Source organism: Melitaea cinxia, chromosome 19, assembly GCF_905220565.1.
Source record: "Melitaea cinxia chromosome 19, ilMelCinx1.1, whole genome shotgun sequence".
Taxonomy (NCBI): domain Eukaryota; kingdom Metazoa; phylum Arthropoda; class Insecta; order Lepidoptera; family Nymphalidae; genus Melitaea; species Melitaea cinxia.
In genome coordinates, this window is record NC_059412.1 from 14,499,623 (window position 1) to 14,560,570 (window position 60,948).

The following is a 60,948-nucleotide window of genomic DNA, read 5'->3' on the forward strand; positions in this document are numbered from 1 at the left end:
AAGTAATTCGTATTTTGATTTAGTTAATCAGAAATGATTAAATAAATATTTTATAATTTTGAAGTTGGTGCCAAGTAAATACTACAACAACCTGGTTACAATAACAAATACAAACAACACACACACAACAAACAAGCACAAAAAATATTATTAGATATGTCAAGACAATAACAGAATAATAACAGTATTCAACCTAATAGTCAATGAAACAAATTATGAAAGAAAACTGAATATAACTTACGACTATATATTAGAGTAGTTATTGTTTTACTTGGCACCGACTTCAAAATTATCAAATATTTATTTAATCATTTCTGATTAACTAAATCAAAATACGAATTACTTTGTACTAAGTAAATTTATTTTTCACTTTTTAGTTTCCTTTTTGAAGTCGGTTTTTTTTTTTGTTAAAAATTATTATTATTTTTTTTTATGTATGTTCGGGGACAACTCCGTCGTTTATAAACCGATTTTGATAATTCTTTTTTTGTTGGAAAGGAAATATTCCCAGTTTGGTACCATGATAAGAAAACCAGGATCTGATGATGGGATCCCAGAGGAATCGAGGGAAACTCTCGAAAATCCGCATAACTTTTTACTGGGTGTACTGATTCTAATGATTTTTAATTTAATCGAAAGCCGATGTTTATCATGTGGTCACATTTAAATTTCATCGAGATCTGATTACAACTTTTGGAGTAATCTTTGATAATGCGTATTTACTTGACTATTTTTTCGTCTACCTACGACTTGTCGATATAATTGAAGTCGGTTTTTCTTCGTTTGCCTGCAAACACAATCATTTATTGAATATATCGAACGAGTCAATATTTTTGATGTCTGAGGGTATCTTGTTATAAAGGCGCGCACCGTCACGTGTTATTGCGATTTGACCGAACTTGGTACGAGTTTTAGGCAAAACAATGAGACTCGGGCGTCGAGGGCTGGAGCGCCCAAATTTTTTGCTGCTATTAAATTGTAGTTTGTGTATTATAATTAGTATTTATATACTAAAACGTGAAGCAAAAACTTTGTATCCCTTTTTACGAAAATTGCGCGGAGGAGTTTGAAATTTCGCACCCTTATAGTTTATATAGAGAAGTGCAGAAAACAAATATATATTATTTAATTACGCATATAAAATACATTAAATCAATTAAAAAAAACATTACACACACTGCCATGTGTCTGACACACGCACGCATATAATCTTTTGTTTATTATTATAGAAGTATAGTCTTTGATAACATAACATTAATAATGTTCAAACTTATAATTTTAATTGATAATGGTCGAATTTCGATGACTGGGTTGACCATTAGATATGATAATACTCTACGTTCGTTAATAGTTCGTAATTTGGCCGAAAGGACGAACAGAGAATGCCTACAGGCAAGAAGTTCTCTTTGTTCCAAGTGCTCACATTTTGGTATACAGTACTGAAATAAAAAAAAAAGAAAATAATGGCAATGTAACTTCCTTTTTATTATACCGTCTGGACCTTTAATTTATCCGTTAAGTAGCGAGGACGTGATGACGTCACAAAAAAGATATAAAACTACCCGCACGCGGCTTACTTAGGAAATTATAGCTGACTTAATCTACGTAATTGATAAGATGGCTTTGAAAGTGTACGATAGAAATAATTTTACGACGTACAGAAAGCAGTAGGCGTAAATATGTTTAAACAATAAATATGTTATGCTTTAGATCACACGACTGAAGTAAAACTTACGAAACGTAACTCTCTCTCTCTCTCTTTCTATCTTCACTAACTTACATCTCCCTCTCAACTTTTATTGGCATCGCCTGATCACACTTCTCGTAACGCTCTCGTCACGCACTCACCAGCTTTCTTCCCGAGTCAAGCGTGCGTAAAAAAGTTTTACTTCAAAAATAAAACCGTCATCTCCTACACGTAACGGTAAAACATCACTCTTTCTGTCCCTCTCTATCACTCTCTGCCTCAGCGTTACTGTTTTGCACGATTTTACTCTCCATATTTTTTTCATACACAGGCCCTATATCTTAGAAGAGTAGCTCCAAAAAAAAGTTTAATCCGCAGTGAACTTGTGATGCCCCTATTGTTGCAAACGTTCTTAGAAAGCTATAACCGCTACGCTACCGTTCACTTGTTTATTACTATATATAAAATTCTCGTGTCACAATGCTAGTTAACATACTCCTCCAAAACGGCCGGACCGATTTTTAATGAAATTTTGTGTGCATATCGGGTAGGTCTGAGAATCGGCCAACATCTATTTTTCATACCACTGAGTTATAGGGAGGGGGATTAAGGGGGCTAATAACATATATGGCAAAACAACGTTTGCGGATTCAGCTAGTATATATACAGATAAATAAAATTGGAATGTCTATTTGTAATATTAAAATAACAGCTTTTTACTATATATACGCTAAATGTTATATATTTTTTACAATTGTTGTTTGTACGGTCTAGGAATGCCTACCCGGGCATCCTGGATATCACCCGTAAATCGGTTGCCCTGCGACATCAAAAAAAAATTGCAAAACAACGTTTGCGGGGTCAGTTAATAGTTAATAAAAAGAAACTACTTCTATTCATCTATCATCTCACCATCATCTAAACCTTATTCTATATTTTAAGGCCATGATATATTGTTCAATTTTTGTTCATTTCCGATACTGTTAACAAAAATTATGCTATTATTCAAATATCAAAAAATGTTTTTGTTTAAAAATAAAATACAAAATACCATTAAAATATTAGAAAGTCAGCATCTTTCTTCAGTTAACCCAGAAAAAAACTATGTAAACTCATTCAAGAATTATCAAAATCAGTACACCCAGTAAAACGTTATGAGGTAACACATATATAAGAATAAATACAATCGAATTAAGAACCTCTATCTTTCTTTTCAAAGCCTAAAGATTATTTAAAAAAAATAAACAACTATCCTTAAAACGCATTTTTATCAAAAATTAAACACATGGTTTTAAGGTCTTTAAGTACACCGTTAAAGGTCCATAAAACGTAACACCTCATATGCAGTAAACCTGCGCTATAATGACCCATCTGTTCATATTTCACTAAGTTGATACCTCGTAAACTTACTTAAACGTTGATTTTTATCATAAAATTCTTGAATTTCCTAAATAAGACTTTTATTTTGTTTTTTAAGCGACTTCAAAAAAAGGAGGAGGCTACTCAAATCGACCGTGTATATATATGTATATTCGGGGATAACTCCGTCGTTTATGAACCAATTTTGATAATTCTCTTTTTGTTGGAAAAGAGATATCCCTAGTTTGGTACCATGATAAGTAAACCAGGATCTGATGATGGGATCCCAAAGAAATCGAGGGAAACTCACGAATATCCGCATAACTTTTTACTAGGTGTACCGATTTTGATGATTTTTAGTTTATTCGAAAGCCGATGTTTATCATGTGGTTACATTTAAATTTCATCCAGATCTGATTGTAACTTTTTGAGTAATCTTTGATAATGCGTATTTACTTGACTATTTTTTCGTCTACCTACGTTGTATTACTTGTCGATATAATTGAAGTCGGTTTTTCTTCATTTACCTGCAGACACAACAAACAATTATTGTATGTGTCTATTTCATCAAAAATCAATGAGTAACTTTATAAAGCATGAATTGTCTTATTTCCCTCAAGTAAATCATGACGTATATGACAACAACTGATGAACAAGTATTGATTACTTAGCGTGCTCTCTGAGAACGAGCAGATTCACGAGGACAAAAATACAGACAAGACAGAAATATCTCTACAAACATTCCCCACGTGGAAATCGATACCATCAGCCATATTACGAAAATTATCGCCACTCCACTTTCAAGTTAAATTAAACCCTGTACAGATTATTACAAACAGAAAATATTTTGTTTGAAGATAACATCTCAAAATAAATTGTACAGTTTGTAAAGTAAAAGAAACAATAGTTAAATTTCACGATTGAAAGTGTGGATAATACGCTCGATTGATCCTTGTAATTCTGCTCACCAATGTGTCCAAGTAGAAGGAAATTGACATTTTATACATATACAAAATTACGTCACAATGTTAGTTACCATACTCCTCCGAAATGGCTGAACCTGAAATGACTTTTTATGAAATTTTGTGTGCATATCGGGTAGGTCTCAGAATCAGCTAATTTCTATTTTTCATACCCCTTAAGTTATAAGGGTTAGGGGGTTAATTATATATATGGCAAAACAATGTTTGCGAGATCAGCTTGTTTATTTATAGATTTCTAAAACGAACACACCGCAACCATTTGTAAACTTTTAGTCCTTAAGTTGTGAAATATAAATATATACATATCAAATAAGTATAATTACCGTAAAATTTCGAAATAAATGTATACACAATGTTTCATAACGTATGTTGTAATTGGCGGAAAAGTATAAACAGGAGGTAAATTTATCTAAAATATCTCGATGATAAAAGTAACAATTAGAGTGGATAGTACGTCGTTTAAAGAATGTTGATGTAACAAAACAAAGGACAAATTTGTAACAAATTTGTGACAAATTTGTGACAAATTGGTGACAAATTAGTGACAATTTGTATATCTTTGAATGAAATCTTTATTGATTACTTTAAGTTTGGTAAATAAAATTTCATTCATGCCTTCTTCTTCCCTTTTTAAGTTCACACGTGCTTGAACACTTGTTTTCATCCATTGCAGAATTTTAGAAGTACAGATTCGGCTAAGCCTGCCAAATACCGACCAACCGAATCTTTCTATCTTCTCGAAATTGTTTCGATCTAATAGTTGTGATTATTGAGAAAACTTTGTTTTTCGACTTTTATTTCTGTGCCCCCTATAACAAGTGATAAAAATATATACGGTAAAAATTATGGTTCGTGAGTGGGCGGGTAAGTGGGCGACATTCAACTGGAGTATATTATTTTGTAGAGTAAGTCATTTTCTTTCAATACACATTTTAGATTTTATTGGTAAATATTTCATTTCGAAAGTAATTTATGAAAAAAAAAAAACTTTTCGAGTTGTACCTTTTTTCGCTTTTATAAAGTGCTAAAGTTTTGATAAATAATACTTATAGATATATATTGATTTAAACCTGTAAACTGTCTTTGTATAAAATCCCTAATCCCTAATCTCTAACCCCTAATCCCTAATAATATTATAAATGTGAATTAAGTTTGTTTATTGCGCTTTCACGCAAAAACTACTTAACCGATGATCATGAAACTGTAGGTACACATACTCTTGGAGATATTAAAAGTAATAAAAAACCAATTTAAGCGAAGCCGCGGGTAAAAGCTAGTATAGAATAAATTATCCTAGCGTAATGTATCAAGTAAAAGACAAAAATATAAACCCTTTACATTTATTATTTTTCACTATCACTCGTCTGTCTATTCACGTTATCGGAATTTTACCGCCTTACGAAAGTTTTCGTTCAAAGGGATATAACCCTAATTACATCACTATTTACGAAAAATGTATTAAAAAATAAATGTAAAATTAAATACAACTCGTTTATATTACAAATCACAAAAAAAAGGCGTTGAATACTTAGAATGATTGATTATTGTATATTTGTCTAGTTGTAGCAAGCGGCTACAACTTGACAAATATACACTTCCAATAATTGTATTTGCTCGCAAACGAAGAAAAAAACCGACTTGAATTACATCGACAAGTAATACAACTTATTAGACGAAAAAATAGTCAAGTAAATACGCGTTATCAAAGATTACTCAAAAAGTTGTAATCAGATCTCGGTGAACTTTAAATGCGACCACATGATAAACAACAGCTTTCGATTAAATTAAAAATCATCAAAATCGGTACACTCAGTAAAAAGTTATGCGGCATAATACAACGTAGGTCGACGAAAAAATAGTCAAGTAAAAAGACATTATTAGATATAGCTCGAAAAGTAGTTGTTAGATCTCAAATAAATTAAAATGGAACCAAAGGACACACACCACCTTTCGATTAAAATTTTTTTGTCGAAATCGGTCCACCCAGTCAAAAGTTCTGAACTAACGTACATAAAAAAATACAGTCGATTTGAGAACCTCCTCCTTTTTTGGAAGTCGGTTAAAAATGGGTTAACTCGACTTATATCGCTTATCACAGGAGCCACAGACTTTTTTTACTAAGCTTTAAGAATAAAATTAAAGAATTCTTTAAATTTTAATTTATTGACTTTGGGCTATTTACTCCTTTTACGTCAAGTTTACATAAAAAAGTTAATTAAGGCCATTATAATTGTCAGGGCATTGCGAAATTGTTCATTTAAAAATTTAATAAATTCTAAAATTAATTGCGCCTACGTAATCAAACAATTACTACTGTGTGGATACGGTACTAAAGAATATAGCCACCCCCTCTCTGCCCGTGGGTGTCGTAAGAGGCGACTAAGGGATAACACAGTTCCGCTACCACCTTGGAACTTAGAAAGCCGACCGGTGGCGGGATAACTATCCAACTGCTGGCTTTGAAATACACAGGCCGAAGACGGGCAGCAGCGTCTTCGGTGCGACAAAGCCAGTACTGCGGTCACCAACCCGCCTGCCCAGCGTGGTGACTATGGGCAAAACACATGAGTTTACGTTATTTTTGGCGTAAACTTGTAGAGGCCTATGTCCAGCAGTGGACTGTATAGGCTGTATGATGAATCAAACAATTATTACTAAATTGTTAGACCGGGCTGACTATCTTTGAACAATGCATTTAATAATAAATAAATAGTTTTGATAAGAAAAAAGCAAGTACTTTAAATACTTCAAAAAAGGGGAAGACTCGCATGATGACAGTATTTTGTTTTTGTGTTACCTCATTACTTTTTACTAGGTCTACTGATTTTGATGATTGTTGTGATGAAAAGTTTAAATTTGAGTGAGATCTGATGAGTAGATACTTTTTCAATTATCCCTGATAATAAGGTTTTTTTTAATGTTTTTTTCTTGAGTGAACCACAGTTATTATCATCGTTCACGTTTGAGAACCAAATTACGTCAAAGGCCTTAACACCTAATGAGATATATTATTTATATGTTTATGTTGAGATATCAATACAACATTATTTATACTTTTATAGTTCGTACGATTTATTTTTGTGTTACACACACATTAGGAAATTCTAAACAATTTTTTAAAATCGGCCGCTCCAGCGGGGATCGAACCTGCATCTCTGACTTACCGTGTCGGTGCTTTAGCCAATTAAGCTATGGAACGATGTCGCTAGATCGAAATTTTTGATGTGATGATTTTATATTCGGTCTAAGCGACCGTGGCGACTTTTATAGTTAACAGTGCTTATCCGATAAACCGGTTTTTTTATGTTAGAAATCCCATTCACCGAGAAAGGCTGTAGGCTAATTTTTTTAGCAGATTGAGGCGTTTAAAGCCGCGAGCAAAATTTGTATAATAATACATAATACAGTGTATACGACGTAGGTAATATAATATCTATTTCTATTTACGGAACCTTTGACGAGACTATTTATAAAAGATTTATCTAAAAATAAACTAGAACCAAGTAGTTTTATCTCATATTTAAAAGAACACACTTGCAGAAATTCTTTGCGTGTGCTCTTTCTATAGAAAACCAGACGATTGAATGTGACACGAGCTTAAAATTCCCTTTGAATGCAACGCCGTGAATGAAAGACGCTTTTCTGTGCGTCGTTGATGATATTTTAAAACGGCTATAAGACAGAAATTATTTAAAAAGTGAACGAAAATTATTTAAAAAAGAATATTAGTTGATATGAATTATAAATATTTTTGATAGTACGTTGGTGTAGAAGACAGTGCCTATGCTTTAATACTAGCGACCCGCCTCCGCTTCGCACGGTTGCAAAAACTATCAGTGTACCTCTACGCATGTAGTCGCCGCAACAAAACCCTGCGTTGACGTTTGCATCTGGCGTCTAGTCAAGTCACAAACGGCAGGACGCGCTTCGACTTCCGAAATGAAAACATCGACATCGAACGTATCCTTGTTAAGAGTCACGTGTTGCCTAATGTGCGTTTACATTAATACTCGTTCTTTGTTGTTAAACTTTACATTCTAAATACCTAATTGATTATCAAAGGCCTTTGCCTCTAATTAAATATAATCTCCAGCTTTAAATTAAATTTATCGATAATAGGGATTATAGTTGGAATTTATTTAGTTAAAAACAATATTGATTTTCATGGACATTTCGATAATTAAATTTCAATAATACCTCTGAAATACAAACCGGTTGATCTGGTCGTGCTTAAAATTTCAATTTGCAAAGTTTGTCAATTATCGCAGTCTTGCGGAGTCTTGCTCTCGGCCTATTGTCTCAGATTTCGCGATAACTAAGTTTTGGAGTTATAATCAAATGTGTGTACCTAGCTGTGAATTTAATTTCGACATCAAAGTCTTAAGTTTGTAAAGGTAAGACCAGACGCGGTCCAGCGGAGTGTGAGCTAAGTTAGGAGTCATGTCAGTACGTTACTTGTAACGAGCATAGTTAGACAGTTGCTTTTGTTGTTGTTTGATGCTGAGCTAGGCGTTAATTTGGGGTCTACCGCCGGGTCGAGGTGGCGAATGCTAGCGCGACCACATCTCGCCCCACCCAGGCGGACGACTGCTCACACGTGGTGGTTTTTAGTCAGTAGGAGTCTAAAATAGCCCTCTGGCGCCCATGCGCCGGAGTATTTTTATTAAATACTAGCAGTACCCTGCGCTCATTGCTACGCTATTTTTTTTGATCGTACCAACTCAGAAAACTTTGTGGGATCATGCACAACACTTTGCTGGAAATCATGACATGATCAAATGCATAGTTTACGATTCTATAAATGACGTACAGACAAACATTCATTATATATATATATTTTATTATAAAGGTTTTTAACGCTTGTAATAAAACTGATAAAAAATAAATATGTTATATTCGCTAAACAAAACTAAATTGACTTCGAATAGTTATATGTAACTTATTTCGAATTGACTTTTCGACGTATCTCCGGGGACACGTCCATCTTCTAGTATAAAAAGTTTATTGTATATTAGAATGGAATATAAAAGAACAAGCATATCAAATGTCAAATATAAATTTTCATCACTCCTTGTCAATTGTTACATTCACTACTTCTCAATTGTTACATTTATTACAGAAGTATCTACCCGGACAGACTTCGTTCTCTCAAAAGTGGATAGTAAAAAATTTTTTATAATTTTTTTGTTAGTATTAAAACCTTCCGTGGCCCTTAATGAACATACAAAAAAATAAATTAGCCAATTTAGTCGAGCCATTCTCGAGTTATGCGCTTAGCAACATTCATTTTTATTTATATAGATATACTAGCGGACCCGGCAGACGTTGTCCTGCCCGGAAAACAGCTACCAAATTTGATAGCTTACATACCGATAGCAGCGCCACCTACCGGGTCCATTTGAGATAACTACCCTATCTCCCAAGTTAGACCAAATTACAGATGCTTACAAAATTTGATAAAAATTGATTCAGTAGTTTCGGAGCTACATACAGATAGCAGCGCCACCTACCGGGTCCTATTGAGATAAAAACTACCATATCTTCCAAGTTAGACAAAATTGCAGATGCTTACAAAACTTGATAAAAATTGGTTTTGTAGTTTCGGAGTTACATACAGATAGCAGCGCCACCTACCGGGTCCAATTGAGATAAAAACTACCATATCTTCCAAGTCAGACAAAATTACAGATGCTTACAAAACTTGATAAAAATTTATTTTGTAGTTTCGGAGCTACATACAGATAGCAGCGCCACCTACCAGGTCCGATTGAGATAAAAACAACCCTATCTCCCAAGTTGGACCAAATTATAGATGCGTACAAAATTTGATAAAAAATGTTCAGTAGTTTCGGAGTTACATACCAATAGCAACGCCACCTATCGGGTCCAATTGAGATAAAAACTACCATATCTTCCAAGTTAGACAAAATTACAGATGCTTACAAAACTTGATAAAAATTGGTTTTGTAGTTTCGGAGTTACATACAGATAGCAGCGCCACCTACCGGGTCCAATTGAGATAAAAACTACCATATCTTCCAAGTCAGACAAAATTACAGATGCTTACAAAACTTGATAAAAATTGATTTTGTAGTTTCGGAGCTACATACAGATAGCAGCGCCACCTACCAGGTCCGATTGAGATAAAAACAACCCTATCTCCCAAGTTGGACCAAATTATAGATGTGTACAAAATTTGATAAAAAATGGTTCAGTAGTTTCGGAGTTACATACCAATAGCAGCACCACCTATCGGGTCCAATTGAGATAAAAACTACCCTATCTCCCAAGTTGGACCAAATTACAGATGTTTAAAAAAATTGATAAAAATTGGTTCAGTTGTTTCGGAGTTACATACATTTAAAATTTTTATTGTTAACGCTCACCCGCGCAATCCTTATTGGGGATGAGTTATCCTAAAATTCGCTCATTGATCATTTCTACATCACATAAAGGAAATTCGTACCAAATTTGGAGTCGATAGTTTAAAAACGGGAATTTTCCATTGTTAACGCCCCCGCAAGAACATTATAAGTAATGTGAAATAGCTAGTTAATATCATTTTTACTGTATGTAAAATTAAATTAAAATGCAGTCTACAATTAAGATCAATTTAATCATTAATAACTTACGTAAAATGCGCCCTAATATATTACTTAACATGAACTTTATTGAATAGCAATAAAGTTTAAATTGACTCTATATTTTAGTTAGAAAACGTTTTTGTGGGAAAAGAAAAGGCATGTTTTTAGGGTTTTCCTGGAAATTATTCGAATTTTTCTCGCCGTAAAAACCATTCTTGGACTTCAATGAACATTTAAAAGAAAGAATTGGTAAAATTAGTCTAGGCGTTGTTGAGTTATGCGCTTACCAACACATTTTGCGATTCATTTTTATATATAAGAGAAGATATATATAGTTATTATATATTTAGTTCAAATTGACTTTTAAGTATTATCACAAATCTTTTGTATGGGAGTATAGAAAAGTGTTGTTTTTAGACTTTTTCAGGAAATTTAATTTTTTTTTTTAGAATTTTTCTCTCCGTAAGAACCATCCTCGTACTTCAAGGAACATTTTAAAAAAAGAATTAGCGAAATCGGTCCAACCGTTCTCGAGTTTTGCGCTTAGCAACACATTTTGCGATTCATTTTTATATATAAGATTTGTATTCATTTCTATAAATATTACGATAAATAATTCAATTTTAAGGTTATTTTAATACTTACATGGCGAAGGGTTGTCGTAGCACTGGCTGTACCGCTGGTGATCGTGGATTCAATCTCATGACAAAAATTTGTTTAAGCAAATACAAGTGTTTACGGTCACCAACCCGCCTGCCCAGCGTGGTGACTATGGGCAAAACACATGAGTTCACGTTGTATGTCACGGCCTATGTCCAGCAGTGGACTGTATAGGCTGTAATGATGAAGTGTTGGGCGAGATTTGAACGTTTGGACTCCTGTAGAGTGTGTGTTATCGGACCCCAGAGTGAATCCTAGTAGATGAGGATACGATACGATTCAGTCTGTAACAGTCCACTGCTGGGAATAGGCCTCTTTTTCCATTTAGAAGATCAGTCCTAATCCAGGATGATAAGTGTCATGGGTGTATTTATTTAAATCTTTGCATATATTTTCATGTTTTGGGCGTTTGTTTTGTATGTCTTATAACCTAATATAAGATAAATACTCTGCTGCATATCAGGCTATACTCAAATCAAATCAAAAACAGCTTTATTCAAATAGGCTTTCGAATCGTTATTTTACAAATTAAAACTTTAAAAATAATTATTATTTTTGTAAAAGTAAAGCGTCCACCGAAAGAATTAAAAAAAAGCGTCCACAGATTCGGAATGTAGATTCTGCAGAGAAGATTCGGCAAGAAACTCCGCAGTTACTCTTTTGAAAAATAATATATAAACTGTGTTTTAATACAAGATTAGTAACATGTTTTGCTTCCTCTTTCTTAAAACACACCGCAAAAATTTGGAATGCCCTTCCGGCTTCTGTTTTTCTAAATAATTATAACTTGGGTATCTTCAAACAAGAGTGAATAGGCATCTTCTAGGCAAGCGCGCACTATCTTAGGCTGCATCTTCACTGCAAGGTGAGATCGCAGTCAAGCGCTAGTCTTTATATGTAAAAAAATGTTGCATAAAATACAGCGTCACTAAGTCCACACATCTTTATCAACTATGTAATACTGTATCGAATAATACGCTTTGCTTTACGTATTAATGTTACTGTGAATCATTTACAGAGGCGTAGATTATCATTTAATAAGCAATACTATTTAATATATTCTAGATAATATACCTCCCGCGGTTCCAACTCAACAGGGATATATTAATTAAAACATTTCTCAGGCCTAATAAGTCCTTGTATCATATATAATGCATGTGATAGACCTAAGCCCTTAATAAATCTGATTAGACGCCGCGGGGAACTGCTTTTACTATAAACGGCTATGACAAAACCCCAGAGACGACATAGTATTTTAATCATATCATCTTTATTAAGCGTGAGATATACATCGTACGCCTACGCATTTGGAAGCAAATATTTAATAATAATGCTTAAGACAGTTTCATATATACATATATATGTCGAACACAGCGTCATTCTAACTATCGTAATACATCATGTGGGTGAATGGTTTATAATCAAGTAAAGAACAGACTACTTCGTAAATGCCATACCCTGCTAAAAATTCCAAATAAAAAATGATGATTTGTATGGCAAGTTACAATTCCAGATAGATCTATCTGGGCTATCTGGTACCAGATAAAAATTGTATGAAAATTTAGGAATACCTGTTTCATACACACAATAGCTTACAATAACTTCCGACAGAATTTTCAGCGGGGTAATCTCCGTTTAATGATTTTCACAAATTTCATATTCAACGTGCGACTCATTCTTGACCAGATGGTGTAGAAATGTTGCCTACCTCAGGACGTCAAACTGCCTTTTTCGTTATGTATCAATGACTGTCTCCGATAAATATATAAAATGATTACAAGCTACAAAGCCTTAAATTAAACCACATAATTACGTACCATTTGTGAGATAAGTACATAAAATATGTTAAATAGAGACAAGGTTTTAGGCACGAGACATGTTTTTAGTTTGCATAGACAAAAGACGTAATGATCATCTAAATAATATCGACTGACTTTTTATATATACTTTCGATATATGGCATACAATATGTGCTTTTTTAAGTTAAAACCTCTCGCTTGTATTCACCATAATATACCACTCGCAATTAAAACGGAATTTGAAACATCTAACTCGTAATAAAAAAGTAAACTTAACTTTATTGTTTTTATAAATTCAAAAATTGAGAAAACGCAATAATTATTAATACGTCAAAGATTTCTAGATCGTCTTGAGTGAACTAAAGCCTTCATCATTACAACCTATACAGTCCACTGCTGGACATAGGCCTCCACAAGTTTACGCCAAAAATAACGTGAACTCATGTGTTTTGCCCATAGTCACCACTAAAGCCTTCGTTCGTGTGTTTTTGTAACTTTCTCCGAACTTAAAGGACTTTTATGAAAGTAACAAAGCTTTCCCGGAAGCTATGTAGCTTTTAATTATCAAGAAATTTCTAAGAACTTCAATGAATTAAAGGCGAAAAGTTAACTATTATTTACTGTTGAATTTAATAATAATTAAAACTAGCAAAGAATCCAAGCTTCTTCGAGCGTGTACGGTTTTGAGTAAAAATTATAAAACTTTGTATCATTTATACAGGAAATCCGTCTACATTTCACCTCGGTTTAGAGATACATAAATAAAATATTTATACATATTTTTCTGAGGTTAACTAATTATTTATTTAATAATAAATATTAATAGAATAAAAAAAGTTCAACAAAATGAAACTATATCTCACTTTTATACTTCTGAGTAACACCTACTTTCGGTTAAGTGTTAAATTAAATACTTTATGGAGAATTTTAATTAAGTTGCTGTACGTTCCGAGATTTCCGGGTGTATTTCCGTTTCACTGCCCCTTTGTCGACTGAGAAACAAATGTCTCCTTGTATTAAATGGACGACGGACTCTATCTTCTATATATATATATATATATATATATATATATATATATGTGTGTGTGTGTGTGTGTGTGTGTGTGTGTGTGTGTGTGTGTGTGCGTGTGTGTGTGTCTGTTTTGTTTTCTTTTTGTCGCATACATATACAATAATTATACATTATGAAAATGGACCAATCATTGAGGTGGGGTGCGGTAGGAAATATCTCTGTCAGGGTTATCTGGAAGATATGGCCTTAATAAGTCCGTCCATTGTATTTCACAGACTGTAACTATCTTTTTGCTTTGTTTGTGACGTATTTGTGGTGTACAATAAATTATAAAATAAAAAATAAATATCTTGCAAAATTCGGGGTATCTCAACTTTGGAAGAACCACAACCTTACAGAAGATCACAGCTAAATAGCAATGGTCTCAAGAAGTGTTGTCTTGTTGTGGTGAGTAAATTAGCTCGACCACTTGGAGGTCATTTTTTTTATACACCAGGTCGGCAAACAAGCGTACAGCTCACCTGATGGTAAGAGATTACCGTAGCCTATAGACGCCTGCAACACCAGAAGCATCGCAAGCGCATTGCCGACCAAATCCCCAATCCCCCCCAGGAGCTCTGGTCACTTTACTCACCAACAGGAACACAATACTGCTTGAAAACAGTATTATTTAGCTGTGATTTTCTGTAAGGTCGAGGTACTACCCCAGTCGGGCTGCTCCATATTTTGAGCAGGAAATTCCTGCTGTGCCCTACCTCAGCTAAATCGGGTCTGAGGAAGGGTCGACAATGCACTAGAAATTCTTCTGGTGTTGTTGGCGTCCGTAAACTATGGTGTTCGCTTACAATTAGACCGACAGAAAAGTAAAATAATAATTGAATTATTTATCCTCAGAATGCTGTACACTTCCGTCGTCATCCTCCTCGTCATTAGCACAGCTGCCTGCACGCCAGAAGTGACCCAAAATGACAACACGCATCAGGATCAAGAAACCACACTGCAGGAACACGTTGCTCCAATGGAAAAGAGATCGCCGCGCTATGACTTCGGCTTAGGAAAGCGAGCCTACAGCTACGTGTCTGAGTACAAGAGGCTGCCGGTGTATAACTTTGGATTAGGAAAACGGTAAATTTATATAATACTAACTGACCCCACAAACGTTGTTTTGCCATAATTTTTTATTAACCGTCTCAATCCTCCCCTAACCTTATAACTTATGTATGAAAAATAGATGTTGTTCGATTCTCAGACCTGCCCGATTTGCACACAAAATTTCATGTGAATTGGTCACGCCGTGTCGGAGAAGTTTAACTACAAACACCGCTTCACGAGAATTTTATATATTAGATTAACTACTCCTACTTCGACACTATTTCTAAAACGGGATGTTTTTCATGTTTGTATTTTTAACGAACTTAAAAAAAATAGGAGGACGTCGTCAAGTCGACTGTATGTTTTTGTTTGTCGTTACATTACAACTTTTGATCAGATGAACCAATTTTGATGATTCGATTTTCAATCGAAAGTTAAAGATTGAAAGACTATTCCTATTAATCGAAAGTTAAAGATTTGAGGAATAGTTTTGTTGTAAATTGGTGTAAATTAAAATCTTTTTTTAGAACAACACAATTATTACTAGGATTTATTTACATTTTTTTTGTTATTTAATGAAGAATACGATATAATCAGTAAAGTATAATTAACACAATTAGGGAATCGTTAATTATAGTTACTGCTTTGAGATTTTAAGAAAATACGCACAGACGGACTTTTTTTAACTAGTTTGCCATTCTTTATCTTAATTTATGTAAAAAGTGCGTCACGCAAAGCCACTGAGTCATGTCAAAGACCTACAAAAAATACGACAACCCTAAAGTTACGACTGTTTTATCATGTGTAAACTGATATCCTGAAAATGGGGAAACGTAAACAGAGATATGACTCAATGGATGGGAGCATATGAATCGATTTCAAATGGCTGCAGATTCAGATCCGGGCTGAGTTTTTGAAGGCTATAATTTGAAGACATCTTGATTCCATTATTATCAAAGCAGTTATGACAAAATGTGTATTACTTATTAATTTATCAATTGACTAGCTCGTTGGCCCAAGTGGCTAGTGGCCCTGCTTTCTGCTCCGCGGGTTGCGGGTTCGATTCCCGCCTGAGTCTGGGTGTATAATTTGTATTTATATATTTATGTATGTAATATTTCTATGTATATTTATAAAAAAAAAAGTATTTTGCTATATCAGCCGGCTGTTACCTATAACACAAGCATTAAGTTGCTTACCGTAGGAACAGACGACCGTGTATGTATTTTAAAGAAAAGAAAAAAATTATTAATTGTAGTTAGTTTGTAACAATTACTCAGATCAGAATGTAGATTCTGGTTCTAAGAATCGCAAATAAACTCGACATTTATTTTCTTAGAATTATCGGTTGCTCAACTATTAAGAAATGCATTCATATTATATCTTTCATGAAAGTCAGTAAAGCCAGTAAGTTGCAAAGGTGTAGTCTTGCAAGGTTACAACTACAATAAAATCAAGTTTTCTCTATAAAATATTCCTTTAACATACTGCATCTTTCGTAGGTCTCGACCGTACTCTTTCGGGCTGGGCAAGCGGTCGGTGAACGAGGAACAGGCGGGACAACATTTTCCTAATGATCTGGACCAGGAAACTTTTGCTGAAGTTATCGATCAGTATGATGACGCTCCAGGTGATTTTCTTTCTATATTTTTATTCTTAAGTCTTCATTTCCATTTCTTCGCCTTCTTTCGACAGGATGGTTCAATGCTACTCCAATGTATATAAAAGTTTTCCTTCTCTTTCGTTTAAAAGAAGATGGGGATGTTTGCCTAGAATTGACATTAAAAAAAAATTGTTTCAAGTAAAAATATGTGTTCTAACTTTGAGTAAAATAAATTATTACGTATTTTTGTATTACCACGTATTTTTGGTTAAAAATGTGGTTGATATTTATTGTAGACATACATATTAATGTATTATTGTTATTAATAATAATAATAATAATAACATTTATTTCAAGACTAGCCCATTATTATAATCGTTACTACAATTAGAGACTTAGTTGAGTCATGACATAAACGTAAAATTTATTCCTCAGGATACGAAACTAAGCGGGCTCGTCCCTACAGCTTCGGTCTCGGCAAGCGCTATTCCGAAGACGAGAATTCAGACGAAAAACGCGCCCGGATGTACGATTTCGGTCTCGGAAAACGACCCCACCTCTATAGCTTCGGTCTCGGAAAGCGAGCGAGGAGCTACGACTTCGGTCTTGGAAAGCGTTTGAGCAGCAAATTCAATTTCGGTCTTGGTAAAAGGGAAAGAGATATGCACAGATTTAGCTTCGGCCTCGGTAAACGCTCGGCGGAGATTCCATTCGACGACAATGACAACTATTACGACGTTTAGATTAATTGTCGATTTTATGAGAACTTGTGTGGAATTGGATCTGATGTAGTGTAAATTATTAATATTTATTTAACGTAATTTAAAAACTCCGTTGTATTATATATAACATTCTTTAATAACAAAAGGCGAATGTAAATTATTTTTTCCTGTGAATTAATATATCGTATAAAAAATGTTATTTTACCGTTGTTTAATAGAATTCCACGTGAGTTTTCATCTTAGCGATTAATTATTGTACTTTTTCTTCTGACTGTACTTTTTAGATAATTAATCCATTTGAATACTGTATTTTTTTTTTCTTTAAAATTTATAATTTAAGTTAATTCTATTTATTTTGTAAGATACTGTTATAGTATTGTAGTTAATATTCGTTAAAGATTGTAAGTTATTCTTAGTATGGCAACATGGATCTACGATACTTGAAATTTTATATTATTCCTATTTCTTTTTTTTACCAAAAACATCTTGTGCCAAATCGTGTAATATTTATTTGACAATCTTTTTTACAGACATTTCCGTCCTTAACCTATTTATTGGTAACCTTTTTTTTAATAAATAAATAACCTTATGTTTTATAGATACGTTATCTCCTGTTAAATTTTTTTGTGAATTAAAAAATAAAATTCCAAATCTACGTAGATCTATGATAGTATCTAACATTTAAGCTTAAGTAAGTTTCTTGAAGACTTATCGACGTGTTGTTTTGAATATAATCATTAAATATACAAATGATAAGAAATTATACAAGTCATAGAAGATTGCATCATTCTTTCGTTTTTGATTTATCCCCAAAACCTAATAACCTATTAATTTAAATGAAAATAATAAAAATACTAAATAAAATATTCTAGGCATAGCCATATAGCAATGTCTACAGTCTTTGAACCTACTATATACTATACCCTACACTGCATACTATCTGTATAACACTTGGCGTGCTACGGCGGCTGGGGGTCGACTTTGGACTAGTTGTGGACTACTTGAAGGGTTGAATAAATAAAACCACGACAGTATTCTGATCTACGTATCGACCACCGACACCGACGTCCGATAGCTCGATCGTTCGTTTATTTAAATTACTAATCTTACATACTATACCACGTAAATAAAGTTTTAGCGCGATCTATTTTGATCCGCACGCCATCTGTCGAGCGCTGGACTAATTTAACATACAACGATATTTAACTATACACAATATTGGTAAACGTTCTAAACACTATCCATATATAATATGCTAAGGTTAAGATGTTTGCTTCCCTTTTTAGAAAGAAACCTCACAACTACTCCACATATACTATATATCATTTTATAGATAATTGCTTGCTCTACCGGCTTCAACAACTAAAAAAATATTATTGCTTTTGTTTTTGTAAAAGAATCAATTATTAAAATTATATATATGACGGCTTTAATTTTGACACAACGTCAACATGATTGACGGTTGGTAATTTTTTTACTTATTTAGTGCGAATTTTTTCGCACGCGTATTGCTAGTAGTTTCTTAATACGATTGTTTCGACTTTTGCATATAAACACCAAACTCAACAGACCCCAGTAGGATTTCCTCCTGTTTCGGGGGTCCGGAATACACCATACACAAGCACAAACGCCCAGACCACGACAAACATCTGTATGGTCAATACAAATGTCCGTAACTCTTTTAATTGTTCTTTTTTACAAATGACTATTTTGTTAGAACAAGTTTCCTTTAATAATAGACTAACGATTAATACCTACACATTTACGTAATAGAAAGCTACAATTTGCAGATTTAAGTTGAATTTATGATTACCAAAAAGCCACAGAAAATAGAAAATGAAAAAATAAACACTGCCCCACTTAGGTAAATTCAGAAAGAAGAAGACGCACAATTCTTCAATAGAGAGGCGAAGTAGAGTTTTTTTTTTATAGTATAAGCTAACATAACATAATATAACAATACACTTTAATGTATACCAAAACAGAAATAATACATATCAAAAAAGGAGGAGGCTACTCAATTCGACCGTATATATATATATATATATATATATTTATGTATGTTCGGGGTACCGATTTTGATAATTATTTTTTTGTTAGAAAGGAGATATCCTAAGTGTAGTACCATGACAAGGGAACCAGGATCTGATGATAGGATCGCAGAGAAATCGATGGAAGCCCTCGAAAATCCTTAATAACTTTTTAATGGGTGTACCGATTTTGATGATTTTTAATTTAATCGAAAGCCGATGTTTATCATGTGGCTACATTTAAATTTAATCGAGATATGATTACAACTTTTGGAGTAATCTTTGATAATGCGTATTTAGTTGACTATTCCTACGTTGTATTACTTGTCGATAATTGAAGTCAGTTTTTTTTCGTTTGCCAGCGAACACAATTATAACAAAGTATAATCAGGTACAGGGCGGCTTTATTTCTGAAAAGCGATCTCTTCCAGGCAACCTAGGAGCAGAGGAAATGGAAGTTCTTAAATAATATTTGATTTATAGCTCGTTCCACTAATATGAAGATTATTCGAAACTGCTTTAATTTTTTTTTACATATAAAATAAGTTTCAACCGAACAATCAGGCTTCTCCTAATCTTGGTGATCATCATTATATGCTATAAATACATGCAGCTTTTGCGGAATTTAAGGCATTTAAGAATAAAATTTATATTTACTTGTTTTCTGTATTAACAAAAGGAAAACTAAACTCTCCCAAAATACCTACGGGAAGATTTTTTACTCAAAATAGCATTATGCATATTTTGTTTTGTAACTTATATACATATATATATATATATATATATATATATATATATATATATATATATATATATATATATATATATATTCATTACAGCCTATACAGTCCACTGCTGGACATAGGCCTCCACAAGTTTACGCCAAAAATAACGTAAACTCATGTGTTTTGCCCATAGTCACCACGCTGGGCAGGCGGGTTGGTGACCGCAGTACTGGCTTTGTCGCACCGAAGACGCTGCTGCCCGTCTACGGCCTGTGTATTTCAAAGCCAGCAGTTGGATGGTTATCCCGCCATCGGTCGGCTTCTTAAGTTCCAATGTGGTTGTGGAACCTTGTTATCCCTTAGTCGCCTCTTACGACACCCACGGGAAGAGAGGGGGTGGCTAAATTCTTTAGTGCCGTAGCCACACAGCACAATAATTTAAGTTACAATGACTTTGATATCGTAGACCTCCTACTATAATATTTGTAACAAAGATTTATAGAATTTTTGTCTGTTTGTCTGTGCGTTTGTGGACGCTAATCTCAGAAACGGCTTATCTTATTTAGATACGGTTTTCACTAATATAATTTCATAAGCTTTACTTAACATTTAGTCTTTGTTGCATGAGAATTGGTGTATAAATAAAAAAGTTATGCCAATTTAAAGAGTCACCCTAATATAACGAATCTAAGAATCATTTTAAGAATCCAAATTTAATCAAAAGATAGATCCAAAAAATGATGTCCAAAGTCACTATGCCATGCAAACGAAGTAGTAAGTGGAGCTAGTATGAAATAAAAACTTTCGACAAGAACTCTACGTTACTCTACAGTGCAGACAATTGAAAATTGTAAAATGTCTGCACGACAGAATCCGCAATTACGTTCACTGTTTATTTATAATCTTCACCTTTCACCGACGTCTCGTATTTGAGACGATGTTGTATTCATTTATTTATAAAAGAGAAACTTAAAAAAAAATTTAATTCTAACTTCTAGAAATATATTTTTTTTCCTACAAATTTTTTCATACAAATTTCTTAAACCTTTTTATATGTACATGTGTGTGTATTTATGTGTATGATTCATCATTACTGCCTATACAGTCCATTGCTGGACATAGGCCTCCACAAGTTTACGCCAAAAATAACGTGAAATCATGTGTTTTGCCCATAGTCACCACGCTGGGCAGGTGGGTTGGTGACCGCAGGGCTGGCTTTGTCGCACCGAAAACGCTGCTGCCCGTCTTCGGCCTGTGTATTTTAAAGCCAACAGTTGGATGGTTATCCCGCCACCGGTCGGCTTTTTGAGTCCTAAGGTGGTAGTGGAACTGTGTTATCCTTTAGTTGCCTACGACACCCATGGGAAGAGAGGGGGTGGCTATATTCTTTAGTACCGTAGCCTTACAGTACACCGTAGTATGATTATATTCTTATATATAAAATTTTGGTGTCTCAATGTTAGTAACAATACTCCTCTGGAACGGCTGGATCGATTTTTATGAAACTTTGTGTGCATATCGGGTAGGTCTGAGAATCGGCCAACGTCTATTTTTCATACCCTTAAGGTATTAGGGGGGGGGGGGATTAACGGAGTAAATAACATATATGGCAAAAACTACGTTTGTGGGGTCAGCTAGTGTCTATACATATATGTATGTACACCTCCATGCCGTCTTATTCTCTGTCATGTCCTTTTCATGCTAGAGGTTGTCTGGAAGAGATCGCTTTTTCAGCGATAAGACCGCCTTTTGTACGTGTTTATATTTCCTTTTTAAAGTCAAATTTTCTTCTGTAAAGTACAAAAAAGTATATTTGTATTGTTTTGTAAACGAAACAGAAATATAAGTCAAAGCAAGTGACTACTTAACTGCAGACTGATTAAGTATTCTTCGTAAATGGTGAAATAACGACTTATAGTATTAGCTCTTACCTTAGCTTAAAATATACTAACGACCCGCCTTGGCTTTGCACGGTCGAAAAACTATCAGTCTACTAGATTATGCATGTTTTATACATATAAACCTTCCTCTGGAATCACTCTATTAACTAAAGAAAACCGCATCAAAATCCGTTGCGTAGTTTTAAAGATCTAAGCATACAGACAGCGGGAAGAGATTTTGTTTTATACTATGTAATAATAAAGTAATTGTGTTTGCTCGCAAACAAAAAAAATCGACTTCAATTACATCAACAAGTAATACAACGTAGATCGACGAAAAATTAGTCAAGTAACTACGCGTTATCAAAGATTACTCAAAAAGTGGTTATCAGATCTCGATAAAATTTATATGTGACCACATGACAAACATTAGCTTTCGATTAAATTAAAAATTATCAAAATCGGTGTACCCAGTAAAAAGGTATTGCGGATTTTCGAGTTTCCCTCGATTTCTCCGGGATTTCATAATCAGATCCTGGTTTCCTTATCATGGTACCAAACTAAAAATATCCCCTTTCCAACAAAAAAAGAATTATCAAAATCGGTACATCCAGTAGAAAGTTATGCGTTATAATACAACGTAGTTCGATGAAAAAAGCGTCAAGTAAAAACGCATTATTAGATATAACTCGAAAAGTAGTTGTTAGATCTCAAATAAATTCAAGTGGGACCAAATGACACACACCACCTTTCGATTAAATTTTTTTTGTCAAAATCGGTCCACCCAGTCAAAAGATCTGAAGTAACATTTTTAAAAAAATACAGTCGAAGTGAGAACCTCCTCCTTTTTGGAAGTCGGTTAACAAACAACGTCATGAAAAAAACTGTAGAAAATAGTATCCACCTACAACTTAGTGCCCAGATGCCTGACGAACGCTCCTTTGTACTGATTCGATTCCTGCTCGGAAATGATATTTGCTAATTATCAAAAATAAAAATAAAATAGTTTTAAATATTATTTTATGTGGCATCAACTCTGCGTTTCCCTGAAGAGTGTCCTAAGCGACACAGTGTATGTCTGTGGAGAGGACCCTTCTTCTAAATCGTCTGCAACAGACGGACTAAGGCCAATGGTGATGATGATGTGGCATTAAGTATTCTTTAATTTTGTCTATATTTCATTAAGTCAGCTCTGGTACTTTTGACCTTTTGACTTATGATTTTATCCGACCCGTTTTCCTTGTAGTCCAGTGTATATGTTGACCAGTGTATGTGAATTTCCTTTATCTTATGTGAGTTCGCTTCAGAGACAATGTCCAGATATAAACACGAATATTTTTAATCATAAAGTAAAACTTTTGGTTTGTCGACCGTAGTATTTATTAATTTTTTTTCTTTACTATTGATATATTTTATTTTATAACTTAAGCCTCATGAGATTTTAGTTGTTTTTGCGTGCAAAAATTGTCGTATTTCGTAGAAAAATGTTTTATTATTACATATCTATCTGGGCGGTACTTGTGCTCGTGCAAACACGATTTTCCCGCGTAAATCTCAATTCAAATCCAAAGAGTTCAAGTTGATATAAAATTAATATTAGGATATATAACTATTTATACAATTATTGTTTTCTTGTTAATTCCCTAAAAAGAAATAATAATAAAAAAAAACGATTTTCCATTTCTTCATTATTAAAAATTTAATTCTTTCATTTACATGCAGATCGTGAACACATTTTTTCTAACAATAGACTTAACATTTAATTAACGAACAAAATGTGTAAAGGAGAAGGAATAAAGGATAATACCAAAGTAAGTTTCGTTCTGGAAAGGGTCCGAGTTGTTAATAAAGTGACATTAACGTACTTGGAACTGTTTAATAATGATAATATTATTGTACTAGTTTTACCCGTAACTGTGTTCATGTTTATACATACATAATTTATGTTTGATTGGGAATAAATTCTCTCAGCTAAGGGGTGATCTGGTCTAATATGTAGATGTATGTAAAGTAGAGATTTATGGCATTTAGTAGAAGTATCGTGGGTTATGTTCAAATAAAATACTAGATCGTTAAATAAGTCCCGAGACTAACCTGGAAATGGCGCATATATTAAAAACTCTTTTGATTTTTAAAATGTACTGGCTATCAATACAAGAATATGTGTCAAATTTTTTAAAATGGAACAATAAAATTATTGATTTTGAAACATTTAAGTGACGCTACGGTTGTAATTTTGATACAATGGAAAAAAACGAGTTTCACGTGTTGATAAAACATTGTTTTTTAATGGGAAAAAATACCTTTGAAGCACAGCAATGGCTTATAAAATGTTATGCAGGATCAGCTCCCTCTAAAGCAACCATTTGTCGGTGGTATGCCGACTTCGAACGCAGTCGCATGGACACCAATGATGGGGAACGCTCAGGTCGTCCAAATGAAGCAGTGACTCAACAAAATATTAACCAAGTCCTCAAAATCGTATTGGAAGATCGGGAGCTAAAAGTGCGAGAGATAACCGAGATAGTGAAGATTTCAGCTGGTAGTGTTTTCACTATTTTACATAAAAATTTGGCCATGAAAAAGCTTTTTTCTAAGTGGGTGCCGCGTTTGCTTACAACTAATCAAAAGGAACAACGTATCAATGATTCAGAGCGATGTTTGGCGCTGATGAATCATAATAAAAAGGATTTTTTACGTCGGTATGTAACAATGGATGAAACCTGGATATACCATTTCACTCCGGAATCCAATCGGCAGGCAGCGGAGTGGAGAGCGGCTGGTGAAAGCCGCCCGAAGCGTCCATGGACTCAGAAATCGGCCGGTAAGGTTATGGCGTCTATATTTTGGGATGCGCATGGAATACTTTTCATCGACTACCTTGAAAAGGGGCAAAATATAAATAGTGACTATTACGTGTGCTTATTGGAGCGATTGAAGTACGAAATTGCGGATAAACGGCCTCACATGAACAAAAAGAAAGTGATGTTTCACCAGGACAACGCGCCTTGTCACAAGTCCGTGAGAACGATGGCCAAAATTAACGAATTGGGCTTCGAATTGCTTCCTCATCCCCCTTATTCGCCAGACTTGGCCCCCAGCGATTACTGGCTGTTTGCAGACCTCAAAAAAATGCTTCAGGGTAAGAAATTTGACTCAAATAGTGAAGTTATCGCAGCAACGGAGGCTTATTTTGAAGCCAAAGACAAATCGTTCTACACACATGGGTTAGAAAAGTTAGAAAAGCGTTGGAGGGACTGTATCGCTCTTGGAGGAGACTATGTTGATGAATAAAAATTAATTTTATAAAAAAGACCTTTTTTTAGTACTTAGTCTCGGGACTTATTGAACCACGTGTTAAGTGTAAAATATTATTGATAATGTCGAGAAAAAATTTGAGTGTCAAGTTTTGTAAAGTAGGTTCTTAAATAGATTTTGAAATAGAATATCGTGAAATAATTTGTGCATGTTTTGTATGTAAGTAGATACCGATAGCGATTACCGTAGCTTATAGACATCCACACCACCAGAGGCATCGCAAGCGCGTTGCCGAACCTATACCCAATTCCACCCAGGAGTTCTGGTCACCTTATTCACCAACAGGAACACAATACTGCTTGAAAACAGTATTATTTTGCTGTGATCTTCTGTAAGGTCGAGGTACTACCCCAGTCGGGCTGCTCCATATTTTGAGTAGGAAATTTCTGCTGTGCCCTACCTGAGTTCAATTTTGCATATTTTGTTAAATGAAAAACTTTTTTATTTTTGTTTTTCCGACGCTTTTAACTTTACTAATAAATATGTTTAAAAATTAAAAAATATCAGTTATTTAAAGGCGTCTTAATTAACGTGTAGGAACAGGATACTACGCAAAATAAAAGGGAGGCTCGATATTGAACACGCTGAAAATTACTTCGTAACAGACTGTAATACGAACATAAAATCAATATGTTTTTAACAAAAGAGGTAATTGCTAGCTAGCGGACCTTTTTCATAGTGATTTTCAAAATACATAGTACCTATTAAAAAAATCGCCTAAAATATTTAGTTGATAGTTTACAAATTCCCGCATTGGAGCAGCGTGGTGGATTAAGCTCTGATCCTTCCCCTATATGGGGAAAGAGGCCTTTGCCCAGTAGTGGGATATTACAGGCTGAAGCGTTACAAATTCAATCAATATTAAAAATAAGCAAAACCAAATATAAATAAATAAATAAAAGCGTGTGGTGTCGCGGGAACCAGCTCCAGATAGGAACGAAGTCCCGTATTATAATATTAATTTCAAGTTATATTCGAGGTATAAAGAAATTAATTATTCGGTTATTCACTTTTTTATTATGATTTTTTCGATAAAAATTTTAAAAAAAAACAACTTTATGAAATTATCTTAATACCTTTAATTTATTAAGAAAGAATATTATAATAATTATCGAATGATATGATAATGAATAATAATAGCAAACTGCAATAATAATAACAGTCATCACGTAGACTATACATTAGACACTAACCATCATATACGACTATACATAAAAATTTTACGCTTTTTTTTAACGTTACAGACGTTTTTTGCCGGGTACCCCTCCGCAACGCCCCATAAGGAACTTCGTTCCAAAAGTATATTTCAGATAAAATAATATACATAAATAATGTAAAAAATAATGGATGTGTTTATTAATAATATTAAAATAGTAACAGAGATTTGAATGTACTTATAAATAAAAGTATTTGTCGGGGAAAAGTATGATGTTAACATGTGAGTAAACAAATGCTCGCATTCCGGTCTCAAAGGTTTCGAGTACAACAATACGATGATAAATGGGACTTCTTTGTGACGTCACGTCCCGTGTGACGTGTCATCGTAGTGCTGTAATGGAAAACTTTTAATGTTGTACTCGAGATTATTATAGTACTCTTTGCCTGATACAATATAATTGTGTACAAACAATATTTGGATGATTTTCAGAACACCGTAACAGTTTTGGGTTACAGACGTTTTTGTGTGTTGATCCATGTCGCTCTAAACGTCAGAGGTCGAGTGTTCGATTGCCTACAGAAACCCTAAAACGAGGGATGTTGTAAAATATGGTTTGAAGATTGATAGTGGGTTGAAATTTTTGCAGTAAGCGACCAACTGATGTAGATAATGAATTTATTAGACTCATTGATTTAATATAATCTTGCACTTCCTGTAATATAGCCTCCTTCATATGTTGAGAGACACAATCAGAACCACTGTGATAAATTCACATTTAAAATATAAATTTTATGGCAATCTTCATTAACATATCTCCATCGTAAAATTTTTATTTTAATTCTGAAGACATTTTCTAAGGACAGTAAACTGTAATAACCTCTTTCGTCCGTCCGTCGCGATAGAAAGTAAATGGCGCAGAAAAAATATTCATACTGGGCGCATATAAGCGTAATAATAGCAACCGTCTGTCTGTATTTCGTTGTCTGTGGATATTGGGAGAATAGGTCATTATTTTTATTCTTAATAAATCCTTTGAATAAATAAATCTTGAATTTGGGTGTTCTGTACATCCATCCATCCATCTCCTGGGGGGATTGGAGATTGGGTCGGCAACGTGCTTGCGATGCTTCTGGTGTTGCAGGCGTCTATAAGCTACGGTAATCGCTTACCATCAGGTGAGCCGTACGCTTGTTTGCCGACCTAGTGACATAAAAAAAAAACATAATGGACAACCACAGTGGACAAGACGCCTACTACCTAACGAGGTAGGTCTAACGAGGGTTGGGGATTCGATTCCTTTTGTCTTCAGGCAATGTAGGTTTTTTTTAATATTCCTATCGGATTTTTTAACTATTCGTATATATAAGAAATAGTAATAATTCTGAATGACAAAGGAAGTTTCGCGCGGCGTCCTGAGGCTGTCAAGAGGTCAGAGTCCGGTGAAGACGTCAACGCGTGGCTCGATTGAGATGCACTTTGTTAAAATCATTAAAATAAAGCATACGGTATGACGATGAATTTTTTTTTTTTTGTTCGATTATCCCACTGTTCGCCCAAATGACTTTTGACGATAATTAGACGAACGCTATCTTCGTATAGAGCTCAGTGTAGTATTCAAATACGTATTTCATATTTACTATGCATTTTATATGCACTAACCAGAACCTATCACATTAATCATGTTCCGCTAAATGAATTCGACACCCTCGTGATTTGGGAGTGATCTTGGATAGTAAATTACTATAATATTAGTATAATACTACTTTATGAGTTAACTAGACTATATTTAAAAGGAAAAAAACGGAATAGAAAATTGTTTTTATATAATTGTTAGTTGAATATGATGACAAAAATACAAACAGTGATTACCTACTTATTTCAGCGTTTTCAGCGCTTTCTTAACTCTTTTCTTGTTCCAAATTTTTAAATCATCTCTATACACTTAAATAGGAAATATTGGCTAGTGAAATTTGTGTTAGTCTTTTGTTTAGTAGCTTTTTAAGCTAATAAAAATTAAACTTTACAAGAAAAACAGTTTGAAAGAAAAACAGTGATTTTCAAATAATTTGCACGTTTTTCAATTTTCATTTAGAAAGTGCGAAATTATGAGTTGTAAGTATTTATCAAAAGTTAAACTTTATATTCAAGTCTTTATAAATAAACAAACTGTATTCTTTGGCAATTGCTTAAGTACACAGATATGTGGGCTTAGTGAGGCTGGCCCTCGTGCGAAAATTTCTATGTAAAATAATATACGCTTTAGCCTGTAATATCCCACTACTGGGCATAGGCCTCTTTCCCCAAATAGGAGAAGGATCAGAGCTTAATCCACCACGCTGCTCCTCTGTGGGTTGGTGAAATAATATAAATATCTACGATTAAACTAATAATTATTTTAAAAATGTAAGTTTTGACTAATTTTCAGAGTAAACATTGAAATTCTTAATTTTTTTAGTCAAGTCTAGATTTAATTCTGGCGGTATCTTCACATTGACCACAGTTTATCGTAATACAATTACAATTTCAAAATCTTGTAAAGCATCCTTAAATAAATTAATTAATTTAATTTAATTTGTACATAGATGTCAGAATTTACAATAAAATATTTTAAAACAAACATTTTGAAGATGAAACATTAGACGTTTGTTCGTTAAGTGTATCAACACTGCTAGCGCAACTAAAAATTCTATTTAATTATATGAAGTAAATAAATTAAACTGCAGAGTTACTTACGCAATGGAAAATATCTCAAAAACATAAAAACATAGACAAATGAAGACCAAATTCTCATAGCAAGTTATAAGAGGCTATAAGATCTATTAGTATAGAGTTATATGAGATTTTTCCCATAAGGTAAATGTGTCAGTATTCATTCATACAAGCCCGAAGCCATGAGCTACAGCTGGTATAAAATGATAACTCACATGAAATCATACAAAAAAACTTTTTATTACCGCGCCGTTACGGTAATGACGTAGAAGCCCAATATGTCGTTTCCATATTCTCCTGTTAAAAGTTCGCTCGGTACATCACGCGACGCGCGCTCGTATGATTTATTCTATTACTTACACTTTTTCATGACAGTAAGAGAGTATTTTTATACTTGTTTTGTAGGGATTAGACAAATATAGCTATGCAAAATATCATTTACTTTTCTAATTTTTTATTTTATTAGTGTTTTCAAATAGCCAATGAAAGGGTAGCGTTACATCTGGCATAGTTATCTTCATTCCAAAAACAATTAAAGCGTTACAGCATCAAAGTAACCAGAAGGGTAGATGGGCAGGGGAAGGGGACATACAAATCCATTGTACATACTTACACAGGATTACACATACTCTCCAGAAACAATGAAATGAACACACAAGGATAGATACCCAGAGCAGAAGCAAATAACATTTGGTAGGTTGGCGGATTCAATTCCCGCCCCGACTCTAAGTGTAAAATGTAATTATTTATTAATGTAGTAGCTACATGTACATTATTTACAATAATCTTTTTTACATTAATCTACTGTTACCTAAAGCACAAGTATTAAGCTACCTCAAGTGTATATTTATACAAAAATACTAATGACATTAATAGAACTTTTACACCATCAGAAGAGTTGTAACAATATCATTACAGCCTATACAGTCCACTGCTGGACATAGGCCTCCACAAGTTTACGTCAAAAATAACGTGAACTCATGTGTTTTGCCCATAGTAACCACGCTGGGCAGGCGGGTTGGTGACCGCAGTACTGGCTTTGTCGCACCAAAGACGCTGCTGCCCGTCTTCGGCCTGTGTATTTCAAAGCCAGCAGTTGGATGGTTATTCCGCCATCGGTCGGCTTCTTAAGTTCCAAGATGGTTGTGGAACCTTGTTATCCCTTAGTCGCCTCTTACGACACTCACGGGAAGAGAGGGGGTGGCTAAATTCTTTAGTGCCGTAGCCACACAGCACGTTGTAACAATAAGCTCAAGTTTATATTTAAAAAAACACATTCTTATTAGTATAAATAAAACAAGAATAAAAAACAGACAATATCATTAGGTACCATCAGAGCGTAATTATAAAACTTTGCAAGACGCGGAAATACCGTTGTAAGTAACGTTTTTAATATACATTTTAATAACAAGTATTATCTAGTTACATTGTCTGCAATATTTTGTATTTTTTAATGTTTTCGCAGAACTTTTAAAATAATAACGATATTTTTAATCCATAATCCTTTTATTAGAAGCGTTTAAAGAGAAAATATTAACATGGCTTAGCCGATGTTAGGAAAGTAAAAGATACTCATTATTTGCGTAATTAATTTATTAAAACAGTGTAGTTATTTGTTCTGTTTATGGTAATACAAAAAACACGTGCGATTTCGCTCAAGACCACACATTTTAACTTTTCCTTCATCTTGCGTAGATGAAGGAAAAGTTAAAATCGCAAAAAAGTTGGCTGGAAAATTCCAACCCAACTGTCGGTAGGTATTAATATTAGGCCTTAAACTTTAAGGTGCATTTTTAAATAAAAATAATTTTTTAAATTTTGAATTAAATATAGCCTGCCCAGGAATTTATAGTAAACCCTTTCGCAATTATTTTCTAAAACACTAAAATAAATATAAAATAGTTTTAATCCATGCAGCAGATGGGTGAAGTTCGTCTCTAGATCGGAACTTCTACTAGAACAATCATTTAAATTTTGTGTTACAAATCATTATTTTTTGATGTAACGTCAATGCTAACCAAAAAATTATAAGTTTAAGTCTTGGTTGACGCCGCTGAGTTTATAAGTATTACATATAACCTATTGTTCCAATAACTGCTAACTTTGGAAAGTAGCAGGAATGATAATAATAAAAATAATACTCTTTGTTGTAGACCATTAAAAGAAACAACAAAAAAAAAACATAAAACGAAAGATGTACAAAGGCGGTCTTATCGCTGAAAGAGCGATTTCTTCCAGACAACCTTTGGGTATAGGACACGAAATAGAAACTGCAGTTAGGAAGTAAACAAATAATTGGTGTACGAATTAGATAATATATAATAATAAACATGCATAATACTTACATATATAAAATATATACATATATAGATACATAATAAATATATATTAATTTAATGATGTTAGTATGTAAAGAGTAACTGCGGAGTTCTTGCCGATTCTTCTCTGCAGAATCTACATTCCAAATCGGTGGTAGCTTCACTTTTACAGAAATAATAATTTTTTTTAAAAGTTTTAATTTGTAAAATGACGATTTGAAAGTGCTCTTGGAGCCTATTTGAATAAAGCTATTTATGATTTTGATTTTTGATTTTGATATAAAGTTAAGGTATGCAATGGGGCAAAAAACCTCAATTTGACACGAGTCTGTGCTTTATCGTACAGTACAAAGTTTTGATTAAGATTAAAGTTTAAATATTAAGCAGTGTTAGTAACAGCCAGAGCACGCGACACGGCGGGAAATCTTCATCACTTATTAAAGAGTACACTAGGTAACTTATTCCGACATACTCTGGTCTGGGTTGGCTTAGATAAATATTCTGACTTGGAATGGACTTGGATATGAATTTACAAGGCGGAATTTTCTACCAAAATTCTGTTCAGTTTTTCCTTACAATGTTTAATGTGTACTAAACATGATTGAGTCATTTAACTATGAGCGTTTTCTATTGGAACTTGAAATATATATATTATTAGCCTAATTTCACTTTAAAACTTTTTCGGGTGTTGAATGGGGGGTTCTGTAGATGGTGATCACGTTCCACGTGAAAAAAAAACCGTATAAGCTTACGACCTACCTAATGGTTAACGGATACCATAGGCTATAGACGTCTGCAACAACAGAAGCGTCACAAGCGCATTACCGACCCTACTATCGACCCTCACCAGAAGCTCCACCACCTTACTCACCACAGTAACACAACATCACTTGAGAACAGCTGCTAGCTGCTTAGCTGTGACCTTCTGTAAGATTAAAGGACAACCCCAGGTTGCTCACTCAGATTTTGAGCAGGATATTTCCCGCTGTGCGTATATCTATCTGTATGTCTGTGTCTCATAAGTGTAGAGGTAAATAAGAGCCCATACTTGGTTCAGAACTAATTTTAAGATAATTAGAAAGACAATGAAACAAAAAAAAGTTGTATATAACATTATATATTGTTGTGTGGCTACGGCAGTAAAGAATATAGCCCCCCCCCCCCCCCCCCGTCTTCCCGTGGGTGTCGTAAGAGGCGACTAAGGGATAACAAGGTTCCACAACCATCTTGGAACTTAAAAAGCGGACCAATGGCAGGATAACCATCCACTGCTGGCTTTGAAATACACAGGCCGAAGACGGACAGCAGCGTCTTCGGTGCGACAAAGCCAGCTCTGCGGTCACCAACCCTCCTGCCCAGCGTGGTGACTATGGGCAAAACACATGAGTTCACGCGATTTTTGGCGTGGACTTGTGGAGGCCTATATCCAGCAGTGGACTGTAATAGGCTAAAATGATGATGAACATTATAAATATGAATTTAAGTTTGTTTATTACGTTTTCACGCGAAAACTACTTAACTGATCATCATGAATTTTTGTACACATATTCTTGGAGATATTAGAAGTAATATATATAGAATATAATAGGATACTTTAAAAAAAGTTAAATACGACCGAAGCCGTCGGTAAAAGTTAGTAAGTATAAAGATAAATAATTCGTACGTTTACATGAAATCGTTTCTTGTCTCAAGTAATAAATAATTAACCTTTTCAAAGCTAACTCTTTTTGTGTATTTTGCGTTTTTTTTTTCAACGATTAAAAGGAAAATGGACCGAAAAATTCCTTTTAAATCTTGACGTTGTTTACAAAACTCGAATTTGTACAAATAAATAAAGATTTTCTATAACAGTTATTAAATTTTCAAATTTGTTTTTGATGTTTAATTAGTTCTTGACAGAATTGTATTAATTATATGTTTGTAAATACTTAAACACGGAAAGAAAATAAATGATTCAACAACGAAAGTTTAATTAACAATTTGTAAGTCTTTAAAATAATTATTATTTGAACGAAATAGAGTAAATAATAATGCTAATAATCGGTATACTCGAATACAAGTAATTATTACTAGCAAAACCCGTGCGAATAATTCGCACTAAATAAGTTTAAAAAAAAAACCTACAGTCAGGCGTCAACAATGTTGACGTTGTTTCAAAATTAAAGCTGTCATATATATGATTTTAATAATTAATTAATTTACAAAAACAAAAGCAATTAATAATTTTTTACTTGTAGAAGTCGGTAGAGCAAGGAATTATTTATAAAATGATATATAAGTTATGTGGAGTAATTGTAAGGATTTTTTCCAAAAAGGGGAGACCTAAAAAGGGACGCAAACATCTTAACCCTTAGCGTATTAATATATATGATGATGATAAGAAGGGTCACACATAACCAATATTTCAACATGACGTCACTTAATCCGGTGTCAACTTAAAAAATATTTAAGTGTCATTTTAAAGCTTAAAAACACGATCTCCAACGCAAGTTAATTAGTTTACCGCGGATGCTCGGCGTTGCTTAATATGTTTAGGATCCGTTGCGTTACAAGGAAAAACAAGTAAAAATAATAAAGGCCACGTTGTTTACCGTTGCATCATGATATTAATCTCTCGGAAAACTTTTTCACTTTTGAATTATTCATAAAAAAAAAAAATATTTCTGTGTTTATTTATAGTCTACATTTAGTTTTTTAAATAAAACTTCTTTACGCGCGCTTGTTTGGGAGTAAGCTGGTGAATGCGTGACGAGAGCGTTACGAAAAGTGTGATCGGGGCGAACGGAAGTTGAGAATGAGATATAAGTTAGTGAAGATAGAAAGAGAGTAGTTACGTTTCGTAAGTTTTACTTCAGTCGTGTGGTCTAAAGCACTTTCTTTTTTTTTAACCGACTTCCAAAAAAGGAGGAGGTTCTCAATTCGACTGTACTTTTTTTATGTATGTTAATCAGAACTTTTGACCGATTTCGACAAAAAAATTTTTAATCGAAAGGTGGTGTGCGTCAATTGGTCCCATTTAAATTTATTTGAGATCTAACAACTACTTTTCGAGTAATATCTAATAATGCATTTTTACTTGACGCTTTTTTCGTCGACCTACGTTGGACCGCTTACTACCACATACTATCTACTGGATGTACCGATTTTGATAATTTTTTTTTGTTGGAAAGGGGATATTCTAGTTTGGTACCATGATAAGGAAACCAATATCTGATGATGGGATCCCAGAGAAATCGAGGGTAACTCTCGAAAATTCACAATAACTTTTTACTGGGAGTACCGATTTTAATAATTTATAATTAAATCAAAAGCTGATGTTTATCACATGTGGTTACATATAAATTTTATCGAGATATGATAACTACTTTGTGAGTTAATCTTTGATAACGCGTAGTTACTTGACTATTTTTTCGTCGATCTACGTTGTATTACTTGTCGATGTAATTGAAGTCGGTTTTTTTTTCGTTTGCGAGCAAACACAATTATTTATTATACGCTTAATACAAGTTGGCTAATCAATTGACTCTGTTTGTAGTGAGCCTAATTTCAGCGCCGGAGGTTTTGAGTAAGTATAAATCCGACCACGTGAGTTATACGTAGTCGTAGTAGTCGTAGCTACATTGTTTGTATGTTTATTTGTCACAAGAGTATGTATTTATATCAGCTGCCTCTTACATAACAGAATCCTTAGGTGCAGACGACTGGTTGTATATGTTATTTCTTAAGCAAATTTATTTATTTACGATTCAACCTGTAACATATATTGCTGGACATAGGCCTTTTTCTCCGTGTACGAGAATAAATATAAATATCTTATAACATACACACACGGTCGTCTGTTCCTATGGTAAGCAACTTAATGCTTGAGTTATAGGTAACAGCCGACTGTTATAACTATTTTTTTAAATAAATATGCATAAAAAATACATATATATAAATACAAATATTACACCCAGGCTCAGGCGGGAATCGACCTCGCAATCTGCAAAACAGAAACCAGGGTCACAACAAACTTCGCCAACGGGCTAGAAGGATCGGGCCTAAATCCACCACACTGCTCCACTGCGGGTTGGCAGATAAATTCTCTCCTATGAGTAACGATAGCTATCAGGAATTTAAGATACCATCCGGGACCGACAGTTTAACGTGCTCTCTGAGGCACGGGCGATTATTATTGTTTATATGTATATCTATCACAGTCGAAATCAAAATGAGTAAGCTGATGAACTTATGTTCATTTATCAATTTCACTGTCTAATTGAATTTTGTAGAGTCATTACTTATCTCTCTGTGAAGACTGAAATTAACTTGTAATTATAAAGTTATTCCTGATTTTTAAACAATTAATTTATACATCTACTAGCTGACCCCGCAAACGTTGCTTTGCCTTATCTATATATCTTATTAACCCGCTTAATCCCCCCCCCCCTTATAACTTAGGGATATAAAAAATAGATGTTGGCCAATTCTCAGACCTACCCGATATGCCCACAAAATTTTATTAAAAATGTTTAACACCATGACACGAGAATTTTACATATTAGAATACGCAACATTATTTATTTTGCTAACCCACAATGGGATATGTTTTATAGTTACCATTTTTTATACTATTAGAGTAGCAAACAAACGACCCTCCTCGATCGAAACGATATTCCGCCTAGCCTACAGACGTTGCAACATCAGAAGCGTTGCAACCGCGTTACCAACCGCCTAAAATCATGAAAACATTTTAAAAATTAAAGTACAACCAGCCTTATCAAAACAATTTTTCTCTGACAATTATTACTGAATTATATGTATGTAGTTTTTTGTGGTATTATGTATATGCAGCAGTATGGTGTAGGCGATGATATATGCCTCTAGATACAGTTGAGAGCATAGATTATCAAAGGTCACCAAATAGGTTGTATGACAAAAGTACAACTTATTTGAAATAAATAATTAATTGGTATAACAAAAACAAAAATTACCTTATTCGAGTAGGCTTCAAAAGCGCTATTGGCGATTCAACATTTTACAAATAAAAATTAAATTTGTTTCAATGAATCAATTATATTTAAAAGTGAAGCGATTCGGAATATTGATTTAACAGAGAAGAATCAGCAAGAAAGTCCGCAGTTAAGTATAAAAAATTAGTTTAAACATGGACTGAATTTAGAGTACGAAACAAAAATAGCTCATTGTTTAAGCTTTCTTCTATTACAAAATAAATTGGCAGTCTAAAAAAAGCCAATGTGACGTAAAACAATCATAAAGTCAATTGCGTTCAAAAGATCGCTAATTGAGTAAAAGGTAGTTAAGGTCTTTGTTTTTACGATTTCTTTTGATTGTGATGTATATCTGAGGTTTTCTTCCGAAACATTACAACAGCCACACAAGTGCGGAACAATTATTTTCGTGTGGCTGAAATTAATTAGGCATATTTTGCATTTGTAGGTTTTCCTGTAAACGTCCTTTTTATGTAGTTACAAAAACATAATATTTATTGAAACGAAGTTCCTTACGGCAGGCTTGACATTTGGCTGGGCGACCGAACTGAAAAAAATGTGATACTAAAACCGTAACAAAATATATATAACGGAAGTGACGTAATATCGGCCGCACGACTGTATAATATGAATTTTTAACCGACTTCCAAAAAAGGAGGAGGTTCTCAATTCGACTGTATTTTTTTTTTTTTTTTTTTTTTTTTTATATGTATGTTACATCAGAACTTTTGACCAGGTAAACCGATTTCGACAAATTTTGTTTTAATCGAAAGGTGGTGTGTGCCGATTAAATTTATTTGAGATCTAACAATTACTTTTCGAATTATATCTAATAATGCGTTTTTACTTGACGCTTTTTTCGTCGACCTACGTTGTATTATACCACATAACTTTCTACTGGGTGTACCGATTTTGATAATTCTTTTTTTGTTGGAAAGGGGATATCCCTAGTTTGGTACCATGATAAGGAAACCAGGATCTGATGATGGGATCCCAGAGAAATCGAGAGAAACTCTTGAAAATCCGCAATAACTTTTTACTGGGTGTATCGATTTTGATAATTTTTACTTTAATCGAAAGCTGATGTTTATCATGTGGTCACATATAAATTTTATCGAGATCTGATAACTACTTTTTGATTAATCTTTGATAACGCGTATTTACTTGACATTATTTTCGTCACCTTACGTTGTATTATACCTCATAACTTTTTACTGGGTGCACCGATTTTGACGTTTCTTATATAAATTAAAAGCTACTATTCGTCACGTGGTCCCATTCAAATTTAATTGAGATTTGATTAGTAATTTGTGAGTTATATCTAATATTGCGTATTTACTTGACGGTTTTTTCGTCACCCTACGTTGTATTATACGTTATATCTTTTTACTGGGTGCACTGATTTTGATCTTTTTTGTATAAATCAAAAGCTAATACTTGTCATGTCGTCCGTTTTAAATATGATTGAGATATAATGAGCAATTTTTGAGTAATCTTTGATGACACGTATTTACATGACGATGTTAAGACGACTGTGGTCATGTTCAATACTTTGCCACAACGCCATCTATCAAAATGTAATGAAATTACTTCGTTCACTATCGATCAAATTACAATATTCCACTAGAGTAGAGAGTAGCAGTTTATTCGTTATAAATATATTTGAGCTTTTAATTTTTGAGTTATCGCTAATACTGGGTATTTACTTGGCTATTTTACGTCGACCAACGTTATATTAACCTCATTACTATTTTACTGGGTGGACCGATATCGATGATTCTTTTTTTAATCGATAGGTGGTGCTTGTCATGTGGTCCCATTTAAATATAATTGAGATTTGACGCGAACTTTTTGAGCTATATCTGATATGGCGTATTTACTTGACTGTTTTTGGAGTTTTCTCCTTAAGAATCGATTTTCATTTAAGGCCCCGGAATGAAAAAATTGAACAGTAAAATCTACTGAACGAATGACCTTGTTAGAGATGGCGTTCAGACGTTTTCTAATAACGCAATTAGGTTCCGATAGATGGCGTTATTGCATTCATTTATTTACAATTTGATATAGTAATAATATATTTCTTAGACTAGTAAGCCTTTTTGTGCCTATTTAGACAGTTGATCTGAAGGGGTAAACTCCAGTCGTGCATCGGAGCTGTGTGAAAACATGAACATTACATATTTTTAATAAAAAAGACATAAATCGTAATTCAATATAAATCCGCTTCAACTAAAAAACCCGCCGTAATAAGCGATGTCAGCGCTTCGCGCGAATCGACGACGGGCCTTTTATGAAATTTCTGCCTACAATCGGTAAAAAAATGTTAGAAATAACAGTAGAACATTATATAATTCTACAATTTTATAATGTCGCGTTATATGGAATACGAACAAAGTATTACTATTTTTTCGTCGATCTACGTTGTATTACTCTTCGATGTAATTGAAGTCGGTTTTTTTTTCGTTTGCGAGCAAACACAATTATGTAAAACTAAAATATTATAGTAAACTTTTTTTAAATTATTTATGTAATTTTATTATGTTGACAAAAATAAATAGACATTTTTTTTTATTACACTTAATAGTTTGAATTATTATTATTATTATTTTGTTTGATTTATTTTATTTTACGGTATTTGTTATTTTCTAAAATACTAAATTTCCTAAACACTTTTATGTTCTTAATTGAAAACCAATCAACAAAATTAAAAAAAAATCAAGAACTAGAAAATATATATAATTTTCAACATTTTTTTTTTCAAATTGTTTTGCTTCTATACTATCCGAAGGAACTTCGTTCCTACCTGGTGTCCCATGACACCACATAATTGTTTTATCTTTTTATTTTTAGGCTTTTATTGAGGAAGGCCACATCAGGAAGTATCCTGCTTACAATATTAGAGAAGACGAGGATAAGAGACTGACGAAGACTAGGGAAATCTTATATATATAATTCTCGAGTCACGTTCATGTTAGTTACAATATACCTCCCAAACGACTGGACCGATTTTTATGAAATGTTTTGGGTATATCGGGTAGGTCCGAGAATTGGCCAACATATATTTTTCGTACCCCTAAGTTATAAGTAGGGGTTTAGGGGGTTTAATAACATATATGGCATAATAACCTTGGCTGGGGTTAGGTAGTATTTATATAAAGGTAAATGTTACAGAAAATCACAGTCAAAAATTTACTTATACGTAATATTGTGTGCCTTTGCAAGTAGGGTAGCCAGAGATCTCTGAGAGATCAGGGGTAGGGTCAGCAACATGCTTGCAATGCTTCTGCTATACCGCTTACCAACAGATGAGGTATTTATTTATTTTATTTGGACAAACAGTAGTTGCTACATTACAATTTTTACATAAAAACTATAAGCACTACAATTAAGCTTAAATGCGCAACATTTTAAATTGTCACAACATGCACAAAAAGAGATGTAACACTAGTAGGTATTATTAAAATATTATATCTAGAAATTGAAATACAGATGAGAATGAAATGTTTTAATCTATCGACATGAGGTGAGCTGAGCCATTTTGCTTGTTTGCACCTTATAAACAGATGATTGTGTGTAATATATTATTTGTTTTATTTCATTTTTATTCTTTTTTAAGTTTCTACGAGTACATTTGTTTTTTGATATTGTTTATTACCTATTAATTATTTTTCTTGTTCCAATACACAAATTTCATAAGCAGCGCAGTTTCCGCGCTAGCTAATTGCCTAACTTTCCAAACTACTTCTGACCTGAAACTTTATAAAGAGTGACAAATGGAAATCTTACTGAAGTTTCAAAGCTAGGTTTATTCCTAAACTGTCCTAACTACGAGATAAAGTTTGACATTATTTAAAACTATCTAACCCACGCGTTTTCGCCTACATCTCCTTAAATACTACATCGAATTAAAATTGTACATCAGATAAAACTTCAAGACATGTTTTTTCTATAAGATGCAACTCCACTTCATCATCATCATCATGACATCAGCCTTTCACAGTCCACTACTGGACATAGGCCTCCAAAAGTTCACGCCTAAAATGGCGTGAACTCATGTTTTTTACCCATAGTCACCACGCTGGGCTGGCGGGTTGATGACCGCAGTACTGGCTTTGTCACACCGAAGACGCTGCTGCCCGTCTTCGGCCTGTGTATTTCAAAGCCAGCAGTTGAATAGTTATCCCTCCATCGGTCGGCTTTTTACGTTCCAAGGTAGTAGTGGAACTGTGTTATCCCTTAGTCGCCTCTTACGACACCCACGGGAAGACAGGGGGTGGCTATATTCTTTAATGCCGTAACCACACAGCAACTTCACTTCATCTATCAGATACTTTCATTCGCAATCTAAGAAAGCAAAAGATACGGTTTATTTCTTTGAAGATAATTGTAACAAATATTGCTAGGCCCATCATATCGTAAGTACGCATTCAACCTATACCACTGCTAAGCATGTGTCTCTTTCTCTATATAAGAGAAGGATTGGAGCTTAATCCATCATGCTGCTCCACTTTGGGTTGGTGGATATGTTCCCTACTATGAGTAACGATCGCTATCAGGTATTTATGATAACAACCGCGACTGACGACTTAACGTGTTCTCCTAGGTATGATGGCGATACCAAGAAGGACAGACATCTAAACCGGTAAGAAATATTTGTACAAATACAGGAAATCGAAACCGCAAACCGTCGGTGTTCTAGGCGACTACTCAAACCACTACACCAGAGCGGTTTATATCGAAAATACTAATTATAGTAATAGTGGCAACATTATTGTTAGGATATAATTGTATGTATGATACACAAAACAGATAGCCGTGTCAAAAGTAATTCTTATAAAGATGATATGGAAAGAAAAAAATTAAACCAAAAGTTTCTATAAATATTTAATAAACAATATATTCCAGCACGATTCATGTGATAAAACTTAAAAAAAGGGTTTATGCCAAGTTAACTGTCTCTTCTATTTCAGGCAAATCTTCGACTGAAAAGAAACAAAATGGTTAAAAAAGTTTTTCTATTATAACATAAATATCACATCATTATGGGCTCCCCGTTATCCTTTAAATCCAAAGGCCCTCATTACATGTCCCGGGTCCCAGTATGTATACAATATGTTATAGTAAGAAACAAGTAGGCATGAGTATTAGTAGGCTATGAGATATAAATCGGTAGCATAGGTACTGAGTAGATTCGAATCCCGGTGGGAACCGCTGAGTTCCTTAGTGACAAATTTTTCTTTGAAATTCCTTTTATAATAATTGGGCAGTAAAGTCATCGGCACGGATATTGAACGTTAACTTTTCTTCGACATTTTTTGGACATATTTAGATAATGGGGTCACTAACCCGCCTGCCCAGCGTGGTGACTATGGTCAACACGGGTTCACGTTATTTTGACGCAAACTCGTGGAGGCCTATGTCCAGCAACGGACTGCGATAGGCTGAAGTGATCATGATGATGATGATGATTATGATGATTTAGATATAGATATTTAATGAGTTTTAAATACTTTTCCATTTTATTTTTTAACCCTTTTTAAGTAGGTTCAAAAAACTGAATATCATCAGTTCACCAAACATACAGAATATTATAAATACAAATACCTATAAAATACTAGACAACTACCAAGATTTTCCAGCAAATAAGGCCCGTTTAACTTTCCTTTACCTAAATGCTCGCAGCATACGCAAGAAGGGGAAATTCGATGAGCTGAAATGTATTATTCGTGCTATCCCAAACACCATACACGTTATTTTGCTCACAGAAACATGGATACGTACAGAAGAACAAACATTGCAGCTTCAGCTTCCTAACTACGCTCATCACTACAATATTCGGAATGACACAGTGGGCGGTGGAGTGTCCGCATTCATCCATAAAGATTTAAAACACAGTTTATCAGACAGCAAATACGTCGGAGGAAACAATTATCTATGGATAAAATTGGAAAAATATGGCCTAGAAGTAGGAGTGGTCTATAATCCTGGGAACATAAACGAAAATTTCTTTGAAGAGTATGAGTCACAACTAGAATCAAAACGTAGAGCAATAGTATTTGGAGATTTTAACATAGATTTATTGGAGAAAGATCGGAAATCTGAACGATACAAAGAGGTTCTTAAGGGAGCTGGTCACAAAATTATTAATAAAGTTAAGAAGTCCTATTATACACGAGAATGTGAGACAAGAAAATCAATACTAGACCATGTGAGCACTAACTTAACCGAAGATACTTTTAATATGATACTCATAAATTCTCCTCTATCCGACCATAAACAAATATATCTCGAAATAAATAAAATTAAACCACCGCCTAGAGCATATTGCCGGTATGAAGCTATAGACTATCGCAAGTACTTTGATCACGTTGAACAAGAGTTACCAAAACTAACCAAGGGCGACTATACACAGCTTGAGAATGGGATTAAGATGTGTCTGGATATCAGCAAAGTACGGAAAACCAAAATTCTAAATCAACCACAAAAAGATTGGATAAATCAAAAGATAATTTCTGAGATCAATGAAAGAAACCTGTTGTGGGTGAAACACAAGAATAATCCACATCACGAGTCATTGAAGGAAGAATTTATCAAGAAAAGACAACATGTAGCTAAATTAATTCAAGTAACAAGAGATCAATACCACTATAAAGAATTTACTAAATGTAGTACCAAGCCAAAGAAAATGTGGACCTTAATCAAGACTCTGGCAACTAATAAATTTGCTTGCAATAGTTTTCCCGTTAAGCTTGAATTTGATTCTCTGGTAGTGACAGATCCTTTTAACATATGTCAAATATTTAACGAATATTTCGCAAATATTGGGACCCAGCTAGCCGAATGTATACCAAATCATTACCATGACAATTTTCATCGTGCTTTGCCGCGGATAAGCCCATCAAAAAATTGTATTTCATCATTTGAACCCTGTACTGAAAAAGAAATCTTAAACATAATTGTTAAACTGGACTCAAATTGTAGCGTTGGTTTGGATGGTTTAAGTACTAAAGCTATTAAATCTATAAGAAATTTGATATGTAATAGACTAACTGAATGTTTCAACAGGCTAATATGTGACGGTATATTTCCAAATTCATTAAAAATTGCCAAAGTAACACCTATTTATAAATCGGGATCCAATACAGATCCAGGTAACTATAGACCCATATCGGTACTCCCAGTATTGTCAAAAATTTTTGAAAAAGTTTTACACACAAGGTTACAAAATTATTTACACTCAATTAAATTTATCTCTAATAGTCAGTACGGTTTTAGACCCAGAAGTAATACAACTACGGCTACCATTGACCTTGTCACCAAATTGAAACAAAATATTGACCGAAAGAACGTAGCTTTAGGTATTTTTATTGATCTCAAAAAGGCCTTTGATACAGTAAGCCATCAGCTACTTTTAAAAAAGCTAGAGTCCATAGGTATCACTGGTAAAGCACTAGATATATTTGAATCGTATCTCACAGGTAGAACACAAATAGTAAAGTCGGACACAACCCAAAGTAACGCATCACCTGTTACCTGCGGAATACCGCAGGGTTCAATACTCGGGCCTCTCCTGTTTGTTACATATATAAATAATATTTTTCAGCTAGGCTTACATGCTCATATTACTTTGTACGCGGACGACACGTCTTTGTTTTATTTTGGAACTTCCATTCACGACTTAATATCTAAAGCCCAAGAGGATCTCAACACTTTATATAACTGGTTCCAATACAACTTATTAACCATTAACATATCGAAAACATGCTATGTCATCTTTAAAGCCAAAAATAGACTAATACCCACTTTTTCTCCTCTTACAATCAATAATGAACCCATTCAACAGAAAACTCACGAAAAGTATCTCGGTCTGCACATCGACAGTCAGTTGAATTGGAATACCCATTTAAGGCAAATTAAAACAAAATTAATATCACTGCGTGGCTCACTCCGTAATATTACAAAATGCATCCCTCGTACCCTGAGATATACAATTTACAATGCTTTAGTTAAACCCCACCTGCTATATCTTATCGAGATATGGGGAACTGCAGCCAAAACTCAATTAAACAAATTACAACGCCAACAAAATAAAATAATAAAATTACTTTTTAATTACCACTTCCTAACGCCAACTACCAAAATATATGAAGAAACTAACTTAATGAACATTGAAAATTTATACAAATATAATATCTGCATTTTTATTCGAAAATATTTTAATAGGAATATCCACACTAATCTTTCGTTTACTAAACAAAACCAAGTTTCCGAGCGCAGCAGTCGGCGCGCTAGTTACCTCACCATACCAAAACATCGCACGTCATACGGCAAAACAATGATAACAGTCAACGGAGCGCGTCTGTATAACAGTATACCCTCACATATAAAAAATGTTGACTCATTTCTTGCATTTAAAAAACAATTGTCTGATTATTTATTAAACAAATACGAAATTTAATTATTATAAAATTGATCTGAATGTATGGGGTGGGACGAAATTCAACAAAATGGTATTTATTTTGTATAAATTTTTAAGTATACCTTCACAATAATAGTGCATGAATGGCAACGACGATGTATACGTAATTACTTAAGTTTATGTTATCACATAAGTGACAATCTGTCTTTGTTGATAATAAAGTTCTTTAAACCTAAACCTAACCATACGACCCTACGACCGTATATTTTTTTTATGTATGATCGCGAATAACTTCGTCGTTTATGAACCGATTTTGATAATTCTTTTTTTGTTGGAAAGGAGATATCCCTGGTGTGGTACTATGTTAAGAAAACCAGGATCTAATGATGGGGTCCCAGAGTAATCGAGGGAAACTTGAAAATCCGCAAAACTTATTACTAGATGTACCGATTTTGATTATTTTTTATTTAATCGAAAGTCGATGGTTGTCATGTGGTTACTTTTGGAGTAATCTTTGATAATGCGTATTTACTTGACTATTTTTTCGTCTACCTACATTGTATTACTTGTCGATGTAATTGAAGTGGTGTTTTTCGTTTGCCTGCAAACAATTATTATTTTTGTACTGAAAACTGTCTTCTGTTTGCGACCCACAATATTCCTGCTCAGAGCTATAAACATTGGAAGGTAACGTTTATAAAACATTTATATCCAGCGGAAAAGCATTTAGGAGAATCAGATTCTCCTAAAAAAGTTGAAAGTTCATTATGGAAAGTAATGGAGAAGATTTAAAGCTTAAGCTGAAAGCTAAGTCTTCTTCGTCGATGACTTATAACCATCTTGAACAAAATTAATATATAAAACACTTAGATAGAAAACTAACTAACTAAACAATTCCAGTCACAGATGTCACAGTAATTAAAATGAATTTAAAGAATTGAAATCTTACTTCTTAATGCAAGGTCCCGGTTCCTTCAGCTGTTCCTCGCTGAGGTAGTCGCACTTCGTCTCCGGGAAACCGAGCAGTTCAGCTATCAGGTTTATGTCCTTGTATGTAGGTCGTGCTCGCAATATCTATTTCGAATATACATTTTAAAGGTTTTAAACAATGCATAATTTCTATAATGTAACTTCCTAACGCCATATTTTTTCATGAACATGCCGATTATATTTAATTGTTCTTCATACAAATCTCTCCCTGACCAAAATAAATAGGTACAAAAAGAATTATTCAATCACGTATAGTATTTCGAATTGTATACATGTAGGATGTGTAATCTTAAAGACGAATGCATGAAAGGGAATGTAAGAGTGAGTATGCATGCTGTAAAGCATGGAGCATAATGATTGATATTGACAGACGAACGTGTGACAGAGAGTGTGGGTGTGGCGCTAAGACAGTAAAGGCGAAAAGACGTGTGTAATTCTATTTTTTGGTGTATTCGATTAAAAAAGTATTTTGACGACTGTAGATATTTTGATTTTAATCCCACATACATATAGTGATCATCTCTCACCAGATTTAAGCAATCATCAAAAAATATCAATATTTTTGTAGTTTTTAAGCTGTTATTAAGGGATACAGACATACATATACATGTATAAGCACGGCAGGAAATATCTTGCACGAAATCTGGAGCAGCCCGATTGGGGTAGTACCTCGACCTTACAAAAGATCACAGCTGAATAGCACTGTTCTTTAATAGTTGTACTCCTGTAAGTAAGGTGGCCAAAACTCCTGAAGAGGGTTGTTACGAAACGTATCTCTGTCGCTTTTTATCATCAGTATCTTTTATCTCCCTCTAAACTTCCGTTCTCTCTCGTCACGTAAAAAATTATACGATATGACAAGGGAGTGAAGTGTAGAGCCACGGAGGCGGCAAAATGACAAATGAAATGTTTAATTAATCCGTATCTTACACAAGATTAATTAAAATTTATACCTAGAACATAATAATGAAGGAGTGATAACAACAAATATCCCACATTATACTAGTTTATCCGTCTGGTTTCACGCGGTTTGAATACACCAACAGCCAACTTTTACTGGTCATTATCTGCTTATGTAATTATTTCTCATATGTTCGAACATAAGAACGAAAATCTTTGAGAGCTACATTTGTCCTAACATTCGTATATAAGACAACGGTAGTCAATATTAAAATAAGTGAATATAAAGAACTTCATTTCGATTTAAATTCACCAGCTTACTTCCCAAGTCAAGCGTAAAGACGTTTTACTTCAAGTTTTTTTGAAGTAATTACCTCTGTAGCTACTCCATAGCGATCGTCAACAGGCGGCAAGTTCCAGAACAACATTCCGACTATTGTTTCATCTCTGAGATAGAAGAGCATGCCTCGCTTGTACCTGTTCTGGTATTCTTCGGATCTATAAATTTTTGTCCATAAGTTTATATTATTAAACGTGTTTAAATATTATAATGAGACAGCTTTTTCGGATTTTATCGCGGTTTATTAGGTTCTTTACATGCCCGACGTTTCGGCTTACTTTACAGCAAAGATGGTCACGGAAGGACTCCCGAAAAAGTTGGTTCATTATAATGTAAATTCGTGTAAACATTAGTAAACGGATTTAAATAATGATGAGGATGATAAATAAAACAAGTGAAACTTTTTATCAGCTGGTCTGCTTAGAATCGAACTTTTAATTCATTCCTATTTATAAACACCAACCCGCCTGCCCAGCGTGACTATGGGCAACACACATGAGTTCGCGCATTTTCGGCGCGAACTTGTGGAGGCCTATGTCCAGCAGTGGACTGCAATAGGCTGGAATGATGATGATGATGAATGATTTATTAACAAAGATATACGGACTAGACAATATACTGCTTAGAAATAAAACCAAGTCTAATACATTTTGATTAGTTTATGATTTGTCAACATTTTACAGGCAGCAGTCGATTTCAGTCACAAGTTAACAATTAAACGGTTTAAATATATAATAAATCAGTATAATACGGTAATCTATATATATATAAATTAAATAATTATTTAAAAAAAATTCGTGTCACGATGTAATTAGCAATAAACTCCAAAACTATTTTACCAACTTTTATCAGATTCTGTAAGCATCTGTAATTTGGTCCAACTTGGGAGATAGCAATATAAATATAATATGCAAATTAAATGTTTATTATACAACTTTATTGGGTATTTATCGGTCAGTTCTATAAATTCCTAATAGATGGTTTGGCATTTAAGTTGCACAGATATCCGGTAGATGGCGCCGCATTTCTATTTCTAGACTATAGATGGCGCGTTTGAATATAGAATTTACATATCATTTTAATAAATGCATGGCTGGGTCAGCTAGTGTAAGTATATAATACAAATAGTTGTCAATAAAACGTTTCTATCACCAACTTTTTGTAACAAGGCCGGTCTCCATCCCCTGAGGCTGGAGCTTGTGGCTTAGTATCCTCACTGCAAGGCTTGAAGATACCCACCGTAGGCATACAAGCGCCGGTTTCACCTACCGCCTATTATCATTTAAACTCTATTAGCCTTAAAATGTATGATATATGGTAGTACCTCGACCTTACAGAAGATCACAGCTAAATAATACTGTTTTCAAGCAGTATTGTGTTCCTGTTGGTGAGTAAGGTGACCAGAGCTCCTGGGGGAGATTGGGGATTGGGTCGGCAACGCGCTTGCAATGCCTCTGGTGTTGCTAGCGTCTATAAGCTACGGTAATCTCTTACCATCAGGTGAGCCGTACGCTTGTTTGCCGACCTAGTGTTATAAAAAAAAAACACCCAGAAAAATATAAAATTTGATAACTGAAAGTTAAACCTAAGTTTATCTCTGAATTTACCAGATCACTGTACTCACAGAACGTTCTATATTATATATATATATATATATATATATATATATATATATATATATATATATGTGTGTATTTAAGAAAAAAAAATTGTCTTCTAATTAAATGAAAGTAATCATAAAAAAGTAATCATAATTGAATAGATTATGTATGTATTACCTCCATATCCAAAGAGTTTCCTAGTGTCAGTCTAAAATGGGGTTCCATGTTACAAGGTACCCAATAACCAGTCATATTTGCCCCCGCCGCGTAACCTTGCTCCTCGGCATTGCCATAATGATTCAACCGGAGCCGGGTGTCTTTCCATTGGGAGTAAAAGCTTGCTGCATCTCCTGCCTAAAGTATGACCTACTGTTGTTTTACTTATTTTACCGTCCTGTCGTTTCAAATTATACGTATAAGATAAAATGGCGTGAACTCATGCGTGTTGCCCATAGCCACCACGCTGGACAGGCGGGTTGGTGACCGCAGGGCTGGCTTTGTCGCACCGAAGACGCTGCTGCTGGCTACGGCCTGTGTATTTCAAAGCCAGCAGTTGGATGGTTATCCCGCCATCGGTCGGCTTTATAAGTTCCATGGTGGTAGTGGAACTGTGTTTTCTCTTAGTCGGCTCTTGTGAACACCCACGGAAAGAGAGGGGGTGGCTATATTCTTAACTGCCGTAGCCACACAGTGACACACACACAAGGAAATGTTTACAAAGTGAGAAAACTGAACTGAACTAAACCAACCTGTAAACATTGCGCTGCAGAGACCTGTTCTCCATATAGGAGTATGATCGGATAAATTAGAAATAGTTTGGCTGATAATTTTGAGATTGAGGTCATTACACCCTCTCCAAGACACAGTGTAAAGACCCACAAAAATATACACACAGATAGAAAATAAAAATTGACTGAGCGCTAATCGTACCAGCTACCGTCGTTTAAGGCGACTCACCACAACGGTGGTCCAGAACAGGTGGTCCTATCGCCAACTTTTTGTAACAAGGCCTGTGAAGCTTACTACTGACATTAGGTACTATTTTTTCTTGAACTTGAGGGTACCAAAATAATATAAAAAAGTAGAGAGAAAATGTATTAAAATATCATCTCACCACATATAAATGTGTCCTTGCTTCCAATTCTGAGTTCACTAAAAATCCTCCATTCACAGGATCCAGCTCCAAATAAGATGGTTCGGCTAATTCTACCCGCGGTTCCGTACCGATTGCTACGAAAACCTTTTAAAAAAGTATTTTATATTATTTTGTTGAATTATTATTATTTCTATAGACTTGAAATTGCAATTAGATTTGTGGTGTACCTAAACATTTTTTATCAACAGTTCCTGAAATTTATCAATGAGTTAAATTTTATTTTAGTCTCGTAGATTAAGTATTATCATCTACCTTATATCACCTATATTATTTACATAATATAATATATATTAATCTACATATTGTACTAACATAGTCTGTTACTATAGATGTTCCATTTGATAATGTCAACTCAACTCTTCCGTCTGGAGTCTCAAATGCATCATACACTTGGGCTACACAAAAAGGAAAAGGTGACATATTAATTTTTACCTCCACTGACCTTAGCCTAACTTTAAAACCTTGGAATACTGTAAGTTTACATTGTTATACAAATATGAATTACCATTGGTACACTTTTAGACAACCATTGCCAGGCTCTTTTAATAACAACACAATCAAGTAATTATTTAAGGAGTAATCTAAATGATATACTTTTAGGCACAACAGTAACATCTTCACGTTTAATCTTCTCAGCTGCCCACTCTCCTATGTACTCGGGCAGAACACCCGCCATGATACCCTTGTCTTTGAAGATGTGCGTGATCTTTACTGGTTCCTCATCTTCGTGACGTTCTACTTCTTTATCTATTGGATGATATTTATAGGTTACAGTCGAATTAATGATTTTCATGTTTATCAGGTCATAGTTTTGTAGCTACCTGCAATTCTTTCAAAATAAAAAAAAAGCCCAGAAGATCGACTAACATGTTGTATTAATAGTATCGGGTTGGATGACCCGTTATACCTTGCAGCAATATTTATATTTTGATTACAAGAGTTATGTATACTGCTTATTAATATACACCTGTACAGTTAAATTACTCTATTATACTGTTGCCTTGCTAAATAAATGCAAAAAAGGAATTTTACTTCTTAGTGGTTGGCTACATTATACAACAATAAAACGCCGTATTGATCATGGCCGAGATTTTATCGTCATTGCTAATTTAAGTTTTTAAAATTAACATAATAGGTGTTGTTAAAATGACAAAGAAAATAAATTATATTTAACATTCAGTAACAATCTTACTCATCCTTCCCAAATACCAGGCCAGTTCGCATCCTAAAAAGCCACCTCCTATGATGACCACATGCTTAGCAGCCTTAACCTGCCTATAAGCTATCTCCAAGTCTCTGATAGTACGAAGAGTGCAAACTTTCTCTCGGACTGGTTTCGGAGCGGATTTGAAGATTGAGAGGTTAAGTGCTCTTGCGCCTGTACAATTTAAGATAACTCATTTGGTATATTCTAAGGTAGTCAATTTAATATATTCTAATAAACAGACAAAAAAGATTTTTTTCCATTTTTGTGTGTCTTATTTTATATGATCACGCACATTCTTTTAAATAACTGAGGTAGGGCACAGCAGGAACTTCCTGCTCAAAATATGGAGCAGCCCGACTGGGGTAGTACCTCGACCTTACAGAAGATCACAGCTAAATAATACTGTTTTCAAGCAGTATTGTGTTCCTGTTGGTGAGTAAGGTGACCAGAGCTCCTGGGGGTATTGGGGATTGGGTCGTCAACGCGCTTGCGATGCTTCTGGTGTTGCAGGCGTCTATAAGCTACGGTAATCGCTTACCATCAGGTGAGCCGTACGCTTGTTTGCCGACCTAGTGACATAAAAAAATAATAATATAAAAATAGTCCAATACATATAAAATATGGAAACATTTTTTTTTATTTGAACGTATTTATTTTTTCGTTTTTATATTTTGCTTATACGGGACTCACTGATATGGTCGGTGTCTTTGCAGACAGCATGGTAACAAGTAATATTGAGAGTTTGAATTCCCATATAATATTAAATATCTTTGTGTTACAACATCAGTCACTGGCCATAATAACTTAAGCTAGGACGTCAAAAGTGGAGCAGTAAGCATAGACATAATCCAGGGTGTATTAGAAATAGACAGGTGAAGTCAATCATTTTTATATTACCAAACAACAATACTATATTCTTTAGGCTAACCAGGCGCCAGAAGACATCTCTCGTAGTATATAGGCTGTTCCCCACACAAAGTCTTTACCCAGGCGACGTGGTCATCCGCGTCTACTCTCACCACGCACCAGCCTGTCGCTATCGAAACCGCTGGACCTTTTTTCTTACGATAAAACTTTACTGGATCCAAGAACGTCTTACAGTCGGCAAAATACATACTGAAATGTATTTTTTTTGTTTAGTTAATCGATATAGATAAGTTTTGGAATATTTTTAAGTGAGCCGAAATTGTCTAATCAATAAGGTGATTAATACCTTTTATTGTATGCTAATTATTAACTCAATATTTAAGTTGAACCTATTAATGTTTTTTGTTTAATATCTTCAGTAGGTTATGAAAATATTCGTCTGAGGAATACGCACAGCTAGGTTTCAAGTCTATAATTAAATTAATGAAAAGAACAAACTTTAGTGACATAAAAACATCAAATAACTCTGTTATAGTTTACTATACGTCTTCCCAGAATATAATTAAGAAATCAGTATCTTCATTAATACATAAAAACCTATATTTTTTTTAGTATCAACAGATTCAAGAACTAACGTGTGTCTTCTGTCGTCTTCGATGTAATTAAGCGTTTTAATATCTGGAGGTTCAGGATTCCACCACATGTGCTTAGACATTGGAGGCTGCATGTATGGTAAGCAGTCTTCTCTCGTTATAAAAAATACCTAAAACGTCATGTTTTTTAACGTTTAGATTAGCATAAGATATATTTGAAAGGAAAGAATAAAATTTCAAATTAACATATTGATCTTCTAGAATAGACACTAAAACAACATGATCCAATATTTATGATGGCAAATTTTGTTAGTAATTGAACCCAATTGTAATTGCATGCCAAATACTCAACAGGATTTTTTACAGAAAACAAACACACACAACAACACTACGAGGTATTGTAGTTAAAAAGATGTTTCATAGAGTTCATATGGCAGCCAGAAACTACAAACTAAAAAATTGATAAAATCATAGTAATTGAAACAGCGTCTAATAACCTTGGCAGTCTTATCGTGTTCCATGATAGCGCGGTACGCTGCCCATCCAGCAGCACCAGTTCCTATTATCAGATACTGAACGCAAGCTGGCAAGTCCTTGCTGTATAGTGGAGCCTTCACTTTACGGCGTGGACGCCCTGAATTGAAAGCATTATAAATTCTGCGATCAGATATATTATTATGTAAAAAACTTAAGGATTCTTGTTTATTGCATGCTTATTTTAAGAGATTTAACAAGATAATTTTACGTTTAAGAATTTGTTACTTGTAAATAGTTCAGGAAGATATCAGATCTATTTAAGCTATATCTTAAACAGAAAGCTATAATATATATTGAAGGAGTATTGGATTCTATCGGAGTGAAAATATATAAACTTAACAAAGATTCCAATAAACAAACAATTAGCTATACCCGTGCGAATATTTGGCATATAATAAGTACAATAATTATCACTTTACAAAATTACAAAAAAGTATTTACACGTGAGTAGATTTGAAAATAAACAAAAAAAATCCCGACCGTCAATCATGGTGACGGTGTTTCAAAATAAAAGCCGTCACATGGCAGCATTGCTGTAATGTGTCAAAATGTATATCTAGATAAATATATAATTTTAATAATTAATTTACAAAAACAAATTAATAATAAATTTTTTAGTTGTTGTCGCCGGTACAGCAAGCAATTATCTATAAAATGATATATAATTTATGTGGAGTAATTGTGAGATTTTTTCTAAAAAGGGAGGCAAACATCTTAACCTTAGTGTTTAAATATATATGATAAGGTAATTTCAATACAGCGATTATACAGTAACGTTACAGGTACGTACAATTTTTCAGCATATACCTTTTACATTTACATTATAAATCATTTACATTATAAATCATTCATAATAATAATCAATGCTGTACTACCCTCCGTAATCGATCCATTTCAATACATATTAATAAACATTTTTTGACGATTCCTTAAATCGTATCTTCTAACCCTCTCACTGTCCCTTAAATGATTATATTGCGCACTTACATTTTACAACATTTTCACCAAGCTTGATTTGCATTTCCCGCCACAAGTATAATTTATATATCTGTAAAATTTATTTACTTAGTGGTTCCTGTTATACGCCCAAGTAATTCCATCAAAAGGAAATAAAAATTCACATTTAAGCATCGATATACAAATTATTTTTTCACTTACCAAGCCCATAAGACCGAAAAATGACGCGATAGACCAGACATAGATCCATGGAAATGGAGGAGGTGGTGGAGGAGGGCATGGTGGTGGATCTGGGACGGGCTTGACAGAGCATGGTCCTTTCGTGCGTGCACAGTCTATCATGGGCTGCAAGATTTACTAGATTATTAACAGACTTAATAAAGGAGGAGGTATTCAACTCATCATTGAGGTAGGACACAGTAGGATATATCCTGCACAAATCTGGTCCAGTCGGTCTCGAGATATTCACCTTACAATAAACTATAGCTAAGTAAGTAGTGTTGTGTTCCTATGGTAAGGTCAGGTCAGAGCTCCTGGGGAGGGTCGAGGTTAGAGTCGGCAACGCGCTTGCGAATTTTATGAAGTTGTAAGGTATAACGTCTACCATCAGGTGAGCCGTAAGCTTATTTGCCGACCTAGTGATATATAGAATATAGTTCTCGGTTTGTTTAAAATCCTAATTAATCGGGTTTAAAACACTTGTTACATAAACAGAACACGTGGTTACTCTGATAACAACGTAATTTAAATAATAGTCCCACTTTTATATACAAAGTTTATCTGTTTGTAACTAATGTTTGATTTTATAGAGTTGAGCGTTTTAGAGAAGTTTGCTTAGAAAGAAATCTTACAGGTAAACATTTTTTTTTTTTTACTATTTAATAATACTTCGGTTCGCTTAAACCGAATATAGAATGATCATACAAAAAATTTCGATCTAATGGGTACATCGTTCCATAGCTTAATTGGCTAGAGCGGTCGAGCGGACACGGTCAGTCGGAGATGCAATTTCGATCCCCGCTGGAATGGTCGATTTTTGATATGATATTCAAAAATGTTTAGAATTCCTAATGTGTGGGTAACACAGAAATAAAATCGTAGAAAATATTTAATAATACTTTAACTTATAATAATTTATCTTTTCTTTGTACTTTACATAACTTCGATATATAATAAATAAGGCAAAATATATTTATGTAATTAAACATTTAATTGTTTATTTTGCAGCATCTAATTACAACAATGTTGTCATTAAAATAATTTTGTCTAAATCAGAGCCCTTTCAAGTTAACTGTTCGTCAGTTTTTCCAGAATTTTGTATTTCAATTTCACCAAGTTCCTCTTTTTCCGCTTGTGCTAATAACGTGATTCGGTCAAGAGGCTTCCAGGGTTCGTGGAAGGCATACATATACTTTTGTTTCCCGTGGTAACCAAGTTTAGGCAGCGGTTCTTGAACATCATTTCCTAATTTAGGTAACCTTGTGCCTGGTTTCTCTTTCCAATAATCCGGATGGATTATTGGTGAATTGTAAAACAAATCTTGCATCCCTTGGGAAATGTTAGATCCGAAATGAATTTCTGGTGTGTTGAAGAGTTCCCGCGAATCTTCGCTGAGCAATGCCTGCCAAAGAACGATATTTGTATACGATTTTTAGTTGGATCAATTTTAAGTGCGTTTGACGAAATCTTACAAGACATTCTTTGGTTGTCCCTTTTAAGGGTTGATTGGGTTCATTATAGTTATATCGTGGATGATAATAAATCTTACCAAGTAATTATTGACATTTGTTAATCCACAGTCTTTCACCAATAATGGAAACCTCTCCTTCTCCTTTTCCTGTCTTTCCTCTGTCCCTCCCAAACAAGCTTCGTAAATATCCAAAAAATCCTCCGCTACCTACTTCTTCCTCTTTTTCAGTCTGTTCTTCCGAACTCTGTGAAGGCTGTTCAGACTCTTGAGTGAAGCCAGGTTCTTGGTAAGTTTGGTCTCGTCCATCCGGTCGGTTGGCGGTCAACACGACACCCATCCACTGATGAAGAAAGCACAAGCTGGATTTCATTAGATATTTAATTTTTCGGGCTCTGATTTCGTCTAACGCACTTTGTTATGCGGAAATGCCACAAAATAAGCAATAAGAGATATTTAAACATAATAAAATATAAATTACACGTAATTTAAAAGCTGGCTGGTCTTTGAAAAAGCATACAGTGAATATCGCACTACATACATATATGACGAAATATCAATCTATCTTCATCTCACGCGGCCAATCTTACGGGCATGACAGAGATAGATTATTACCTATATAAAACTTCTCTTACTATATAATAACATTACCTAATTGTGCTAGCTATGGCTTAACATAATACTATACCTTAGCATTGCTGGGTGGTAAAGGAGGGACGACAACATCTGGAACTTGAATTCTGTATGGATCGTAGTTAGGTGCCTGTGGATCTCTTGGGCAGTTAGCTGTCCATGCTGGAGGCGGAGGATCGCATTTTGGCCATTCTTCTATTCTTTTGCCGTCAGTTTGACTTATATCTTTACAACAACCTCCCTTATCTTTGTTGTACTTTCTTGAATTTCCTGATAATTTGAATTTAAATATTTAATTTTACAATTCAAATTATTATTATGAACTCCTTAAAATTACTACTTTTTTTTTATTACATCACTATAATTTTGATAGGTTTAGAAATCAATAAGAGATTGAGGCAAACGCCATGTTCATAAGTTCATCCATATCCAAGGTACTTGCAATAATTCCACAAAAATTAAGAAATCAAATTACTAACATCGAAGATGGTAATTATTACGTTCTATTCACATATTAATAAATCACAAATCGTATTAACTAATATATTTAACATTTCATTGTTGTAATACAAATTTTCAAAAACATACCCAAAAAAGTTGTCTCGAGACCGTTGTTAGCAATCACAGCGTTAAATCGTCTTAAATGATTGCAATATCTAAGCGGACAATTTATCATATTAAATGTATATTTTCAAAACTAAATATACAAAAAATTTAAATCTATTGTTCTGTTATAAAATGGTTCATTTGATTTTGTAATTTTGACGGAAACTTGTGAATTTTTAATTTCTTGACGTGATTTAAAAAATCGAATGCTGTCGGAACCGTCCAGCTGACAATTTTCTTCTAGAAAAATAAAAATGAAGTAAAAAGTTTCTATTAATCTTTAGATTCCAAAAATTCTAAGTTAAAAACAATGTCTTCTAGACGATGTGTAGTAGATATAACCATTATCCTATTTAAGCCTCAAATACTAAACAAGAATAATATCTAAAATAATACAATCCACAGCAGTGTAGTATGACGGATTATAGTTTCAAACTCTCTTGTAAAAAGTCATGCCTCATGTATCCAAGCATAATAGTCAGGTGCTAAATGTTAGGAGTTTTACTTCGGAAATGAAGACAGTACTGAGAATATTTTTGCAAATATCTCGTTTTCTATGGCTTTTATGCTATTTGTATGAGGGCTTGTGAAAAAATATGCTTATTATAGATTTTTTGGACCTAAAACATAAAGGTTTATAGAAGTTTATAGCTGACTCACTATCACCATTTCTGACATATTTTTCCTATTTTGACTGATATGACTGGACTATACAGTAATGTTTTAGTAAATACATATCCGCGGCGTCCTGCGTGTGGCGCGAACTTGGGGAGGCCTATGTCCAGCAGTGGACTGCGATAGGCTGAAGTGTAAATACATATCCTACATTATATATGTAGGATAGGTATGTATTATGCTGTCTTCGACAGCGTGATGATAATTATCGTCAAACATCATGTGGGTGAATAGTGGGCTAATCGAGCAAAATAACTCCATCGTAGCTGCGATAATCTCCGTTTTAATGATTTTCACCTCATTTTTATGCTCATGGTACTGTGTGACTACGGTACTAAAGAATATAGCCACCCCCTCTCTTCCCGTGGGTGTCGTAAGAGGCGACTAAGGGATAACACAGTTCCACTACCACCTTGGAACTTAAAAAGCCGACCGGTGCACAGTGGGACAGAACCGTGCGTACCGTCTCAAAAATCTGTAACTTTTTTGTTGATTGAAGTAAATCGCTGAAATTTGGTATGTAGTGTCTCCAGAGTACATACAATCCAATAATGAATGTATCATTGTCAAATATTTAATAAATAATATAAAAGAAAATAAAACAAAATAAAAATGTATTATTTTAATATTAAACCATGGTTTGGTTAACTTATTGAATTATAATTTTACAGTTTTATGATATTAATAAACCTATTTTATGTTATTTTATATTACATATGAATCTTACATTTAAATAAATGACAAATATATAATAACCCACTCCAAAAATATATTTTACAAATAATGTACGAAATTATTTCGATTTAAATAGCTAAGAGGTTCTTAGCTTCCTCTAACGATTTCTTGGATATAGTGACTGATGGTTTTCTGATACTTGATATATAAGGATCTGACGTAAATAGAAGACCATGAAATACGTCTTCGTTTGTTGCGGACCTAGAGCATTTTCTAGCATGATGCAATCTGAATTTTTTGTAATCTTTATTACGCGATTCTTGGGCATCCTCAGATAAATGACCAATGGGCAGAACAGCAAAATGTCTTATTATACTTTCCCCATGTATTAAGATTTTATGTACTGAAGAAGGCATATTATACCACATATATTTTGTTACGTACAATTGTTCCATATTCTTTCTTTTTTTCGATTTCTCTGATAGATCTTCATAAGACTTTGGTGGACGTCCACGTTCTTCAGATGTTGTAGGTGTAATATCCATCGGTGCTTCTTCGAATTGTACCTTAAATTCACCGTCTAACCATGATATATTATTACTAAAGAAACGTTCTTTAGTTCGGTTAGATTTGGTCCACCGATCGTTAAACGCTGTTATAAGCGTTTTTTGAATACGTTTCACAATTAATTCACTTTTTTCAGACGACAAATTGTGGTGTTGTTCTAAGCATTTTTGAATATCTTCTGATTTTGTTCCATGGCTAATAAAAAATTCGCATAATACTCGTCGAGGCACAACAAATTCACTCATTTTGTTTTTATTTTTAACTACTTTTTTTTACCGAGGTTGGTGAAGACTATATTATGTTAAAGCACACTAAAGTACTGGTAAATGACAACGTAAATCAATAACTTTTATACTGAAATTTCGTGTGAAAAAATATTACTATCTAGTGTCATTATCAAGTTCCTAACCACTATCTATGAAGGTGGTTAGTAGTAGGTAGGTACTGATAATGTACACTAACAACTATAACTAGATACCACTTGATCCCTTTTCTTTCACCGCGATAGAGAAATACATAAACTATATGAGAAACATGTAATTCACACAGTGATAACAAAACATTAACCACATCTGACCGCACGATAAAAAAAATATACTACATACTAATACATTACCCAAAACTCCCAATTTACCTAAAGATTGAGTAAATAGATAATATTGTTTAAGAAAAAAAGGTCAAAAGTGATCTAAATATCCAAAAATCTCATTAATCAGAACTAAAATAATTTTTGGAATATTTTGTACTTTCTCCCCATTAGCCATTTTTCGTTTCATTTCAAGGGGGGCAGATTCGGGCACTCAATTTTTTTTGCCCTGACTTTTAGATTAGCTGCTCTATACGATGCTATCAAAATTACGACATGGGCAGACACCGCTAACTGTCAAAAGTCTATGCAAAGTTTCTAATAAGGATAGAATATTAGGTCCTGAAACAAAAATTCTTTACCTCCCCAGGTTTCACATAATGGTTCACTTAAATTATTTTTAAATAGAGTATTTCATCACCATTCTAACCATATATCACACTTACAAATTTTCTGGTAAAGTAATGCAAATATGACCATGTGAACTGGTGGAATTGTGTTCTACATAATTGACATAATTTTGAGCGTCAACTTGCAAACCTTATTCTAATACAAAAAATGAGAAATAGTGTATTTCAACTGCTATATAATATGCATTGAACATTCAGTTAGACATATGCATTAACAAAATATTCAATATAGAACATTACGAAAAGCTATTTTTGAGACGGTACGCACGGTTCTGTCCCACTGTGCGGTGGCGGGATAACCATCTAACTGCTGGCTTTGAAATACACAGGCCGAAGACGGGCAGCAGCGTCTTCGGTGCGACAAAGCCAATACTGCGGTCACCAACCCGCCTGCCCAGCGTGGTGACTATGGGCAACACACATAAGTTCACGCTATTTTTGGCGGCTGTAATGATGATTTCATGCTGCCAACCTCAGGATGCCACACCAATTTTTCGTCCATATTAATTATTATCTCAGTATATTATATAATAATTGCACCAGAAACTCATCTGTGGCAGAAAGCAAGATCACTACTAACTGCGCCATTAGACCAATCATTTAAACTAACAAAAATATGGACATATGTCTGAATTAAATTATTATTATTATTAAAGGATCAGAATAAAACAATCTAGTAACGAAAATATTGAATCAAATTTATTCTGTACAAAATAACTACAAATCGATTCGTTCAAAAACACACAATAGCTGATAACTACAAATATACAATGTACAGTACTGTACATAAGTTACACCCTCACAATACATAATGTACAAATAAAACCTAGAGGATATTCTTATATAAGGCAATGTTCTTCACTGATTCTAAAGCACATGAAACCTGATTCCTTTAGTCAAACAAATGCGTT

The 60,948-nt window shown here is 34.0% G+C and overlaps 2 protein-coding genes across 2 annotated transcripts; one reads left to right on the top strand and one right to left on the bottom strand.

The window, feature by feature from the left end:
• The first annotated feature begins 14,979 nt into the window (after positions 1-14,979).
• LOC123662801 (allatostatin-A) lies at positions 14,980-17,522 on the top strand. The gene is made up of 3 exons (XM_045597597.1): positions 14,980-15,209; positions 16,679-16,806; positions 17,215-17,522. Exons 1-3 carry the CDS (start codon positions 14,980-14,982, stop codon positions 17,520-17,522), a joined length of 666 nt encoding a protein of 221 aa, XP_045453553.1.
• Positions 17,523-41,509: 23,987 nt separating this feature from the next.
• LOC123662802 (apoptosis-inducing factor 1, mitochondrial-like) lies at positions 41,510-59,286 on the bottom strand. Its single transcript, XM_045597598.1, has 17 exons — positions 58,919-59,286; positions 57,107-57,174; positions 56,574-56,788; positions 54,400-54,543; positions 54,229-54,289; positions 53,202-53,338; positions 52,747-52,874; positions 52,173-52,360; positions 51,212-51,415; positions 50,632-50,775; positions 50,350-50,432; positions 49,996-50,121; positions 49,059-49,235; positions 48,437-48,552; positions 47,315-47,438; positions 46,000-46,124; positions 41,510-41,613 (listed from the first exon to the last, which is right to left on the bottom strand). Exons 1-17 carry the CDS (start codon positions 59,284-59,286, stop codon positions 41,598-41,600), a joined length of 2,424 nt encoding a protein of 807 aa, XP_045453554.1. The 3' UTR covers positions 41,510-41,597.
• Between the last annotated feature and the right edge of the window lie 1,662 nt (positions 59,287-60,948).

What these genes read in the sequence shown, in the direction of transcription:
- LOC123662801 (XM_045597597.1), top strand. Translation starts at nt 14,980, where the DNA reads ATGCTGTACACTTCCGTCGTCATCCTCCTCGTCATTAGCACAGCTGCC. An exon ending in AACTTTGGATTAGGAAAACG is followed by an intron (nt 15,210 to 16,678) that starts GTAAATTTATAT and finishes CATCTTTCGTAG; the next exon opens with GTCTCGACCGTACTCTTTCG. An exon ending in TCAGTATGATGACGCTCCAG is followed by an intron (nt 16,807 to 17,214) that starts GTGATTTTCTTT and finishes TTTATTCCTCAG; the next exon opens with GATACGAAACTAAGCGGGCT.
- LOC123662802 (XM_045597598.1), bottom strand. Translation starts at nt 59,286, where the DNA reads ATGAGTGAATTTGTTGTGCCTCGACGAGTATTATGCGAATTTTTTATT. An exon ending in GAGATGTCTTCTGGCGCCTG is followed by an intron (nt 51,416 to 52,172) that starts GTTAGCCTAAAG and finishes TAAATTGTACAG; the next exon opens with GCGCAAGAGCACTTAACCTC. An exon ending in CAAGGACACATTTATATGTG is followed by an intron (nt 49,236 to 49,995) that starts GTGAGATGATAT and finishes GTCATACTTTAG; the next exon opens with GCAGGAGATGCAGCAAGCTT.